At 36.2% G+C, this 72,089-nt stretch overlaps 2 protein-coding genes across 2 annotated transcripts; both read right to left on the bottom strand.

The window, feature by feature from the left end:
• Positions 1–39,613: 39,613 nt before the first annotated feature.
• LOC149792138 (uncharacterized) lies at positions 39,614–43,164 on the bottom strand. The gene is made up of 3 exons (XM_089969532.1): positions 40,747–43,164; positions 40,144–40,237; positions 39,614–39,701 (listed from the first exon to the last, which is right to left on the bottom strand). The coding sequence occupies exons 1-3, from the start codon at positions 43,061–43,063 to the stop codon at positions 39,614–39,616; spliced, it is 2,499 nt and encodes an 832-aa protein (XP_089825658.1). The 5' UTR covers positions 43,064–43,164.
• A 578-nt stretch (positions 43,165–43,742) lies between these two features.
• Positions 43,743–63,298, bottom strand: LOC149792137 (uncharacterized). The gene is made up of 6 exons (XM_089969531.1): positions 63,223–63,298; positions 47,536–47,649; positions 46,935–47,141; positions 46,136–46,222; positions 44,329–45,216; positions 43,743–43,753 (listed from the first exon to the last, which is right to left on the bottom strand). Exons 1-6 carry the CDS (start codon positions 63,296–63,298, stop codon positions 43,743–43,745), a joined length of 1,383 nt encoding a protein of 460 aa, XP_089825657.1.
• Between the last annotated feature and the right edge of the window lie 8,791 nt (positions 63,299–72,089).

The following is a 72,089-nucleotide window of genomic DNA, read 5'->3' as shown; positions in this document are numbered from 1 at the left end:
TGAAATACCAAATGTTAACTACAAGGCTGTAAGTAAGTGTAAAATGCTAAGCACGGTCATTTTCATGGCCACGTACACGTCCACCTACGCGATTGTTTCATACTATCATTATATATATATATATATATATATATATATATATATATATATATATATATATATATATATATATATATATATATGTGATGTGTTCTTGCACATGTAGAAGAGTTGTGCAAGTTATTGTCAGAACGAAAGCGAATAAGAACGATGGTTTGTATTATTAACTTGTTTGACGAGATTGTAAAATGAAATGTACCTGCACCAGCCGACTCTTTCCGACATCGATAGAGTCAAGAGGAAGATAGACAGTGAAATGACAGAATACCCTAGGTCAGTCGTGCAAATATTACAAAGTCAAAGTATATGGGTACATAATTAAAACAAAAACAAACGTTGTGCTTGATGCTGGCCACTTTCTTGACTTTGTATTGAACATAAATGATCTTAATGAACCAAATATTTGCTATGTATTTACAGCATAACATAACTATGTGGTCAAAGTCTATAGCGTAAACGTGCTAAGAAATTGAACAATGAAACATAGCATATAATACAGACATTTGTTGAGGCTGCAACCGCCGTAAACATGATTGTTATGTACTGAGCAGACTCCACCTAAACTATGTATTTACAGCAATGTAACTTTGAACAAAACATAAAGTAAAGGTGCTAACACATGGAACACTGAGACGAGCGGTATTATAAAACAACGATACTGTAGAAGCCGTATAACCTTGTAGGAGATTCCTGCGGACGCAACAGGCAAAAAACCGAATAAATGGAGAAAGTAAAATATAACAACAAATAAAAAATATATAAAAAAACAACAATAAACAAACTTCATCAACAACAATATAGCATATAACAATTATATACAAGGAGGTATGATGGGGTGGAGGTGGGGAAAATTTCTACAGAACAAAGGAAACACGTCCGCACCCCATAAGGAAATTGGCTCAACTGAAGCCGCAGTCCTTATCAGAGAGCATCCCTCCGCACGTTGCCGGAGCGAGAGTATTGCGATTGGCTAGGCAGAACACGTGATTAAAAGCTTTAAATATATTGGCCCTTGACAGCGCGTTACCTGACAAATGTGGCGGGAAATTGTAGACCCAATCACACATCCCATAAATGTCCTTACGCGAGCGTAAATCGTTTTATGTGATGTGTTCTTGCACATGTAGAAGAGGGGTACAAGTTATTGTCAGAACGAAAGTTTATGAGAACGATGGTTTGTATTATTAACTTGTTTGACGAGATTGTAAAATGAAATGTACCTGCACCAGCCGACTCTTTCCGACATCGATAGAATCAAGAGGAAGATAGACAGTGAAATGACAGAATACCCTAGGTCAGTCGTGCAAATATTACAAAGCCAAAGTATATGGGTACATAATTAAAACAAAGACAAACGTTGTGTTTGATGCTGGCCACTTTCTTGACTTTGTATTGAACATAAATGATCTTAATGAACCAAATATTTGCTATGTATTTACAGCATAACATACCTATGTGGATAAAGTCTACAGCGTAAACGTGCTACGAAATTGAAAATGAGACATAGCATATAATACAGACATGTTTTGAGGCTACAACCACCATAAACAGAAATATAGCAAATAGAGTTTGCTGTATTTCTGGCAGCCACAAAAAGGAGGGTGTGGCAAAGAACAAAAGTGTCCAGCATCAAAGAAAAGATAAATGTTGATCAAAATTAAACCGATGAATTCTGTCTTGCCGGGGCAGTTGAGCACCCCCATACTCCCCGCTAGTTATGATATATCCAGCATGTATGGAGGATTGGGAAGAAACTTTAAAACGGAGGCGCGTACTTCCTGAATGCGCTGTTGGTCTTCCGGAGCCGTTAGAGTACCCTCGTACGCTCCTGGCGGTCGAAAAAGTAGGTAGACACAGATTAGTCCGGGTCGAGTGAATGATATCCCAGCAAAGCACGGTCGATGCCTATGGTTCTAAGTCTGTGAAACCCACGAGACCTGAAAGAGGAATTAGCACACGGCGGAATGGCGATCTTAGAAAAAGTGATTAAAGGGTTACAAAGCTGAAACCTTTTTACCTAACCTTATGCATTTCTCAAATGCATCTGAAAAGGCCATATTGATTATACAAACTGATAAAGAGAACACGGTCAAATTGTCCGATGTGAACTCTTTATATAGCGTCCAAGCCAGCTTACCCAGTGTATGTAATGCCCTGATCAAGATATTTAATTTAAGACAAGAGTACAAATTTGCTATCAACTGCTGGCTTAGTGCAGGTGGCAGACATATACGTGGACATATTTTAAAATCCATCAGCAAAAACATATATACATGAACCTGAAGAAGCGAAATGTACAGCAACCAATGTTTTTGAAAATTTAAATTCTTTAAAGAAATAGTTATGTTTTATATTATTTCTTTTTTTCCTTCTTCTTTTCTATGGATTAAATACATATGTCTCATCAAGTCTCGGCAAGTGATTGCCAATTTGGGACCAGTGAAAAGTAAGGTGGGGCTAGTGAAAAGTAAGATGGAAACACATCCGCACCCCATAAGGAAATTGGCTCAACCGAAGCCTCAGTCCTTATCAGAGAGAATCCCTCCGCAGGTTGCCAGAGCGAGAGTATTGCGATTGGCTAGGCAGAACACGTGATTAAAAGCTTTAAATATATTGGCCCTTGACAGCGCGTTACCCGACAAATCTGGCGGGAAATTGTAGACCCAATCAAACATCCAATAAATGTCCTTACGCGAGCGTAAATCGTTATAAAGAACACCGTGGTTATAGCAACAGTTTCTACTCCATTTCTTCGTTAACTTCACTGAATATTTCTTCTATCAACCGTGTGCCTCCTTTTGAAAATTATTGTTCCATAATGTGCTTTATCAATTTTTAAGTGAAGCTGAAACCATTTTCAGTATTAAGAGCTTATTTAATTTCTTCGCAATATTTTCGTCTATTTGAGTTTCTTTTCCCATCTTTTATCAACGTCTGATATTGCTTGGAATACCGAATAGAATTCCCCAGATATAGTCTTATATTTGCCTTGTAGATCTTTGATGTTTTCATTGATTGACTTAATACTAATTAAGTGTAGGCTGTAGATCTTTTCATAACCATGAAATATTTGACAGCATTCCAAATCTGGTATAATATGGTTGAACTGGATGCATATATGTCTTGACTTCTTTTATAGAAATGAAAAGCCAATAGTTTTGTGGTGGAAAGTCTGATTGTTTTATTGGCGTTTATATATCGGAATGTACATATATTTTGTATATATTTTTGGGGTTTTATGATTATATGTTGTGTACATCTATATTTTGTACTTGAACTTTGATCAAAATCATCTTAATGGTGTATCTGACCAATAACATTTATTAAGTGAGCGAAATAATGCATATTTCAGATCATAATTAATTTTAATTGTGTTTCCTTCAATTTGAGTTACATATATAGTATTGATTCTGACGTTAAAAACTTCCAGAAATGGAAATATCCTATTAAGTTCACAGCGTATTTCCAGGAAATGGTAATTGTGATCTAGGTCAAGTAGGGGTGTATATATTTGTGTTCACCTAAACATTATTCCTTCTCTTGCGTTAGCTTTGGAAGCAGAATTCATACAATGTAAAGTAGCTTTGAATTCTGTCACGCTGTTTGATACATTTATTTAAGGAACGAAGTCTATATTTTGGAAACTGAATACTTGCTTGATGTACCTTGTTCTGTTAGTTACTTTAAGCCCCTAGAAGTAACAATACAAAAATCATGCATGCTGTTCTCATGTAGCATGGGTTCCACGTCTTGATGATGAGTCAAGGTTTATGATGTGTTTTCCTATGCGTTAATCTTGGCCCACAAAAATCCTCATAAAGACACTATATAAATGTTTGTATATTAAGATTGGTCAATTACGAGGAAATAACAAATTACGACTTCAAGACAATAGTCGGCTTAATATTCGAAATCATTTTCCATTATTTGTGCCTTGGATAGAATCCACATACATCCACATGCCTTTTCGGAAGCTAAAGCCCCGAACAACGATGGAAGAGCTGCGAGAAATTGAAATATATTACTGTTATGTTTCATCTCGGCAACTTCGTCGTTTGCCTTTTTAATAGCCATCCCGCGTTGTTGACTTTTGGTTGCTTAACATTGTTCCCATTAAAATATTTGCTATCATCGAATTGGCCATATATTACTGATAATTTTACTGATCGTGACTGGCATTGCTGCTGATGTCGGTTGAGTATTACCGTTAGTATTACTAAGTGATTAATAATCGTAGTCAATCTTGAATCGATGGAACCGCCTGCAATTAAAATATGTATCCTAGTTCAGCAACATTTTAAGCTATCAACGACTTACATTGAAACCTCTTTAGCTAGCAATGAGTCTTTGGTAGGCATGTGAACAAAACCTGGAGAACATTGTCAAGGCTAGTACCATAATAATCTTTATTTTATGCTCATTTTTTCCCCCGTTAACTTTACATTGTCAGAATCGTTCAATATTCCCGGATACTGAACGCGCGCGACAATACACATATAGCATTTACGTGAATAAAGGAACTACTTTCTACTGTAAACAAACAATGACGCAGACACCAGCACTTTTGAGTTGTAAACAAATCATATACACTCGCGTAAGAGGCTCTTTACGTTGTGGTTATTTAAATTTGTTTCTGAATGAACTAAAACATGTTTCGTGGACTGCAAAAACCCCCACCTGTTTTTGGTACATTCCGCGTTGATGCAATGTTATCGATTTAGGCTAGCTACATTATACAAAAGACGGAAGATTAGGTCCTTACAAATAACAAACAAGTGACAAGGCCTATACTGTCTTCTTTATCTGGTGATAAGAATAGCAAATATACTTACAGTTTTACATCCTGAATTTCCTCAAAATGTTTTTTCTTAATTCTGCAAATCCAAATTACATGAGCCATATCATAGGTTTTCAATCTGGATTACACATTTCGAAATTGTGCTGTAATTTTGATGACAAGTGCATTTGCATCCCCCTTACTGCACTCAAAATGAAATAAACATTAAATTCCATAGCGTCCTTTTGATAATTGCAATTGAAAGACTTCATATTATTCCCACGTTATGATTTCAAACACTCAATGGCAGAAACAGAAACACATTTGCAGAGTAAACACGCTTCTCCCGCGACACTTCAATCCGATGTATTTCATGCATAATTTGCACAGATGAATCCAGTCCAAAATCACAACCTTTCGTCGAATCGAAACAAAATACCAAAATATATTCAGTCCAGATCAAATGGAAAAGTTGTTGCAATGCGCATTCATTCACAATATGACTGCAAATTTCAATTTTAACTAGACACGCCATTTTCTTTCGAAAGTTATGTCGACCGCACGACTAAGTTCAAATTTATCTGGGCGGAGTTATGTGCGCATTAATAATGATGTCATTGTGTAATGTCAAATCTGCGCTTGTGTATTTAGTTTGGAATATGGCATTCATTCATTTAAGTTGTTTCTTGTAGTGTATTTTGTTTATATAATTAAACCTTAGGTAGAATAAAAAAAAATGAGCATACAATAAAAAGGTTAATGCATTTGTATGGGAAAATAAGAACTCGTTTTGTCGGAAGGATATACTGCATTCACAAGTTTGTGCAGTATTCCATTCGAAAACTCGTTCCTATTTTCCCATACAAATGCAGTAACCTATAAATACTAAATTGTATATTCACACGCACGGACTTACCCATCACTTAATAAGTTCGTTATGTTTTATCTGGTCTAACTGCGTATGTCCAGCATGTACCCGTCCTCGTCCACAATGAAACAATGAAGGCTTGCCAACCGGGTATTGTTAAATGAAAGATTCAAGTGACCCCTAACAAACTGATGCGACTTCATTGATAACTTTTGTTGTGTTTTTGGTTTCGCAAACTGATCCCACGAGTTTCCATCCTGTCCTTGAGTTTATGATCTGCGGTTATGCAATCACCGATACTTTCACCAAGTATTCGTCTTCCAATTAGTGTTCTTCCAAACACGAACTCCGCAGCAGGGAGGGCAAATCCTACAACTTTTAGAAGGTGCCAAATGCCGAAATAAGCCCTTTATAAAATCGCGATGGCGCTTTGTGTAAAACGCAATTGTCGCCTTCGTTGCTGCCTTTTGTTGTCGCTGCCCTCCCTGCTGCTTCCTGCGTCCTTTCTCAAAAACTAATTTCTTTATTGAGGTACGAAAAAAATATTTGTTCTCATAAATTAAAAGTTTAAGTTAACAATAATCGCCAACATTGGAGAAGCACATTCTGCTAGATTAGCTCGAGAGCGACTAGAAGCAATAAAACAAATTCTTCCCGTGAGAGATTCTGTTAAATAAAAACTTCAAGAACGACAAGAAGCACAAGTTGAATTTGCAAAAGGCGCAGAACAATTTTTTAAACCCGTTACAACAGCTACTGAAAAAGCTGCGGCGGTCACTGAAAGAGCTTTATTGGGACATACCAAGGATGAGAAAAGTATTCTTCCGGTGCTAAAACAAACCGCCACGCAGGCTAAAACAATTGCGAGAAGAACCATACAAACAAAAAGGATTTTACGAGATCTTCCAACTGATATAGCTGCAGCTCAACCTCCACCCGTCGACGAAGAAATACTTGAAGGTATTGGACAAATTCGTACTGAACTCGGTGATATAAAAGATCGCATACCAGAAACAGAAACAGAACAATCCAAAGCTAAAGTTGATATAAAGGATACATTTATCGAAAAGGGTATTAAATCCATAAAGGCGGTTCCAACCATAGATGGTTTAGCTGAGTTTGCCGCGCGAAGTTATGATCAACGAGGCAGAGTTTTAAAATCCGAATATGCCAATGATGCTATGGGTCGTGAAAACTGGTACAAGTGGATATTTCGTATATGCTATGATGTTGATCAGGATAGAAATAGTGATACTAGATATATTGCATTTTCAAACGCAATAGATAATTATTTTGCAAGAACACAACAATCACAATTATAACAACCTCTTCCCCAGCAACGGGGGGGGGGGAACAACAACAACCACAATCTCAAAGGGAAAATTTCACGATGCTCCTGTTGCTACAGGCAGTGGCTTGGGAATTACTTGTCCTGATAATATCATCAATGATGTAACACGGTTAGATGTTCTCATCGGAGGTAAGCGAGCTGGAAATAACTCGCCAGAAATAATTAATGAAGCGGCTGATATCTGTCAGCGATTATTTCAAGGTGGTATCATGAATACTAGCATCTACCTAGAACTTATTGATGAACTTGTTGACAGCGATTAGATAAATAACAATTAAATAAAATGATCGTACACAATTCTCATCGTAGACCGGTCATGGTCAGGATTGTAAACTCACGAGTACCCGTATACAGGATGACTTACGGAAACGGATTTGGTGATGTTGTTCGGGGTTTATTCGCGAGGATGGCTCCTAAAGCAATACCAATCGCAAAACAATTATCGATGAAAGCCATTGATGTTATTAAAGATAAAGCTACTGGTGCTGTTGGTAGCGCTGCCGCTAAAGCATTTTTGACAATTAAGGATAGACTAGTACGATTAATATGCAAACATCAAAGAGGTTCGCCGGTAAAATTACCAGTTACCGCAGACATGCCTGCAAATGTTAGCAAAGTAATAAATGAAGCCGCAAATCAAAAATTAGCAGCGTTGATAAATCAAGGGGCTGAACAAATAAACACAAGTTTAGACGATAACTTTTATAATAAAATGTTTAAACGGGAATCCAACCCAGCACTCGACATAGACGAACCGGTTCTTAAAGATGAATCAGTGCGTGATGATCAGTATTATTCTTATGACACACGAGAACCATGATACAAGTATATACTTTTACCCGCTGAAGCATTTATTGAAGTAGAAGGTGAAATTAAAAAATTAGATGACACAGACTACGCCACGGGGGATACAATATATAATCAGTTTTGTCAATAACGGAATTATGGCCTTGTTTAGTAGCGCCATATATATGATTAATGGAAAAAATATCAAATCGATTCAGAATGATGTCGATGCTGATACAACAGTAATTGGTCTAGCAAGATATTATGATGATTATACAAGATCAGCTGGTCCATCAATGATGTTTGCCAAGGACACTTTTTTGATCGTCCTAACAGTGATCAGTTTATTATTAGACGACCAAAAAACCGTGCTGCTCCTAATCCTGCTGATATTGACGTGGAAGACATGATTATTAGCGCTAATACAGAATTTAATTTAGGTTTCGCGATACGTAGATTAATGTTGAAAACAGATAGTAGAAAATTTTCAAGTGTAATTCCGCTATCGCATATCTTTTGGATTTTGCAGAGAGGTCAGTAAGGTAATTTTCGGAGCAAAATATACGGTTGTGCTTGTTAGAAAAAACGATGACAATGATGCTTTATGGCGACCTGCATGTGACGCTGGTAAAGTATTAATAACAAAACTATCACTGTGGATGCCTGTAATGACCCCGGAAATTACTGAAGAACAGCGACTGCTTTCTTTTATGCCTCAAGGTGGCAAATTGTTATCGTAGCTTACAACAACTACAGATAGTATTCAGAGTACCAATAATGTTTTTTCTACATGGCATATAGCATCACAGCAGGGTGTTTCTGCACCGCGACATATTTTCGTTGCTCTTCAAAATTATGCACGAATAAACTCATAAACACATAGTCAAATGAAATTTGACAAACTTGGTATCACTGACGTTTCTCTAAGAATAAACGGGTATCAAGAACCATCTGAAAACATATTGTTAAATTTTAATAATCATGTTGCACGGGCATATCAACGCTTGACGAAATATCTAGCGCGTGATCTAAATATTGATACTGGTTTGCAAATATCACAATTGGATTATATATCTCATTATCCAATCAATTACTTCTCACTAGAGCATCTTGATTTAACTAGACAATCTGGCTTTCCGGCTAATGTGAATAAAGAGGTTATAGCTAATTACAGAGCAATCGCTGTTATACTTTCTGATAGAACAATGTTAATGGAAGGTGCTGGCGGCCGAATGAGATTCGTTGACGCACCAGTGGAAAATATGTAGACAATTAGATCAAGCTCATATTAAATAAATGTCATACAGCCACGTTAATGTCACTCTGACTTCTGGTCAGGCGAAAAAATTACAATCGAAAAACGCGAGCAGATGTGGGGCAACGATAACACTAAAAAAATGATCAAATTACTGGCGGTCCAAACAAATTGTCGTTGACTAAAACACAACTTAATCATTTCAATAAAGCAAAACAAGGAAAAACTGGAGTTCAACTTGGTTTTGTTCCAAAAGCCGTCAAAGACATGATTAAAACCGGTGGTATATTTCCTCTTCTCGCCGCGATACCAGCACTGATAGCTGCTGCTGCCCCAGATGTCGCTAAGGCCGCCGCGTTAGGAGCTGTTGGAACAGCTGCTGGAATGGCATTAAAGAAAGCCACAGGGAAAGGATACCAAAAAAGAACGCGGATTAAGACTTCCAGGAACTCCGCCCTCAAGGTACCCAAAACGGTTCTAGGTTTTACACCAATCTCAAATTTTGATTTACTCGATGCTGTTAAACAATTAAATATAAAAAATTTCAGAGGCGTCTTTATGCGAGATCAATTGCCACAACAACCGAATAATCCAGAAACAGGAATTATTAATCTTGACAACAGCAACCGCCCTGGAACTCACTGGGTTGCTTACGCGATACATCCACGTGGAATTATCTATTTCGATTCGCATGGGTTAGCACCCCCAGTTGAATTCCTCAAATATACAAAAGGCATTCCAGCAAAAGTCAGGTACTCAACACTGCCAACACAAAACTGACCGATCCTCCGATATGTGGTCGTGAAGTATTAAATGTTCTCACCGCGATATCAAAATCAATCAAACCACCTCACAAAGTCGTGCATGAGTATACCGCGGGTCAATTTAAACAGTTTCCTATCAAATAATGGTTGATATTTACGGAAGATCTCTTCTCAACAGAAAAATGAAACGCAACGACATAGATTTATCAAAATATGCGACCAAGGATGAAATCGACAATCTTTTAAGCCTGACTGGGATAGACCATTTTTGAGGTTGCTATTTTTCAGGACCGACACGGAAAACTAAACACCAGCGATATCAAATGGCATGAAATAATTCGTAGGGTTATTGGAGCTACTCCGCGCTACATCCCTGTGTTCACTGACAGCGGAAAAATCAGAGATTCGCTGATATCAATCGCGGCGTTAAGAGATGATACGCAACAGGCTGCAGGGGAACGTGTAAAAAAACCGGTGATACAATGACAGGTGAACTCAGCGTGAACGGTAACAAAATAACCGTGTTAAGAGATCCAACATCCCCGGAAGATGCCGCGACGAAAAATTATCTTGACACCATTGACGGTAAATTATCAATGTTGCGGGCCGAGTATGATGTTCACGTAAACGCGTTTGCAAATCTTCGCAGAAACTTTAGAAAAATTCATGAAACCGGAGAAGAATGCTTTGGTACCCCGCACACCGATGACATGAAACTTGCTGATATCAAAACTAACATTGACACGATCAAACAAACACAGCAAGATATCGTAAGTGGGATTCCTGATATCGTAAGTGGGATTCCTGATATCGTTAACAAAACCAGTTTAATTAAAATTCCACCTGGATCTACCCCCGGGCATGTTACCAAGATAGTATGCACAGTATCATCCGGGTTCGCAACATGGTCTAAACAAAATAATACTTTCAAATATACCGCAACAGCCACTGGCCTATACAGGTTGTCTGTGTTCAGTGCTGCAAAATTTGAGATATTTACAACGTATCCCTAGCGACATTCCACTGACAAGTTTTCCGGGGTTGTGACTATTATATTAAACAAGTGAACCGAAGAAACATTAATACTGGAATCCGCCGACAAGAAATTAACCGCAAGATCTTACTGGTGGTGTTTGGAATTCGTAGCTGCAACACCTCAATTGGTTACTGCGTAAAATAATAAAATGGCGTCAGATTTAACAGATGCTCAGCAATATAGGTACGATCAAGTACGCGAATGGCAGTCAGAGTTAAAAAATACCATCAACGAATGCACAATAAAAGTAACAAAAATATAAGCGGCGTGTAATCATTCTAGACACAAGAGTGTTTTCGATATCCGCGATAGTTGCATCTAGGGGAGTATTATTATCAGCGCTAGCACCAGTGACAACTGCAATCGCGGTCACAATTACAGTTTCAACATCAACGACAATTGCAGGCGTTGCTAATATTATCGCGAAAACAATATCTTCATGCGCGCTAACAAAATTTTACGATTATGTCATACAACTAAACACAGCCACGAGCGCTTACTCGAAATTATCGTCGTTGATATCATCAAGCCTAAACGACGAAACAATATCAGATTCCGAATTTACGCTAATAGCAAAGATATACGAAGACTACACCAGTCATTTGAAAAGACAAAAGATAAATAACAATGTCGGAATTACTTCATCAAGCTCTGCTCGATATAGTCGCAAATACAAATCCGGTGAAGAATTCAATGATAACAGTAATCTCGACTAAACCAGAATTCTGTATTAATTTTCCAACTGCGATTCCAGTAAACGAGATCGCGTTAGCACAATTACGAGTATATCACAGTTGGCCCAATGTCAGATCAAATTCGTTTGGTGGATTGCCAGCAAATAATTCGTTTGTGTTTGCACATAAAAATAAACCCGACGGCACTCCCGACTGAAACGTCATTGGATTACCAACCGGGATGATCAAATCGAAGAAATCAATGAGGAATTACAACGTCGAATAAAAAATATCACAGAAAAAGAATCTAAGATAACAATAACTGTTCATGAGCCAACACTGTCTTCTGCAATCGAAATAAGCACCCCAGACTACTCCGTGGATATATATCAGAGTTCGATCAGAACACTGTTAGGATGGCCGGAAACTCCGCCACCGGCACCACCAATACCAACAGAACCGAAAAAGTCTGATTATGTCACTGATAAACAATCATACCACGATGTTACCCCATCATACAAACAAAATCTACTTAATATAAAAGAAGCACCATCAAACACTGATTTTTGTTTCGGTGATAAGGATTTTATTCGGTGGTTTTTTAATGATGAACTTGCAAGGTTTTCCGTTGCTGTTGACCTATCTCAAATTATTGAATATTTTAAAATCATTAATCAAGAACATAAAACACAACTAAAACGACTATGACAAAGTTTCCAAAAACATCTTTTTGATATAACTTTACGCAGCGAAATCATCACGCGGATTGAAATATTAAATCAGCTTGTATCCGACATGGTATATATTAATCGACGAGTAATCAAGGCAACAATTGATTACACTGATAACGAAAAACAGTATAAACAAAAAATTTTAACTGCATATTCGTTGACAGAAGCTACACTGCCAGATTTCAAGTTTCCCGGGTATAATGCAACCGAGCTAAGAAAATCAGTCAATGACCTCATTGATCAGTTCCTTGATGACATATTCGCACAGCACAGACGATCACTACCGGAGCCAACTATTCTCCGGCACAACAATAACTCACAAGGAGAAGGCCGACATGTATCTCCGGGCATCGTAAATATAACCGAAGTGGTCGCGGTCAATCTTGTGTGTGATGTCATTGATGGCAGCTACAGCACAGACACGACAGTATCAAATCAAGTCCAGCAAGGATTTGTTCTTTATTCATTCACCCCGAAAGATGTACCACCTGGATATCTAATCGTGCAAGAGCCGATCAATCCAGTCTATCTACGATGTCATAATCCGTGGCTGACCAGAATAAATTTCGCGCTGACAGACCAGTCTGGTCACCTTCTTGATTTTCGGAATAAAACACTACATATTAATTTACTTGTAAAGTCTTCAGACTTTTATCCTAGAAGTCTTCGACTTCCAAGTCAGGGTGAATAATTTTATTTTTGTGCACGAATATTTTATTGATATATATTTTATGCACACTGTCCGATTTGCTAATTTTGATAGGGTTTTTACAAGTCAAATTCAACGTTTATCAGTAAAAAGTAAAAAAATCTGCAGGAAAATTGAGTGACAATTAATCAAGCGAGTATTATATAATGTACCATCGCGTAAAATGTTTCATACATAACAACGAACTTCTTGATGAAGCTGTCAAAACTGGAAAAGTTACCCCGGAAAAAATAATTGTTGACGAATACGGCACTGACGATTTTATATTAACTGATACGCAACTGAAAAGACTAAAAGAAGATCATATTGTGATCGCGCATTGCAGTATACCTCAAATTTTAAAGTATGTAAGTATATTTAGATCTTAGATTTATAAATCTATAGATTTATGAATATGTACCACCACATAAATGTTTTCGTCTATGACAAACAAGCGCTCGAGCAAGCAGTTAAGGCTGCATTTACCCAAGAAGAAATTAACGTTAACTTCATTATTGACGAATACGGAGACGAAGATTTCTTACTAACACAGCAACAGTTAGATAGTCTCAGACGCGAGCATATTATTTCAATTATATGTGACCGAGATCAAATTCTTAATTATGCGCACTCTTGCATTAAATCCGATCGACTAAGGGAACTATTATCTAACTCGGACTGATACAAGCCACCTTGGCTTGTCAAGGGGAAGTAAAAAAAAAAGTGATATATCTTTTACTTTCAATTTCATTTCGAAGTACTTGATTTCTTTTCCGAGTATTTACTTCCTTGAGACATACAATTATTTTAGCTGTCTTAAACGACTATTTTTCACCTTCCTTGTTTTAAATTCTTGGACTAATTCCAACCCATTTTTTCAATTCCACCAGACAGCAAAACAAATTCATTTATTTGTGCTTCCTCTACTGTAGCCAGCGATTTATATAAATTCGTCTGGATCCTCTTTATAAATCTGTACTGAGCAGGTAAAATATAACGTCCTGCGCATTTAACTTCAGGTAATGTTTCAAAATCAGATATGATTGTTTCAGGATTTAGTTTATCTGATATATTAAATCCGCGCTCTTCTAATTTTTTAATAGCAACAATCACATCATTGATATTTTTGTAATTCATATATATATATATATATATATATATATATATATATATATATATATATATATATATATATATATATATATATATATATATATATATATATATATATATATATATATATATATATATATATATATATTCTTTATTTATAAGACAAAAAAAATAAACAGCGACCATGATGAGCGGTTATCAATCATGGGTCTTTCATAGGCCTATGTGTTTCACGAGGTCCATTCAGACTTGAGATTTTTGTCTTTGAGACTTTTGTCTTTTTTTATCTCAGTCTTACAAAACCTTTCTAATGGTTTCTCGGCATCCTCGTGACAGAGTCTAGGGCCGTATTCTTTGTTGGACCCATGTGACGTAGAGCTTTCTGCATCCAAGGTTACTGCTTATTTTGGAGGGCTCCAAAGCGAAAGTGAAACTGTCTGTGTACATACCCCCAAGATCAAAATCCCAGGGGTGAAAAACACACCCCCACGATTCGAAGTGGAGGATATATGTACACGAGGGCCGTGCCGTAGCTCCCAATTATTATAAAAGCCTATAAATTGGAACCGTCGACAATATGTCTGTGATGAGACTCGAACCGCTGGCATTTGATAAAGTCGGGACGAGAGTCAAACGCTTTACCACTGCACCACGGTCTCATTTGATAATACAGGATTTAAAAATTATCATATAGGTAACCACTGACAGACAGTTAACAAGTTCTAAAACATTACTGCTGAATTTCAGAACTAGATTTTAAACACTGAATTTAAATTCTGAACTGGATTTTAATTCTAAATATTACTGAGAAAATAACACTTACCTGTACTGACAAACGCGGAAGTGAATAGACTGTGGCGCAGTGTGTGTACAATTTGCTGTAAAAAAGTAACTGTATACTGCTCTGCTCCCTTGATAATATTACCTGTAAAGGTAATGATATGTGTGTTGGACGAAGTCACCTTGACAAGGGGAGGGAACTAATTGCATGAGATATGCTTAACGGAGCTATCTCCCTTAAATATATTCAAATAGAAAAAATTAAATAAATATAATTCTACGTAATTACTTGAGAGTTTATCTCCATTATTGAAATTGGAAGGTGATTTTCTGTTTATATTTTTTGATAAGGTAGATTTGGTTATATTATCTGCGACAGAACGTACCGCAGCGGTGTTAATACCGAAATGTTTGTCAGCCGCGCCCATTGACTGAAAAACTAACTCTTCGCCGGTCTCTCTATTGAAAGATTTAACTGCCCCAGACTCTCTCTTCCCCCAGCATTCCCACGTGCAACATTTCGGCGTTGTGTGATAGCTTGCAGGTTAGATACATTATTATTACGTTTCTGTCCATCAATATGATCGCTCACAAGACCGTCTTTGATCTCTCCGTTAAATACCTCAAACACGAAGCGATGACAGAGATAACTTTTATTTCCAGCGTTGAACCTTAGATAACCAGCATTATTAACAACACCAACTGGTTTTTTCAGCCTACAATGCCTAACTATTCCCTCACGATTCTGCTCGCAATTCTTAATGATAGGATTGGGACAAATTCTTGATTCATTTTATATAATAATGTATTTGTCTAATTTATAATTTGTCTCAAAACTTAGTTATATAATCGCGCTCACATTTTAGCGCATCATTATTATTTATTTTTATTTTTTTTGGTTATAATATCTTTTAAGTTCACGGTATCTCTTTCCCTCGCAACTTGCACATAACTGTGTTTTACTCCTGACCCAACACCACATCACAGACACGGTATTGGTTATAAACTGCCCCTTCGGATGCTTTGGGAATGTTCCCCCCAGAATTCTTTCCTGCAGGATTTGTTACAAACAGTTGCAGATCCAACTTTAAGCCACTTGCACTGATTCATTATATATATAATATTTCTTATTTAAATGTTTGTCTTAAATATAATATGGAGGAGTTTGAAAGATTATCTGCAATCAAACCCTGGAAAGCTTTTAGATTCGATCTTAACAGACTAACCGCTGACTCGCGGAGACGAGCCCTGACTGATCTGTTTTTTATTATCAGGAACGCCAAAAAAGAATTTCGTAACGACGGTGCATCTCACTTATGGTCTACATTTAAAATGATACGCCTTGACAGAGTCAAGGACAAAGTCAATGTCGACGAAGTCATTGATGCTGTAATGAATGACGCACTAGCGAAAACGATTATCGATTACTTTGATAATCAGAAATATTTTTTCAGAATAAAATTTGTTGTGCAAGCAGATTCCGATACGTGGATTATCCGTGATAAAAATGACCCTCTCCTTGCTAATGGAAAAACCGTTCTGTTAAGAAAAGATTTCAAACCAGGAATGTTGACTGGGATTGATAAACCATGTTGCGCTCGAGCGTATCCTGTGACCGCGGTCATTTATGGAATCTATCCGATAAAGACATCAAAAATCAATAAACTTGCCCCAATGAGATTCTCATCCTTGACAAAGTCAAGGCTAAATTGTGTAGCCGTTCGAGTAATGGAACATTTCAGAAATGCGATGCGCGGAAACGGTCTAACTGATCTAAGACGTTCCAAGATAACAGCGTGGGCTGAAAAAGTCAAGGATACAGGAGCATCAATAAACGATGTTGCCGAGCTAGAAAAAGCACTTATATTTCCCATAACCGTAGCAACGATAACAGAGGAAGTATTGTACAAATCGAAATATAATCGGAACGGAGCTCCAATAAATATCATAGATCATAACGCTCACGCTTGGACTAAAGCAGTTACGATATTTCCGCGGAATCGTGTTGTGAAATATTACCCGCCAGAGACCTCTGGTAAAAATATGTTTGATTTTATTAAACAGATAAGCAAAAACGACCCTGTCGTTGTTTAAAAGTTCCGAAGATGGCGAGCATGATCAATTTGTAAGATCCAACGGTGAATTATACCGGACGGAATCTCTGCAACAGGAAATGAAAAACTCGCACAAAGATATTCAGAAAACACTGAGCAGTTATTAACTAATTGTTTTACATTTCCGAGTGTTGCCGCTCACGCCGCCAGAGAAAGAAATTCATGGAAGCCAACCTGAAGTGAGTTTCTCGAAGATAAACAACTGATTTGTGTCGAGTATGGACATGGCGGTTTGTGGAATACCAAGTATGACCAGAAGGATATCATTTCTGTAGACATGGTTGCGTGTTATCCGGGAAGCTTTCTTGGGATGGGCGAGTGTAGTTGATATTTTAAAAGATTTGGACATCCCACGAACTCGATGACGCGAGTTGCTATAAATGGCCCTTTACCCGATTTTGACTTGACAGGATTTGCTCGTGTAACGTCGTTTGCGCTAGATGAAAAACTTCATCCAATTTGTTATGTTTGGTTTGGCAGACATTTCTCAGAGAAACGTTGGGCACCAATAGTGTTGTTGCGATATATGCTTGACAGCCGAATACTGGTATCGTTGACGGTCAGTGAATCAATCATATCATATCGACCGCAGACTTCGGTTTGGTTACCAACACCGGAGCATATCAGTCTCAATGAAGTCATTGAGGAATATGCACGAGAGTGTCCAAAATACTCCTGTTGATGTCATTAACAATAACGCTCCTAATATTCTTAAGATTAAACTCAGCAATAGTGAAAAAAAACAGCAAAAGATCTCGGTAGAAGAATAATCGGTAAATTTACTCAAGGTGGTGCATATGATTATAAACGACATCACTCACGATTGATTATGGATGATGCTGAAATAAATTTTATAAATGCTGATCCCGCTGCGAGAAATATATTTTGTAATCGGGAAGATGCTTACTTGTCTGACGGAACACGGTTGGGCACAATTGTTAGTTATATTAATGGAGAATATCCTCAATACACACATTTAAGATCTTCGATGCTGGCTTATGTTTCTACAAATTTGCTGTCAGTGATAAATATATTTCCCGACACTGCAATTAGAATTGCAACGGATTCATTTTATATCGATGAAAGATATTCAGAATTATTGGCTCGTTTTACAAGCACTGATAAATCATGGAGTTCGAGGAGAATAAAAAAGGAAATTTTACATGGATATTGTGAATCTGCTGATGTTACGATCAAAGATAATTATTGTAAATCAGAATTATCGGAAGTGTCGTCGGCGCCGTATGTGAATGATCCGATCACCAGACACAAAACCGTTTATTTGGACGGATCGGGAGGTTCTGGTGAGACAACTCGAGCGATTGAATTATTTCGAAATTCAAATATGATTGTATTAACACCAACACACAGACTTGCCAGGGAGATGAAACAACCAGGAGTTAATTCTTGTACTTATCACAGTTTTTTCAAATACAGCGGTGGTGCGTGGACTCCTGACCGAATGGGAGAGAAATATATTCCGCGGATTATTATTTGGGATGAATTGTGCACAGTGCCGTTAGATATATTAAAAATATTTCTTGATTGGCTGCTAACAAAAATGCTGCAGTCGTTATGTGAAGCGATCACGTTCAGCCACCACCTTTTGTTGGTCCATCTCCGCATTTGTGGTTAAAAGATTTTGTTGAATACGTTGAAGAAGTGTCTGATGATTATAGATCTCTTGATGCAACGTTGAATTTAAAACATTAATCAGATTACACCCGAATAAAATTCAATGTGAAATTATGCGTAAAATAATTTCAGAGACTTCAATGAGCGACGTTTGGAAAACGTGGAGACCAAACAATTTGATAGTGGCAAGTAGAAAGATAGTCAGAGACACACTTCAACAGCAGTTATTTCAATTACAAAGAGAAAAGTTTCCAATATTGCCAGTGCCATTGTGTTATAGACCAGCTGATATACGACTACAAAATATTGACGTTAATATACCAGGACAGTCAAGAAAACAGAATTTAGTATTAAATGATATTGTCACAGTTGATGTCAATGTTGTTGAAGATGCACTGCGCGCTGATAAATCCCCGTGGACGGTAGGATACGCACTGACGATTCATTCATCTCAAGGACTGACTATTTCTGATACAGTTGTTTGGATCGTTGATGATCGCATCGAATGGTCAAACTTAGTTTACTTAGCTGTGTCCAGAGTCAGAAGAATATCTCAATTGCGGAGAATCGTTTTGGACGAGTCAATGGCTGAGGAAATTAATAATGAAAACGACAGTGATATAAAAAGAAAAAAACTCGCCAGTTACAAACACAATGACGAAAATAATAATCGCGATTTTGACCTCGATGTTGAATTTATCATGACCCTGAAACAACAACAGAATAATCACTGTGTGAGCTGTAATTGTATAATGTTTTGGCAGTATTCGAGTAATAATCCAAGACAATTCACCGTAGATAGAAAAGATAATAGTCTCGGTCATACACGACAAAATGTGATGCTGACCTGTCTTGAATGTAATCGACGTAGAGGTGCTAGTTAAGTGATTTGGGCGGTAATTATATGTCTTCGGGAATTACTTGTAATTGTTCACGTGTGAATCCACGTTGAGGAGCAGTCGAATCCAGCCTGTAGATTGCTGGTCTACTAGTAGATCGTTATGTTAGATATCTTGTGTGTGGTGATGCTCCAGATTGGATCAGTCGCTCTGTTTTTACCATCTTTAAGTTCACCTTGTTCATATAAATATCTCACAGTGACATTGCCCAGTATTGGTTGTGCTGAAAAATCACGTCGTTGTACGGGTACATTATTTTGGTAATTGCATTAATAGGTTTCATGTTGGTTGTTCGAGTTATTTCCATATTTAATGCAGTTATCACGCTTGGTAATCTTGCAACCCATTCAAGCGATATCTTGTCCGGAATGAATTCCTTCGCGTACTGATATCCAAATAACCGCTCAGCAAGTTTTCGATTAAATCGTTCAACAATTGCCTGATTACGATGAATCTCAGTATGTCCTCGCCTAATGGTGACATTGTGTTGCTTCATCGTTGATGACAATGCAGCCTGAAATTCTCTGCCAGGATCAACTTAATAGATTTGGCCATCGCAGACCACCTCGTTAATAAATTCGTTCAAAAGCAGAAGCAACCTCAGATGCTGTTTTAGTCGTTAATGGTTCTGCATCTTTGTATTTACTTGCAACATCAACGACAGTTAACGCGTATTTATATGTTCGACGACGAACGGTATCATGCGGCAGAAATAATATATCAACTTGGTGAACTTCATTAAGAACACTAACATCAAAATGTGCAAAATTAATTTTCTTAGGACGCGGTAGATAAATTTGCCATATTGCTTGTTTGGATAACCAATTCTTAGCAGTATCACGTGTGACTTTTGCTGCACTGGCAAGTTTACTAATTGCTGCGCCACCCCTCCAGTATCCTCTTGGGGAATAATAAATCGATTCCATTATAAATAATTACCAGCACTTAATACAAGCTTAGATTTCATCGCAGATGTTATTAACCAACTGGCTAACCTTTCTTTTAGAGATTTATCAGTGATGGATTTTAGCGCGTGAATTAATTTCCCATCCGCGAGATGCCTATCTTGTAGATTTTTACTTTTATAAGCTACGTCATTGACATGGCATGCTTATCGATAGCATTTATTGGGTCTTCTCCGGGTTTTGCTCGATCTTGGTCATCAAGTCTGATATCAAGTCTGGTTCCAGGACCACAGTAATTATAACCTAGGAGATGTTTTTCTCCTTCATATTTAGCCCATGGAGCACCTGGAAGTTTTCCTAACTTGGCGGCAATATCACCTCCTCGTTTTTTTTTTACTTGGCGCTGGCTTTGGCGCTGATTTTGGTTTTGGCGCTGACTTTGGTTTTGGCGCTGACTTACCACCTGACGGAGTCAGGGAGATAAATTTGAACTTTTTGTACCGCATCGCTCACACTTGCCCGTAACTGCAGATCTGTTATTTTTTGTTGTAACAATTGTTAGATCACTTGCTGGGGTACGTGCTCTACATTTCACACAATATAGATCCATATTTATATTATATTATTCTAATGGAGATCACTGACTTTTCTGCTACAAGGAAACAAGAACCAGTTAAGCATCACGCAGCGCTACCAAATTCTGTTCGTATGATTATAATTGACGCATCTGGGAGTGGTAAGACACAGTTGTTACTTAATTTAATAATGAAGTGGATGAAGTGGGACAAGTTTTATTTGGTAGCACCAAGTGTAGACGATCAACGATGCTACGAGGTGTTAAAAGATTTTAATGAAAGTGCAAAATCATTAAATGAAAACAGTGATGATGTTGTTGAATTTATAACTGACATTAATGAAGCGCCAAGTATTGATGATATTGATGGATTCATTAATAATTTAGTCGGTATGACGATGTGATGTTGGATAAACAATCAAATCCTGCCAGGATATTTTCCAGAGGCAGACACAAAAATACTGATGTGATTTATGTAACCCAGCGATATACACAAATTCCTAAAGTGATCAGGGATAACTGTAATATTATCGCAGTGTTTAACGGAGTTGATACACACACGTTATGAAATATTCATCAGACCTGGTGCAGTGGTGATATGGATATCAATAAGTTTAGAAATTTATTTAGTCATGCCCAATCAACCCCGCACGGATTTATAACAATAAGTTTACATGACTCTCGAACACGGTATCGAGTCGGGTTAGATACGATTTTTGGATAATTTTTCGTACATCGATAGAGACCTTAGTTTTCGAAAAGGGACTCAGGAAGCAGCAGGGAGGGCAACGACAACAAAGGGCAGCAACGACGGCGACAATTGCGTTTATATAAAGCGTCATCGCGGTTTTATAAAGAGTTTATTTCGGCATTTGGAACCTTCTAAAAGTTGTAGGATTCGCCCTCCCTGCTGCTAACTCTATAGAGCATTTTCAGATACTATTTTCAGCTGGCCAAACCTATCCCATAGCCGCATCAGGTACGGTAATGCGCATTTGACGTTTTGAATCGTAGCGATTATTTCATTTAAGTCCATGTCTGTTTCTTTGACTAAGTCAGTTATTTATACAGGCTTAGGTTTCATAACAGTAGTATTAGAGAATATTCCTTGACACACACGTTTATACACTTTAACAGTCCCGCATGGTCGGCAAAGCTTATAACGCGACTTTGCGCCGATACCATATTTGAGGCATGGTCTGGCACCTGGACCAACACGTAACGCTACCAAATATCATTTACAGCATTCACCATTACATGTTCTGCCGAAAGGTTCAGTCGGGTTTTCGCTTGTGAATTGATAACCTTGAGAGTATAGGCATGTTACCAATTGTAAGCTGTTACACATGAAGTTCTCACGGTCAAAATAGTGTGTGTAGTCCATATCAATTATAGCTGTTTGATTACAATCTCATAGAAGCCCCTTGTATGTCAAACGACGTACTAGAAGGATTATAGGTCATCAAGCCAGACACGTCTCAAAGATAATATGCACGTCTCTTGCATGCAATCGATATAAACCTTAAATCTTCATATTGACTTGAAACGTACTCAAGCATTGACGTTTCCTCAGTTATTAAGAATAATAGTTTCCGCGAGTGGAATCGAACCGGTAATATTTTGATCATCCGTGTGATGCGTTAATCCATCAATCCCATTAATGAGAAGCTAATATGAATGACAACATCGTGACTTTTTCGTGTAATAGTAATGGTACATAGTCTTTCAATTTTCATATTAGCGAGTCTGGCTCTTATATGAAGATAAGAAATGTGTCGCTTGGATACGAAGGTAGGTCCCATAGCATTACTACATCGCCTAATTAAGTCATTAACTATTATGTCTCTTTGAGATAGGCAAGCACAATAAGCTACCTTTCCTGTCGTAACACATCTTCATACACACGTCAGCAGCCTCACCGACTAAAACACAAAGGAAACCAGATGTAAATATCGACTGGAAACTGTACTCATTTGTAGAGGCAGGTTCTGTAATTAAAAAAATATGTCAATGATACCACGAGAACGTTAATTGAATCGTGATCGTAATAAACGATGTACGTGGCAATTGAAGTGACAGTACCTAGAACATGATAGTTATACGTGGACGCGTACTTAACACTTGATACATACGAAGTTGGACTTCAGTACTACTCGAACCTGTTGTTCCGACTCTTTGATTTTAAACTAAGTAACAGGAAAAGTAAATAACATCTGGTTTCGTACAATTCAACCTATTATTTAATTAACTCAGATTTAAAATGAAAAATTAAGAAGAACTTGCAGTATTGTGATCTTAATTAAAATCAGTCGTAATTTAAAACAGTCCTCAACGTTATATGACAAATCCAAAAGTATATAATGTTCCGAATGAACTCCAATATAGACTGTGCTGCTGAGCCAATAGCCATACTCAATACAAATGATGTACTGAATAATAGATTTCAATGAAATTATCAAGGTAATAAGTTGCACACAATGGATCACTGCCAATAAAACATAAACTCACAATGTTTTATATAATATTTATTTATTTATTTATTTATTTATAAAAGTCTTCCTGTCATGGGGGAAAAGAAACATTTATGCAATTAAACGTTCCTTTACATATTAATAAGGTATAAATATGATACTATAATAATTATAATTAAATAGGAAGATGTTTTATGAATGAAACAACAAGAAAGCAATATGGTATTTGTATACAGGAACAGTTAGTATGAGATCACATTATATATTCCCTTGATATGCTTAATGCCGATGTTGTGTTCCTGCAATATCGAACTCAATCTCAGCCATCTCTGAATGTTTTTAATTATTTTGTTAATGAAAGTAAGGGGATTGTTATCACATGATACAATAAACGGACAAGGAGCTGAACTAGTATACTTTAACGTTTCGCAAGTGAAAATACTAAACTCAAACATTCCTTATCGATTGTGGAATAATCTCTCCATTGCCTTTTTAGCGTTCTAAATAAATAATACACTTGATAGTCCATACACTAGTTATTGTCTGCTTGGGTTAATTATCCGCCAACCCCTATATCACTTGCATCAATAAATATTGTAGATGATTAGTTGAAATATAGAGATGAAAAAACTAGTGCACTCATAAATATGGCCTTTAATATATCAAAAACCTTACAACATTTTTTCAGACAAAGATATTCAACAGATTGGGCCGCAATAATGGAACAATTTGAGCAAATTTCCAAAAATACCCATCCTTTCCGAAAGAGGCACTGGGAATTCAGAATTATCTGTAGACATAACTTGAGAACAATAACTGTATAGTCCACTGACGACCTGTCACCATCTGGAACCTCGGGTGGTCTCCATTTTCTTATAAAGACTCTAATATTTACGAACTTGCAAACTGATACGTATGTTGCTTTCCCCTTTGCTACTAGCCCTCTGAAACAAATAGGATATCTAAATATATTTTTGCTGTTCAACAGCAATCGTTTGTATTTTATCACCCTGATTAAAATAAATAGGATAGGTAATAAAAAGAGAATCACGGTGATATATAATGTGATGAATGGTTTATAAATCTCCATAATAAAATTAAAATGCTTCAAGCAACAAATGTATTGCTTTCAATAAATAACCGTAAATTTGATTTTTTTACAAATAAGAGCATTTGTATAGGTCTGTCTTTCTGTTGCTTTCTGTTTAATCTGTAGCAATCAGAAATAACGCTTCCGTTATTCTTACAATAAGCGCACGTAGGAACTTTAATTCCTCAAAGTTGTGCCGGATTAAGTCTTGGAAGTACCCATACGAGCCTGAACGGAGTGTTTACCCACAACGGCCGAGGGGACTTAATGACACATGAAACATTTTGTGAAGTTATACCCATCGACTGTTTGAGCAGCCTTCTTAGCTTTTGCCCATCAATATATGTCTTTAAATCATTATGGATGCAATTCATGAACTCTTCAAATAATTCCTGCTATCTGATGTTATGGTACTTTACACCGCCCTACTTGGCTGCATGTGGTCATAAGCACCTAATATTAGAGCTTTTGATCTTAATGCGGACCTAAGTCCTGACCTTGATTCAGACCCAGTGAACAACTTCACTTTGTTATTCATTCCTAGTGTGCGATTTAAAGGGTGAAATCGTGGTTTAACTGGGAGTACTGACTTTAGACATGTAAATAGCTATTTCGAAATTATGATTTTACTTGAATTGCGCAGTAGTCAGATTTAATAATTATGTTTTGAGAAATAATTTTATTCTGGCTCTCCCACATTTAAACAGTTCAACAGAATGACCATACATGCTCATTGAGCTTTATTTTGTGTGATATTTGAGAGAGGGAGACAACACAGGGCTTTCATAGATTCCCTTTTTTTGTAAAACGAAGTTTAATTTCCTCTTGCTTAGCTCCTAAAATATCCCTAAAACTATAAACATTCTAGTGTTATCGCCAGACAATAATCCTGTGGACGAAATCGATTCATCTTAATCTGTTTTATTAACATGCAAGCATATTTACTCACTTAGTAACCATATACAATATATCATGGAGGAAGATATAAGAAACGTGATTTGTCTTTATCACATCTGTGACGATGACAGTTTTGCCTGATCTAGGTCAGTATTATATTTGTTAAAGGGATGGTGAATATACAGTGTCTATCAAATTTGACGATCATACATTTCGTCAATCACTTTAGGAAGAACCGATGCAGACTCTACCTCTAGATAAGTGTTCACAATCTGAGGCAATCGCCCGAAATATCCACGAGATTAAATCGCCAACACACACACACAAATACCTCGTGCTAAATACACTAGGTTTGCACCGCTTGTGGAATGAATGATTTTTTTAAAATAGTAATAATCAACAGAATAAACAATATTTACGAACCTCCTTCCTATGAACTCTGTACAACACTAACAATATAAGTATAGCCATAACCACGTACGTGTCTTGAAACGTTTGAGCATTGGATCAATGTATGAATATTGATCATGAGTGGATTATTTTAAATCGTATGACGCAAACGACAGGGGTTATCTATAGTTTTATACCTAAGTCATGTTTTGTGTTAGATATGGGTTATAAGGATAAACTGTCTCCTAATGTCTCAAAATATCTAAAGTTAAGTTTCTTCCTGCGTAATGAATTATTGTTAAGAATTGTGGTCACATACTAAATATTGAATAGTGGCATTAACTTCATTTGAAGGTATCGTATGCAAAATTTACTATAGGTGTCGTGGCATATAGTGTACTCAAATTTATGCAAATCGATCAGTTTGTTAAGTCTGATGGGGTGGTTGGTACTCAAAAATATGCAAATCGATCAGTTTTGCAAAAAATACTAAAACAACATTTTTTTTTTATTATTCTAAAATATTTTTTTTATTATTATGAAATATTTTTTTATATTCTGAAATTGATGGGGTGGTTGGTACTCAAAACTATGCATCGATCAGGTTGCTAATTCTGCTATGTAGTTAGGTACTCATAATTATACAAATCGATCAGATTTTATAACAGAAAAATATTTCAGAATAAATAAAATATTTCAGAAAAAAAATTTATTTCAGAACAATAAAATATTTCAGAATAATAAAAATATTTCAGAATTTAAAAAATATTTCAGAATAATAAGAATATTTCAGAATAAATAAAATATTTCAGAATAATAATAAAATATTACACGTGCTCATGTTCAGTAACGAAGTTACTTTGGATCGTTTCATCAGTAACGAAGTTACTCGCTGACATAATTTTTCTTAATTGTCTTACACGAGCATTAATCGTTTTCTTTGCTTCGTATTCACGAGATAACTATAATTCAATTTTTTCTACTGTGGCAGAGAGAGGGACTAATTCCTTGACCTGATCATCTTTTACAGCCGCTAGTGACTGGAACATCGCCGCCTGAATTCATTTTATAAACTTGTATTCAGACGACAGTGTATAACTACCATCAATTTTACGTTCTTCTAAAACTTCATAATCAGATATAATCTTTTCAGGATTCAGTTCATCAGGTATATTAATACAGTCTTTTTCTAATTTTTTAATAGCACCAATTACATAATTCATATTTTCGTATTCATTATATATATATATATATATATATATATATATATATATATATATATATATATATATACCATTGAAATAAATTTTAGCAAAGATAAACAGTAGCATGATGAGCGGTTATCTTTCATGGGGTCCTTTCTTTGAGATCTTTCTTATGGTCTTCTCGGCACCTTATGATCGTTTCGTTTTGGCCACATTCTTTCTGAATGTTTTTGAGTGGTACCCTCAATGAGATTTAGAGCTGATACATCTACGCTACTGTTTATTTTGGGGGCGTCACAATTTCTTTCATAAACATATATCCAGCGAATTTTCTAACCGAAACAAAATGTTATAATATTCAAAAGATTGTCTGTGCACTTCATTCATGCACATCTCCCCCAGGACAAACCCCGGGGCGAATGAAAAACGCATTCGCCAAGCGGCTTTTGTGGCGAGAGGTGTATATGAATGCTTTAGGGCAGGCGCCCCCACTTGGATAGAAAAAAACCTATAGATCGGTACGTCGACAATATGCCCGTTACGAGATTCGAACTGCTGACCCCCAGAACAAGAATCAGCTGCGTTAGCACTGCGCTAAAGGCTCTAATCTGCTTGTATATCTTTCAGAAATTATAATGTAGTTTAACCATCACTAAAGAAATCAGTATTTAGTATTTCTTCTAAAATACAACTGAAGTTTAGTTCTGAACACATAAATAAAATACATCATATAAACGTATTTCTGCTTAACAAGTCAGATTTATAAAATTAGTTATTTTCGGGATAATAATTGTACCCGAAAATAATTAGAGAAACGTTCTGGTTACTTGTTGTTTGCATTATTAATTATTATCGCAGAAAGAAATACAAATGAACCAAGAAACCAAACGAATTTAATAATTAAAAAATATTGTTTCTTAAAAATATATTGTTTGTGCTTAATAAAAAGATCACATGTACCATAATGATAGTTATTGATACAAAATAACGGAAAATATAAGGGAGATAACTGATACTCTTGCTGTAATCCAAAGGAAAATATAAGGAAGATAACTTATAATCTTCCATAAGTCACTCTCGACAAATCGAAATTAAATAAGTACGGTTTGTCGAATTAACGGTTTCCCTACTGACTTTAGAAATACATAACAAACCACAGAAAAAATATTATTTACAAGTTTATATGTATGTACAACAAGTTTCCGCTTACACAGAGTGCTTGTGATAATATTTATGCGCGAGTGTCTTGGTCAACGGGAAGTAACTTCATTACATGAATATACTTAACGGAGTTTTCTCCCTTATATACACTGAAATTTATATTTTTAACGTAGAATACTAAAAAATGAACAATTTATCAAATTTATGATACAATATTACGGGTTTTCACCTGACATAACAAAGATAATTAACGTTAAAATAATTATTTATTTACAAGTCTGATATTTTTTCGTAAATACTTATGCTGGTCCGTGACATGGTCAAAGAGAGGTAACTTAATTACATGAGTATACTCAACGCAGTTATCTCCCTTAAATACACTGAAATTTATATTTTAACGATATAGAAAAAGAATTAAATATAATTCGAGGTAATTGCTTGCTAAAGATGACAGCTTATCTCCATTATTGATATTGGAAGATGATTTTTGTTTATATATTTTTAGAGAAAGTAGATTTGTATATATTTTCTGCGACTTTTTATACTGAATACGGGTGAATATCAAAGTATTTCGCAGCAGAACATATTGACTGAAAAATCATATCTTCGCTAGTCTCTGTATTGAAGGATTTAACCATCCTCTTTGCAACTGTTTTTTTTTCTTCATATTTACCGGTCATTCCCCTTGCAGAGTTATCGCTTTTTGTAACAGCTGGAAGGTTGGATAAATTATTATTAAGTTTATTTCCGTCAATATCATCAGTCACAAGACCATGTTTAATCATCCCAAAGAAACATTCGTATGTGAGACGATGACAATGATATATTTTCTTCCAAACACTAAATCTAAGATAACCGGCATTATAAACGGAACCAACTGGTCTCTTCAACCTGCAATTTCTAATCACACCGTCATGATTTGATTCGTAGTTTGTTATTATAGGATGCTTGCCAAGCTCTCCGTTCATTATAATAATATTATTTGTTTAAATCATAATTTGTCTGAAAACTTAGTTAGATAATCCTCCTCGGATTTTATAGCGTTGTTACAGTTATTTTTTTTTATCATAGTATCTTTTAAGCTCGCGATATTTTTTTGCACAACAATTTGCACACAACTGTGTTTTGCCTCGTACTCCAACACCACATTGCAGACATGGTATTTGTCCTAAACAACCTCTACAAACGCTCTGCAAATGTTGTCCGCAGAATTCCCGTTTCCAGGATTTATTACATGGAGTTAATGAACCGATCATCAACCATTTGCATCGAGACATTGTATATATAATATTTTAATTTAAATACTTGTTTGAAATATAATACGAACGAATTCGATAGATTATCCAGAATCAAGCCGTATAAAGCAGAATATCTCCTGGCCTACCGATGCGAGATCTGGTTGATCCGAAAAATAAAAGTTTGATTAATAAAATTCACGACGCCGAGAAAGAATTTCACGCAGATGGTGCATCTCATGTCTGGTCAACGTTAAAGATTATGCGCAACAATGATATCATCGACGCTACGATGAACGACAAACGAGCAGAAATTATCATTAACTATTTTGATAATCGCAAATATCTTTTCAGAATAAAATATGTCGTGCTAACAGAAACAGATGATTGGATTATACGTGACAAATATGATCCTGTTCATGCTAATAAAAAAACTGTCGTACTATGTAGTAAAGATTCCAAACCAGGTCTATTGACTGGTACTGACAAACCGTATCATGAACGAGCATACCCTGTAACAGCAGTTATTTATATAACCAATGCGATAAATGAAAAACTCAGCGTTAATAATCTGAAGCCGATGAAATTTTCAAAAATAAACTGTGTAGCTCAACGAGTAACAGAACATTTTACCGTTTCGACTCGTGGAAACGGTCTAACGGATAAAAGACGTAAAATAATAAACGAGTGGGGAGAAATGGTTAAAGATACCGGAGTGTCTATCAAAGATGTCGCTGAGTTAGGAAAAAAATTAAAATTCCCAATAACCGTAGCGACTATAACAGGAGAGATTTTGTATGAATCAAAATATAAATCAAAAGGATCTTCGATTCAAATTATTGATCATAACGCACAGGCGTGGACTAACGCAGTAACAATATTTCCACGAGATTGAACTCTTAAATTTTACCGAGATATGTTTGATTTTATTAACGAAATAAGTAAAAACGATCCTGTGTCAGTATGGTTGTTTCAAAGTTTTGAAAACGACGAATCAGATAAGGAAGAAAAAAGTAAATTTGATCAATTTGTAAGACCGAATGGTGTTATTTATCGAACAGATTTTCTTCACGAGAAAATGAAAAATCTTGCCCTGCAATATACTGATGATACTGACGAACTATTGAGCAAATGTTTTCCTGTTCCGTCATTTGAGGCTCATTTTGCTAATAAGAACAATTTGTTGAAACCAACTATATTTGATTTATTTTCTCAATGATATAATATCGAGTTGTGTCGAATATGGACAGGGCTGATTATGGAATACTAAATACGATCATAAAGATGTTATTTCGGTTGATATGGTTGCATGTTATCCGGGAAGTTTTCTCGGATACGGAGCATGTTCTGTATACTTCATGAGATTCGGTCATCCGACTCACGAAATGACGCGAGTATCGATAAATGGAACATTACCGGATTTTGACCTGACTGGATTTGCTTGTGTCGAATCATTCGAGTTTGCTAAAGATCTTCGTATGATCTTTATGTTTGGTTCGGTAGGCATTTTTCAGAGAAAATGTGGGCACCAATAGTACTATTAAGATATATGCTTGATTGTGCGATATTAATATCTTTTGATTGTAAGTGAAGCAATTATATCATATCGGAAACAATCCAAAGTTTGGTTACCACAGCAAAAGGAATATTCCGATGATGAAAACCCCAACAAAACTGATTATGAGAATAAAATCGCAAAAGATCTTGGCAGAAAAGTAATTGGCAACTTCACCCAAGGAGGATCATATGATCATAAACGACATTGTACAAGACTGATCGTGGACGATGCTGAGTTAGATTTTATAATCGCTGATACAACGAATAAAAACACGTTTATAAATCGAGAAATAGCTTTCTTACCAAATGGAAATAACCTAGGTACAGTTGTGAGCTATATGGACGGTGAGTCACCTCAATATACTCATTTAAGATCATCAATGTTAGCGTACGTTTTAATAAATCTATTATCGATGATAAATAAAATTTCTGAGTTTGCTGTCAGATTCGCTACGTATTCGTTTTATATCAATAAAAAATATTCAGAATTATTGGAAAATTAAATATAGACACTTGTGCATCGTGGGGTTCGTGGAGAATAAATAAAGAAAATATACTTAATTATTCCGAATCAACTGATGTTGCGGTTAAAGTTATTTATTGTAAAAAAAATATCAAATATTAAAGCTATCGTCTGCACCATCGGTATACGATCCAATGACTAGAAATAAAACAGTTTATCTAAACGGACCTCGGGGTTCTGGTAAAACCACTCGAGCGATCGAACTATTTCAGAATTCAGATATGATCGTGCTAACACCTACACACAGACTCGCGCGATAAATGAAACAACGAGGAGTACAATCATGTACTTACCACAGTTTCTTCCGATATAAGGGTGACGCATGGACTAGTGATCGAATGGGAGAAAAATATATTCCGAGGATTATCGTTTGGGATGAAATATGTACTGTGTCGTTGGAAGTATTAAAAACATTACCCGACTGGTTATTAACAAGAAATACAGCTGTGATAATGTGCGGCGATCACGGTCAACCACCACCAATAGACGGAGCAGCTCCACATGATTGGTTAAATAATTTTGTTGATTATTACGAAGAAATAACTGATGATCATAGAGGACTTGATGCAGAATTAAGAGAATTAAAAAAATTAATCAGACTACAACGGAATGAAATTCAATATGAAGTAATGCGCGAGATAATTTCAAAAACTTCATTGAATGATTTTCTACAAACGTGGAGACCAAACGATTTGATAGTTGCAAGTAGAAAGATAGTTCGTGATACACTTCAACGGGAGTTGTTTCAGTCACAACGAGAAAAGTTTCCAACGTTGCCAGTTCCGTTATGTTATCGACCAGCAGATACGCGACAGCAAAATATTGACGTTGATATACCAAGACAGGGAAAACAGAATCTTGTGTTGAATGATATTGTAGCAGTTGATTTTGATGTTGTTGAAGATGCTCTACGTGCTGATAAATCCCCGTGGACGCTTGGATACGCGATGGCGATTCATTCGTCTCAGGGATTAACTATTACTGATACAGTTGTTTGGATCATTGATGATCGTATCGAATAGTCGAACTTAGTTTATCTTGCAGTCTTTCGAGTTAGAAAAATATCTCAACTGCGGAGAATCGTCATGAACTCGTCAGTGATCAATGATGACCTTGATAAATATATAATAAGAAAAAAATTGGCTGGTTATAAACAAAGTGACAAAAAAAATAAACGCGATTTTGATCTTGATGTTGAATTTATTAACACACTGAAACAACAACAGAATAATCATTGTGCAAGTTGTAATTGTATAATGCTGTGGCGGTATCTGAAAAATGATCCAAAACAAATTTACCGTAGACAGAAAAAATAAAAATCTTGGTCATATACGAGAAAATACTATGTTGACCTGTCTTAAGTGTAATCGACGAAGAGGTGCTAGTTAAGTGATTTGGGTGGTAATTGTCTGTCCTCTGGAATTATTTGTAGTTGTTCACGTACAAATCTACGCTGAGGAGCAGTTGAATCTAGTCAGTAGATTGCGGGTTTACCAGTAGATCTTGTTGCTAGATAGGATCAGTCGCTCTTTTTTTACCACCTTCAAGTTCACCGGGTTCATATAAATGTCTTACAATGGTATTACATAATACTGGCTGTGTTGAAAAATCACGTCGTTGTACGGGTATATTTGCTTTTGTAATTGCATGAATAGGTTTCATGTTGGTTGTTCGAGTAATCTCATTATTTAATGCGACTATCACATTTGGTAATCTTTTAACCCATTCACAAGATCTCGTATCCTGAATAAATTCTTTCGCGTATTGATATCCAAATAACCACTCAGCAAGTGTTCGATTAAATCGCTCAACAATAGCCTGATCACGATGCATTGCAGTATGTCCTCGTCGTATTTTAACGTTGTCTTGTTTCATCAGCGATGATACTGCGCCTTGAAATTCTTTGCCAGGATCAACCTGTGACAGCTGTGGCCATCGTAGACCACCTCGTGGATAAATTCGTTTAAACGCAGAAGATACTTCAGTAGCTGTATTTGTTGATAACGGTTCTGCTTCTTTGTATCTACTTGCAACATCAACTACAGTTAGCGCGTATTTATATGTTATTTGACGTCGACCAATTGTAAGGGTATCATGTGGTAAAAGTAATATATCAGCCTGATGAACTTCATTAGGAACACTAACATCGAAATATGCAAATCGAATTTGCTTAGGTGGCGGTAGATAAATTTGCCATATTGCCTGTTTGGAAAACCACGCTTTAGCAGTGTAATACTTGACTTTTGCTGCATCAGCGAGTTTACTAATTGCTGCTTTACCCCTCCAGTATCCTCTTGGAGAATAATAAATCGATTCCATTTATAAATTACCAGCACCTAGCGCTGATTTACCTTTCATCACGGATCTTACTAACCAATTAGATAATGATTCTATTATATTTTTATTTTTTATCGAATTTAATGAATGAATCAATTTCACATCTGCAATATGTCTGTCGCGTAGGTTTTTGCTTTTATATGCTACATCATGAACATGACATGCTTTATCAATATCATTTATAGGATATTCACCTGCTTTTGGTTGATCCTGATTGTCAAGCCTGATATCAATTCGGGTTCCAGGGCCACAGTAATTATATCCTGGAAGATGTTTTTCTCTTGGGTATTTAGCCCACGGAGTTCCTGGGAACTTTGACATTAATTTAGCAATACCACCACCATCATTTTTAGGTAAAAAAGAAAACTTTTTTCTGTTACATACTGCACATTTTCCACATATGCTATTCTCGCATTTTTTGTTGTAACCGTGGATAGATCATTAGTTGGGGTTTTAGTTCTACAACGTAAACAATATAGATTCATATGTTTATATAATATGGATATAATTGATTTCTCAGCGACTCGAAAACGAGAACCTGTCAAGCACCATCATGCGTTTCCGAACTCGATTATGATGATAATAATAGGACCATCTGGAAGTGGAAAGACACAGTTGTTACTTGATCTTATAATGCGATGGCTAAAATGAATAAGTTGTATTTGGTAGCCCCGTCTGTAGATGATCAACGATGTTATGATGTGCTTAAAGATTTTAATGAAAACGCAAAATTATTGGACAAAGATAACGATGTTATCGAGTTTATAACCGATATTGATGAAGCACCGTCTGTTGATTCTATTGATGGATTTATTAATAATTTGGTTGTATACGATGACGTGATGCTGGACAAACAATCAAATCCTGTTAGGATATTTTCTCAAGCTAGACATAAAAACACTGATGTGATTTATGTTACTCAGCGATACACACAAATACCAAAGGTGATCAGAGACAACTGTAATATTTTAGTTGTGTTTAATGGAGTTAATACACATACGTTGCGAAATATTCATCAAACTTGGTGTGGCGGTGACATGGATATAAATCAATTTAGAAACTTTTTTCACGAGCGCAAGCTACTCCGCATGGATTTATAACAATAAATTTACATGATGCTTGAACACGATATCGGATCGGACTTGATAAAATATTTGGATAAATTAATATCAGCAGGGAAACAAACAAAATAACCTGTGACCTTATATTTTCTTCTTCGTATGATGTTTTGTTTTAAGCAAATTATATTTCAACCAATTGGTCTGTTCGCCCTTCCTGCTGCTCAAGGATATCCGACAGGTAGATATTTTATCTATATAAAGCTTTGAAGTACCGATTCATTCAATACTTAACTATACTGGCAAGGTTTTGTTTCCATGACATCCTAAAGTACAAGCTTATCAACAGAAATATATGCTACACAGTTACTTTCTAACATTTGACGGACTGCAACATTATGTTCCGGGTCCCACCTGTAACAACAACTTTTACTTTTATGAATTAACTTCCTTTAAAAATCAACATGACTTTACCCTGAACTTCATATTTTGTTTTATGTGAACCTGCATATTGTCTCCTTTTTCGCCACCATAAAGTGTTTCAGACAAGAACTTAGAATGAAAAAGAAGAGAATAGTAGATGCCGTTGCCGCCTTAAAGCGGAATATGAACAAGTTATATAAACTCTAGCAACAGTTTGCACGTGACAAGGATGCACACCAGTGCAAGAAATATTCCGTTAGTAGTTGTGCAGATAGATACTACACTGTTTCAGCAGATGAACAGTGTAAACAATTTTCTTCCCTCCGTTACAGTATACGGAAGTTCCGTCATAAAGCAAAACGTGTAATTTTACACCAGTTTTGAAGACAGGGGATAGAGACAAATGATATGGTTGCAAAAGTAGAAGAGATTCAGCAAAGCACAAGTAAAAACAATTTCTTATGGAAAGGAAAACAGATGTTCAAAAGGAATCTCCAATATGGACATTCTCTAACAGTTGTTATGTGATAGGCAATGTGTCTATCACCCACTATTTAACATTAAGATAAGATCATAATTAATATTAATTTGAAAATTTTAATACTTGGAAAATGAAATCATTGCAGTATAGGACGTGTGATTTTCTGGGAAATTCAAGAATATAATGTACACAGATAATAATAATTAAGGATGTTCTATGTCGTAAGACTCGGTTATAATGCCAGCAATGGTATGGGCAACATAAGTATTGCTGTCTTGTAATATACAGCCGAGGTGAGTGGGGTCTTGAATGTATTGCATAGATAAGGGTCACCCGATGACCAACCATACTTTTGTTTCAGAATAAACTGCAGACCATGTCCTAAAGTCACTATTTTGCAGCCACAAGCGTTTGCCACTGAATAATAGCTTCAACTGCAGTTTGCCTAATGTCTACATTGAAAAGCTATGTTTGCAGAAGGTAACTATATATGTGTGCTCACAGATCCATTGCGTTCCAATCTTAACCAACATTTCTATTCATGGTGATATCGTCTAAGTAAAAAGTACGATAAATTCCAAAGACCTGGCCAAAGTGATTAAAGTTAAACAATATATTTTATCAATCAAATGTTTAAAAACCATGTTACCCTCGATTGCATTACAGTGTGCATGGGAAAGCTGGACTATAAGGCCTCCATATAAATGTATAACAAACACTACAAGACGACCTGACTATATATTAAATATGCAAAAAGGCTCAGAATGAACCCTTTTGTATCATATTGGTGGATTTGACAATATATTATTGATTTATTGTAAAATAGTAAATTTCTCTTTAATTTTATATATATATATATATATATATATATATATATATATATATATATATATATATATATATATATATATTTGTACAAATTACAATGTGGAATCTGATACGGTCCATTCAGTATTGGATTATAGGATAGAGGCATTATGTATATAATAAATACGTTATATCTACAAACGGAAAATAAAAACTGCAAAGCATCTGGAATATATGCAAGAGTTAAACTGCAGGAATTCGGGTGAAATTGTACCGATTATATTCAGGTAACGTACCTTTCCATATTCTAACATATAGTTCTGCATCAGAAAATTGCGGATTGTGGATTTGTAATTACATGTTTCATACGCTCATGCCTACTTACTTGTCCGCTTATACGACCTGAATCAAAACTGAATGTAAATTAGCATCATTCACTTTTCAAAATACTATGTACGGCAAATGAACGATGTAATTTGAAAAAGGCAATATGGTATCAAGTACATACTTGTATCCCTGTATGACTGCCCAGTATTCACTTAGCCGTTTATAATGGTGATATTATGGTGCAATTATACGGATAGTATCAGTTATACACGGGACTGTGTGGTCTGGAGCCAATTTAATGCATTTGAAATTAATGTAAATCATCATCTAGCGGTCATAAGGGTATTTCTAACATTGTCAACATTGTCATTAGAACTTCCGTTAATTATTATTTAAGGACCCTAAACATGTCCAAAGAAGAATGAAAATTGATCGGATCAGTCTAACATAACAGTATATAAATGTAAGACGGGTTAATGTTTAACAGCTTCTTTTGCGTATAATGAGTATGATACTGCAGGGGCCACAACTCTAAATAGACTCAATCTTACCCTTACGAAGTTTTTCATTGTCACTATAGATTTATCTCCACATTCTTCGCTCAAGTGAAACTTCCGGTGTATGTTTGTCATTGTTTTGACCCAGGGCCGTTGCTACCATATAGGCAAACTAGGCAGCCGCCTAGGGCGCTGATTTCAGGAGGCGCATTTTTTAATTTTTTTTATTGTTTATAAATTTTGAAATTGATATTTTCGGGTGGGGCGCCAGAATCTAACCTTGCCTAGGGCGCCAGATAGTCTGGCTGGATCTGGCGCCGGCCCTGTTTTTACCACACTCAACCAACCATTTGACAATGTAGGCCCACGTCATTGACATAACTTCATGAAGTTGCTGAGCGATTCGTCATCTGAAACAGAAAATCTTGTGGCACATGAAAACTAAGATGGCGGGTCCATCTTCTCCTTGTTCATACTCACACTCATGAACTAAATCTAACTTTATTAAAAAATTGGAAGGTTACGATACTCGTATCAAATTAAACTACCGTAATATCTGTAAGAAATTTTTGCACGCTTTTATATACAGTTTATCACTTTAAACTGGGCTGAATCAATCTTAAGTTTAGATGTAACAAGGCCACAACTGCTGAGATTGATAGCCTTCACTGGATTACCTCCCTTATACATTAAATACACCAAAACAAAATGCTTACCTTGTAAGCTAATAAGCGTGTTTTAATCTGATTTCTGTTATTATTTTATTTTAATAGGCTCAATTTCCTTTTGCATCACTAAGTATCCCCAGACATGTTTTTCTACATATTGCGTATTACATGAATAACTCTCACGATACTCATTACAATGAATACAGCATAAGGATTTCAATCACGCAACAAGATATATATTTTTCGAAAAGGGTATCGTAACATGCAGCTAATATTATCTACATAACCACAGTCATATCACTCAGTCACATAACCAAAGTCACAGCACCACAGTAATATTACCACAGTCATATTACCATAGTCACATAACCACAGTCATATCACTTCAGTCACATAACCAAAGTCAGATCACCAGTTATATCACCACAGTCATATCACCACAGTCACATCAACACAGTAATATCACCGCAGTCATATCACCATAGTCACATAACCAAAGTCAGATCACCAGTTATATCACCACAGTCATATCACCACAGTCACATCACCACAGTTATATCACCGCAGTCATGTCACCACAGTCACATAACCAAAGTTATATCACCACAGTCACTTAACCAAAGTCACATCACCACAGTAATATCACCGCAGTCATATCACCACAGTCACATAACCACAATGTTTTCTCCTCGATATAGATTTCCAGTATTGATAATTCATGCATGCAACGTTGATCCGTGGATAATCTTCTTGTTTACGATACGAGTCATCTTTACTGACTACATAAGGTATTTAAAAGCGTGAGTCTATGTCAGTCATAAGTAAATAAAGAACGAAATAATGTATGACACACATACCGTGTGTTTTGAGCACATAATGAAATTCAGTCCCAAAATCTCTATAAATACAATTAACTAAATATATATGGCATGCAATATAGATCACATATAAAGCAAAACAAAACAGGTTACAATGCTGTATTCTAACATGAAGACCAAACCAACCAACCCAAAATATTTATCAGAAGAAACACAAACATAACAATTATGAAGTGTTCAATTTACAAATGTACATGCAAGCAAACAAATGAAATGCACTAATCTAAAAATAGTACGGAAACTGCAGAGTGAGAAAAGAAATAAAGTCAAAGCAAATGGCGTAACATAACATATGCTTAACATAAATTAAACATACCGCAAATGCATGTAACATACAGTTAATATACTTCAAATATATTTAACCTATAGTTAACATAACACAAATATGTGAAACATATAGATAACATACTGCAAATACATGTAACATGCAATACATTTGTCAATGTTAACTGATTTTTAGGAATCCTTTTTGAAACACAATACCTTTGTCCATATCTTGCCCAGATTTTCTATTTAAATTAACATTTAACTTAATCTCAGCAGCTTTTTCAAAGACGTATTAAACTGGATTTGCAAAATCTTCTTCCCATACAGTGTCGTTCCTATTGACTCTGCCTTTTAACTCCATGTCGTCACTTCCTTTGAACCTGAAAAATACAATATACTTTCTTTAAGCGGACTATGCTGCTGCCGAAAGGTAGAATATAATACAAGCAAGAAATTTGTATATATATATATATATATATATATATATATATATATATATATATATATATATATATATATAGTAACTGACCTCAAAGAGAGTCTTTACAATGTTCGTACGAATAAATGCAACTTATTAAAAACAAACATTTACATCCTACATCAAAGAAGTGATGAATAAATTATGTAATATTCTAAATGTATTGAGACAGATAAATTGTGCATAGTCTGAGATGACATAATTATCCAGATATCCACTACTGAAGATTTTCTAACTCAAAAATGACTTGGAAAAAAAGCAATGATAGAACCATATGTGATGGTTTCCGTCATTTGATGAAAACATTTCCACGTTTGTCTTCAAGAAAGGGATCTCATTCTAACCGTGTGGATTTGAGTAAAACAACCCATGTAACGATCATCGCAATTAGGATAACTGCACCGCAAGTTCCGATGATTACAGGCCAATACACATTGTCTGTAAAATAATAAATTAGTGTATTAGCTGTGTAGTAAACAACAGCACTATTCGTTTAATCATCGTCATGAGAACCTTTTCAAAAGATTATACTGTGATTATCTTTACTATAATGTTACTTTATAAACAGATACCAATGTCATGTCATTTTCTTTATCACTTTGAACTATTTGCTTTGTTATAGCCTTATTATTTAGATATATTCATATAAATTCCATGTATATAGAGATATTGACCATTAAGGTTTTTGATATGTTACAAAAGATATCTCATCAAAACTGTGTCTTAACAATTAGGAATAGAACAAAACAATAAATAAAATAGTCTCTTATAATTTACATCAGACATTTTTTATACTCTTCGAATTGTTTTCTTTTTACCAATTACATTTTCATTTTTGCCTTGCAATTATCAATAAGATATATAAGGTTATAAAAACGCCAAGCGAATATAGTATCTCCCTGCCTTGTGTCTTTTACCTACTATTATATACATAAGCACGTACGTACCTGTCGTTTTTACCTCTAGTGTTGGTAAATTCGTTGAACTTCCGGCATTACCAAAGGTTGAAATTAAAGACGATGAAAATGAAATAAATCCTTTGGTTGATTCGGATCTGGCAATAGAAAAGGACGACTCTGTAACTGGTCTTAAATTTTCGGTGATATATTTTGCAGTTGATTTTGAGTTTGCGGTAGACAGAGTCAGGCTATGTGTTGCAAAATCGACAACTGATTTAGGGCTTACACTAGATAAATTTGATAGTGAATCGATAAGCTGTGTAGCTCCTTTGGAACCTTCATTAAACGATGACATTACCAGTGTGATGAGTTCTTTAGCTGATGCCGCACTTGATATAACAGATGTGAATGTTAAAAATTCATCAGGCAATTTAGAGGCTCCGGTAGGTATGCGCGTTGTGAACGTGGTAAACTGTGTAAGTGATTTTGGAGTTTCGGCATACGTGATCGTTGTAAATGTCGTAAATTCTGTAGGTGAGTTAGAGGATTTAGTAGACATGCCCGATGAGACTGTGGTAATTTCTGTAGGTGGTTTAGAGGTTACAGTGGGATTGGCTAATAAAAGTGTGGTAAATTCTGTATATGATTTGGTAGTATGGGTAGAAATGTGATTTGGAACTGTGATAAAGTCTTTTCTTGTTGAAAGGCTTGCTGTACGAATGCCTGATTTGAATGTGATTAATTCTCTGGTTGAATGTGAGGTTTCTTTAGGAATGTCCGATTTCATTGAGTTGAATTCGGTAGTAAATTTAACGCTTGAAGTAGGAATTATCAATGTCCACGCACTACTTGATTTTGAGCTATCACTAGTGGTTTTTGGAAGGAAAGGAAATTCTGTGATTGATTTTGAGAAATCAATATAAGGGGTCGTTGATAATAAGGAAAAGTCCGGAGTTGCATGAAAGTAATCAGTGAAAGAGGTGGTAAGAATTGTCATGAATTTTCCCGGTGATTTTGAGATTTCAGAAGGAATGACCGATCCCAATGTGGCAAATTCTGTATCTAATATTGTGTTTTCAGTAGTTCTCGATTCAAGTATAATGGATAATTTGGCAGCACCACTTGCAAAATGCATGGGAACTGAGGTTGACATTTTACCTGATGTAAAGTTTACAGTAGAAATGTTCGATGCAAGTGTGACGAATTCTGTAGTTGATTTAGAGCTTGCATTTGTAATGGTCGATGCCCATCTGGTAAATTCTATATTAGATTTCGAGATTTGCATATTAATGACTGATGTGAATGCGGTAAATTTAGTGGGTGATTTGGTACCAGCAGTGTAGCTGTGCCTTGACTCGATGACTTCTGTTGTTAGATGTGAGCCTGTGTTAGGAATAATAGCTGATGTAACCCTGGTGAGTTTGACAGTTGATCTCAGAGTCACTGTAGAAATGGTCAAATTCTGTTTTGCCAATTCTGTGACTGACCTAGAACTTTTATTTGGAATGGCAGGTGCAAATGTAATGACTTCTATGGGTGGCTTGGTAGTATCAGTTCGAAAGGGAGTCGGAATTCTGCTGGCTATTTTAGTTGATGTAGTTGCAGTATAAATGTCAAATGTGAATGGGGTGGATTCTGTAAATGATTTAGAAGATGTAGTTAAAATTACCGAGTGCAACGTTTTGAAGTTTGTTGTTGATTTATAGTTTGCAGTAGGGTCGGCTGATATCAGTGTAGTTGATGTACAGCATACAGTTTGTAAACTGGATATCAATTTGTTTAAGTTGTTGGCTGGTTTTGAACTTTTCTCAAACGATATCCTTGAAAAGGTGATCCATTCTGTAGTTTTCTCAGCAGGTACATTAGAAATATATGTTGAGGCTTCTGAAGTTGATTTAGAGCTTTCGATTGGTAAGGCCGATACAAATGAGGTGATATTTGTAGGTGATTTTGCAGTGATGGCAGATATGTGCTTGAAAACTGTGGAGTATTCTGTGTGTGATTTATAAATTGTAGCAGGAATGGTGGGTGGGAATGTGTTGAATTCTTCACTCGATTCCGACATCGCATTAGGAATGGCAGATGCGAATATGGTGAATTCTGTACTTGAATTAGGGCTTGCAATAGAAGCAGTCGATGTGAAAGAGGTGAATTCTGTGGCCGTTTTAGAGCTTGTAGTACGTAAGTTGGATGTGGAGCTTGTATAATGTAAGTTGGATGAAGAGCTTGTTGTATATAAGCTGGATGGAGAGATTTTACTCTCCGAGTTGGATGGATATTTGGTCACGGGGCCTTCATGCAAAGATAATATTTTTAGTGCGGTCGAATTTGGAGCTATTTCCGTGCTTATCATAGAAAGGGTCATTGGAGATGTTGGTAAATACGTTGATGATTTTGAGCTTGAATAACTCGACGGTATAGAAGAGATGGTAAATTCAGTACTCGACGGTATAGAAGAGATGATAAATTCAGCACTTGATGGTATAGAAGAGTTGGTAAATTCAGTACTCGGCGGTATAGAAGAGATGGTGGTAAATTTAGTACTTGACGTTATAGAAGAGATGGTAAATTCAGTACTCGACCGTATAGAAGAGATGGTAAATTCTTTATTCGACGGTATAGAAGAGATGATGGTAAATTCAGTACTTGACGGTATAGAAGAGATGGTAAATTCAGTACTCGACGGTATAGAAGAGATGGTGGTAAATTCAGTACTCGACGGTATAGAAGAGATGGTAAATTCAGTACTCGACGGAATAGAAGAAATGGTAAATTCAGTACTTGACGGTATAGAAGAGATGGTGGTAAATTCAGTACTTGACGGTATAGAAGAGATGGTAAATTCAGTACTCGACGGTATAGAAGAGATGGTAAATTCAGTACTCGACGGTATAGAAGAGATGATAAATTCAGCACTTGACGGTATAGAAGAGATGGTAAATTCAGTACTCGACTGTATAGAAGAGATAGTGGTAAATTCAATGCTCGACGGTATAGAAGAGATGATAAATTCAGTACTTGACGGTATAGAAGAGATGGTAAATTCAGTACTTGACTGTATAGAAGAAATGGTAAATTCAGTACTTGACGGTATAGAAGAGATGGTGGTAAATTCAGTACTTGACGGTATAGAATAGATGGTGGTTAATTCAGTACTTGACGGTATAGAAGAAATGGTAAATTCAGTACTCAACGGTATAGAAGAGATGGTAGTAAATTCAGTACTTGACGGTACAGAATAGATGGTGGTAAATTCAGTACTTGACGGTATAGAAGAAATGGTAAATTCAGTACTCGACGATATAGAAGAGATGGTGGTAAATTCAGTACTTGACGGTATAGAAAAGATGGTAAATTCGGTACTTGACGGTATAGAAGAGATGGTATATTCAGTACTTGACGGTATAGAAGAGATGGTAAATTCAGTACTTGACGGTATAGAAGAGATGGTAAATTCGGTACTTGACGGTATAGAAGAGATGGTAAATTCAGTACTTGACGGTATAGAAGAGATGGTTGTAAATTCAGTACTTGACGGTATAGAAGAGATGGTAAATTCAATACTCGACAGTATAGAAGAGATGATAAATTCAGTACTTGACGGTATAGAAGAGATGGTAAATTCAGTACTTGACGGTATAGAAGAGATGGTTGTAAATTCAGTACTTGACGGTATAGAAGAGATGGTAAATTCAATACTCGACGGTATATAAGAGTTGGTAAATTCCGTACTCGACGGTATAGAAGAGATGGTGGTAAATTCAGTACTGGACGGTATAGAAAAGATGGTAAATTCAGTACTTGACGATAGAAGTGCGTCAAAATCTATCATTGATTCAATGTGGGAGGTGTAAATCGCCGTTGGAAATTCATGACTTGATTTAGATTTAATGGTACTGGTTGTTGGAAAGGTGGCAAATTCTGTGATTCCTTCAGAGCTTTCAATATTAAAGTTTGTCGTCGCTTTAACACTAGAATCAACAGCGATCGCAAGAATGGTTGTGACTATTGATGTTGATTTTGAGCTTTTGATAGGTACGACCGAGGCAGCTGTGGTAAATTCTGTAGGTGATCTGGTAGCAAGAGTAGAAGTGAACTTTGGAACTGTAGATAATTCTGTAGTATATCTAGAACTCGTAGTTGGAATGGCCGATGAAAATGTGCTGAACTCTTTAGCTGATTTAAAAATCGTAGCTGGAATGACCGATGTAAATGTACTGAATTCTGTAGCTGATTTTGAACTTGCAGTAGGAACAGTCGATATGAAGGTGGTGAATTCCGTAGTTGATTCAGAACTTGCGATAGGAATAGCCGATTCGAATGTTAAGAATGTTGTAGCTGATTTTGAGTTTGCCAATGTCACTGTGGTGAAATCTTTAGTTGAGTTATAGATTCCTGATTGAACGTTCTTGGAAAGGGCAATTAATTTTATAGCTGATTCAGTACTAACAGTGGAGACGTTCGTTGGAGTTGCGGAGACTTCTGTGACTGATTCATGTGTTGCCGTATATGTTGTTTCTGAAGAGACGAAAAGAAAGCAACATAATGTGTTGTCTTAATGAAAGGAAAGCAAAATACAGTATATTATCCTAATGAAAGGAAAACAAAATACAGTGTGTTGTCTTAATGAAAGGAAAACAAAATACAGTGTGTTGTCTTAATGAAAGGAAAACAAATTACAGTGTGTTATGTTAATAAAATTTCGACTTCGTTTATTGTTGAAATTAAATCCCGAGTTCTAGACATTTTTCGGTTGGGACATTAATCGGACCTAGATGCGAGTATAGTAAAATACTTGTATCACGCTACGGGTTTATACCTAAGGTGATAAAATAATTTCTAGATTAAACAATTTATTCAATTGCGCTAGAATTATAGATGTCTTACCAGGAAGACATATCCAAGTCTATTATATCATAATTGAAAATAAATTTTAATTTTCAACTATAATCTCATTTGTATTACTCGTTGAAATGACTGTATTTAAAGAGAAGATAAAGATTTATATTTCCAGTAGATGTACACATGAAATTTGCTTTTAAAAAGACGATAAATATTTATGTTTCCAGTAGATGTACACATTAAATCTGATTTTAATTGCACTGTTAAAATTCCAAATGCAAGATTCAATGTGCAAGAGAAAATATTATATTGTGTGATCTCGTAATATTTATATTTCCATGTGCTTTTCCTCCTGTGCGAAAATTCATAGTTTCTTCTATTTTTCTTGTAACACATAGTCATAGTATTTTTACAAAAAGTAATTATTTTTACTATGTTACCTGTAAAATATAGTAATATTTCTTGTACAAAAAGTAGTTGCTTCTACTCTGTTACTTGTAACACTTCCATATTTATTGCATACTTAAAACATTCCAATCGATGGTTCCTATTCCTACTGTTGTTTAATTATCACTCTGGAAATGTTATAACTTACCTGCAATACAAAATATTGTTTGTTTTTCTGGACAGTCGTAGAATCGGATGGATCCATTACAGAAGCAAATGGGAATCTGATCAGCACCTAACAAATAATGAAAAAAATTAAATTCAAAAATCGTGTCAAAGGAAAATGTTGGTGTACAATTCCATGGAGGATGGAAATCTCTGACGCGGGTCATGAAACAAAATTAAAATTTTGCACAGAAAAAGGTCCATAGCTGACACACTTCGTAAGATTTTATTTCATGCACAACGTAAATATTAATATATTCGAAATATCGGAATTATGCAGTCGCGGTTTGGAAATATTGTTTTTTTACACGACAGTCATTTTAATTTCACCATTGTACATTTTGCCATTTTCCCTTGATCTGATTTCATATCACACGACCTGATTCTGTTTAAACCAAGCCTAGTTTTAAATTATGACGCGTTGTTTATGTACTATTTTTCGTAGAACTACTTGATAAATTGTCATAGAGTTATTATTAGTACTGAATGTTACAATTTCCACTAGGTTTAGTAAATTGGCCTAACCAGGAATCATGTGATTTAGAGATAAATAACGAAACTATCAATATTTTCACCCATTGTTCGAATTCCCTGTAGCTTTGGTAAATTAACCTAACCAGGAATCGTGTGATTTCGAGATAATAACAAAACAATCAATATTTTCACCCAATTAAGTCAATCACATGAGAATCATTTTGTTATTTGATTTCTGACGTTAAATTGGCGTACTCTCATCACTATTCATGAGAATTAAAATCTATTTCAAAGATAAATTTGCTCACCTACTCCTGGATTTGTATTAAGCAGTCTGACGATTGTTGTCCAAAATGTTTGCGAGCCATTCACCTTGAGCTTTTCTTGAAAGCCCTTATCGTCTTTTGACGGCAGGGAAAGTTTTTGCGATTTACAAATGCTAGAAGCATTATTCCAGCTTCGACTCTCTTGAGACTGTATAGCTTCTGTAACTATGTAGCCATCTGAATATATACCTACAGTTGTTAACAGGCGGCAAAAATATATCTTTACTAATAACATTTCAGTTTATTTGTCCAAATTTTGAACGCTTAATAAATGGCTGACCTATTTAAAAAGATAAATAATAAATTGGAATAGTTCAAATATTTCCCTAGAGTAGGAAACTTTCTTGTTAAAGTTTTTAAATGCATATGTTTAAAATAATCTAAAGATTTGTTTTGGTCTAAATCGACTGATTCTAATACAATAGAGCAAGTTATAAACGTCATTAAATCAAGTGCGAACGTTGCACGTAATGCTGATAACTGCTTCAACCCTAGCTAACAACCTCTCAGCATGTGTACCGATAACATTAAGAAAGGAACCATCAATATCTGGAACTGAGCACAAGTATAACAATTCTCTCACCTTTGGCACACAGGTATCTGTGATAAGCCGATCCACTGCATTCCACACAGTCCACCTTTGTTTGATTGCCGTGCTTCTTAATAATTTCGCAACATTCTATGGGATATTTTTCCTCTAAAATATAAAGACTTGGATCAAACATAATGCTGTAACTTGTCAATAGTACTAAACATATAACTAACACATTATTAATTTAGGCAATGGCGAAAGCAAGGAAAAGCATCACAGAAGTCTAATATTGGTTTGTTTTGGGGTTTTTTTGTGGGTTTCACGACATTTTTCACCACATGTCAGGCTAAACATGGCAGCCAGTATATTTAGTGGAGAAATAAATTCGGTAAAACCAGGAAATAACCAACAATCCACGGGAAGCTACTGGTAAACCTTCTAACATAAGTATGTTGTCGGAAATGAGATTCGAACCCAAGCGAGCAGAAGTGAGATGGTAATCTGTAAAGGCAATCGCCATAGACACTCAGACACCCGGGATTCGCATGTATAATTGCATGAGCATCATTGAAATATAATATGAAATATATACATGGATGTTGCAGATTTAACAAAGTTTTTACTACTGATTTCTAATACAGGTGTCGGTAAATTATGGCACACGTAAGGTGGCGTGTCAAGAGGTTTCGTGTGGCACGCGGAGGGCAGCCAAAAATTTTGGTTTCAACAGTGTTACTCTCTTACTGGTGGCACGCGCTTGTTCATTTTGTAATTAATCCTGAAAAAAGTGGCACGCTATGTAAACTAGGTTGCCGATCCCGCTTCCAAGATATTCCAGAAGTTGTTTAAAGCCAATTATTTTGCTTGGTTGACCGTTTGGGGAAATTGAAAGGAAGTACTGAATTCGTGTAAAACTGTAAATTGTAAAATATATGATCATACTCTACAGACTGTAAATTCAGTGCACAACAAACGTTTTTCTCCTCCACAAAAGAAACAAAGCAAACATTTCGCTCAGAATGGTATGTTCAGTTAAACGGAACTATGGAATGTTTATGTAAAAGTCAAAATATTCTACCTTGATAAATATCAACATGATTGTACGTAGCTCCAATCCAGAAACAACTGGGATAATACTGAAGGCTAGAATGCAAAAGCTGATACTGTAACCGTCCGTCTGTTGAAATTCTTCCTGGTAAACTACCGTTGTTAGCCTGACAGGTCAGAAAGCCAAGGACCATCTTTGGTTGTCGAATTTTAGCAACTCAAATTCTACACCTGAAATGTGTCACATGAATGTATGGGTGATTTTAATAACATTTACATGAGAGATGATCCTTTAAAATATCATTCAAAAATAAAAAGATCAAAATAAATATGGAAAGTGACAATGAGAGAAATATCATCTTCGTAACTTATGGAAAGCCATCAACTGAAAACTGCTACTTAGATAAGATAGTGATAGCATTTGGTAACTAAACTCCTGCAGGAAAGGAATATGTATCCCGGTTTATTTCTTAATTACTTTTCCTTAATTTCTGTTCCTATGTTGATAACTCACCGAACTATTTATAAGCTTCTCTTATTAAATTTGTCTAGCGGCACATCAACACTTGAAAGGTCATATTGTGCAGAAATAATTCACGTAATGTGACGTCACCAGAGAACTGTCATAGGTACCGATCTGGCCTGGTCTGGGTGAGCTTAGAAACCCACTGACATATTCCTTCGCACATTTGTGAATTAGTGATAAAGTATCATCAAAAAGAATGGGGACTACAGGTCTATAGTCTGTGGATTCATCGATATATAAAAGGACAGCCAGTCAGAAAGAAAGGCAGTAAGCTATATCGATTCATTGGCAGGTCTAGATCTATCTTATAGAGTTATATTTACTTCTGATAGTAATGCGGTTAACAATATGGGTCCAAGTGTGTCAAAAGGTAAATAGACAGAAACAACGAGTCCATTAAGAATGCAAACATGAAATTGGTTTGATTTGTTTGCGAATAAATCTCCTTTAAAGAGACTATCCAAGGTCTGTAAAATGGTATGATCTGTGGTAGATAAATTATTCACTGTATATGAATCTTAACGTAGCCTTAACTAAATACAGACTCAGAGATATAAATATTTGTATCTTGTTATTCTATTTGTCTACATAGATAAATACAATACAGTTTCATCTGGAATGTGTTCTATTTTATGCCGTTATTCGACATCTGACATTTCTTAAACATGACTTGTTGCAAAATACTATATATATGATAGTGATAGTAATAAAATCGCAGGGATAACTACGCAATATGTGCAATTATTGTCAAGGTTTTATCTATCCACATGTAATAAATTTTGTGAAAATAACAAGTCGGAAACGCATCGACATATCCACAAGTAATAAATTTTGCGAAAATAACAAGTCGGAAACGCATCGACATATCCACAAGTAATAAATATTGTGAAAATAACAAGTCGGAAATGCATCGACATACCCACAAGTAATACATTTTGTGAAAATAACAAGTCGGAAACGCATCGACATATCCACAAGTAATAAATTTTGTGAAAATAACAAGTCGGAAACGCACTGACATATCCACAAGTATATTTATGAAGATGACAATTCTGAAAATCCGCATGAAGATGTTCAAGTTATTTAGAGAAAATATTATCGACAGTTTAAAGAAAATGACAAACACATTTACAACATAATCATTATTTAATTTCATATATCGCACATGATATGATTACTTTCATATTGGTCTCTCTGCTATTATCTTTATAAATATGTCAAAGATTACATGATCTAACAAGCCTTCAAATACTATGAACTGTATCAAATTTTGACTAACTATTCCTCCTGCAGTAAGAAGACTTTACAAAAATTTAAATTAAAGTCATTTATTTCAGATTTGAACTAGGGACAATGAGGTAATTGAATATTCCCATATCAGTGAACGACTCGTTAAATGAAGATATTTTAGACAGTCGAATTTTTTTAATGATCTCAAACATTAAGACAATTTCTGTGCACAAAACGCTAATACGAAACATTCCGTTCTTGGGTTGATTTACCTTAGCAAAGTCGTTACCTACCATCCGTCCATGAATATCCAATTAAGTACATAAGCACACCCCAAATCCACACTTGCACCACCATTTCGGCATGTCATCAAAATAGATTTTACAATCTACCGGAAGAGGTTACGTTATCAGTGATGCATAATGCTAAGTTAGACTACATGCTGGTGTTATGCGCAGGCAAATATTTTGACGCCTACGTGCGAATTTATTCTTTCTTCCTAAGTTGCTATCACTTTGCAAGTTTTGCCATTGTTTTCGGACAAAGCATAGTATTACTGTCTTTTATTATACCATAATGTATTAATGGGGTTTGGTCATTCCATGGTTTCAAATTGATTCGTAATCAAGTTTAAGTGGAACGTATAATCTAAAAAGTCTATATCGATTTCTAAGGACAGACCAGATTCTAAAATCTGAAAAAGGCATGAGGTCTACATAGCTTTCTAGGGCCAGATCAGATTTTAAAATCTTGAAAAGGTAGGAGGTCTATATAGCTTTCAATGGACAATACAGTTTATGCGATCTGAGAAAGACAGCAGGTCTGTACAGCTTTCTAGGGACAAAACAGTTTATGTGATCTGGGAAAGGCAGCAAGTCTATATGAATTTCTAAGGACAGCCCAGTTTCTAGGATCTGAGAAAGGCAGCAGGTCTGTATTGCTTTCTAAGGAAAGCCCAGTTTCGAGAATCGGAGAAAGGCAGCAGGTCTATATAGCTTTCTAAGAACAGTCCAATTTTTAGTATCTGAGAAAGGCAGTAGGTTTATATAGCTTTCTAAAGACAGTCCAGTTTCTGGGATCTGAGAAAGTCAGCAGGTCTATATAGCTTTCTAGCGACAACGCAGTTTCTGGGATATGGGAAAGGCAGAAGATCTATATAGCTTTCTGGAAACAAAATAGCTTTTGGGATCTGAAAAAGGCAGCAGGTCTATATAACTTTCTAAGTACAGCCCAGTTTCTAGGATCTGAGAAAAGCAGTAGGTCTCTATAGCTTTCTAAGGACAGCGCAGTTTCCATGACCTGAGGAAGGCAGCATATGTATATAGCTTTCTACGGACAAAACAGTTTCTGGGATCTGAGAAAGGCAGCAGATCTATATAGCTTTCTAATAACAAAACAGTTTCTGGGATCTGAGACAGGCAGCAGGTCTATATAACTTTCTAAGGACAGCCCAGTTTCTAGGATCTGAAAAAGGCAAGGCCTATATAGCTCTCTAAGGACAAAACAGTTTATGGGATCTGAGAAAGGCAGTAAGTCTATACAGCTTTCTATGGATAAAACAGTTTATGGGATCTTAGAAAGACATCAGGTCTAAATAGCTTTCTAAGGACAACCTAGTTTCTAGGATCTGAAAAAGAGAGCAAGTCTATATAGCTTTCTTAGGGCAAAACAGTTGCTGGGATCTGAGAAAGACAGACTGTCTATAAGGCTAAGGACAGCCCATTTTCTTGGATCTGAGAAAGGAAGCAGATAAATATAGCTTTCTAAGGACAGACCAGTTTCTAAGATCTGGGAAAGGCAGCTGGTCTATATAGCTTTTATAAGGATAGCCCAGTTTCTAGGATCTGAGAAAGGCAGCAGGTCTGTATAGCCTTCTAGGGACAAAACAATTTCTGGGATCTGGGAAAGACAGGATGGTTTAGATATTGAACGAATTTAAAAATCCAACACAATGATTTACATCAGAGTAATAAGATTATATTATATGTTAGTGGAACCAACTCTCTTGACACCAAGGTCAGTATGTTCTCAAAACGATTATGTCAGCAAACACGTCACCAAATCAATCTGCAAACATCGTAGTTTTTTTTTTGTCAACCAACTTCTATGTAACATTTTGCACAATAAACTCGTGTTTTATAGACATATTGTAAATCTTAATTCTCAAGCCTAGCTTGTATGCGACATACAGAATCTATGTTGGGGTTTGGACCGAGACAAGGAAATCCCAGTCGAGGGTTTGTATTATATGTCTCCCCACTCGGGCAAGCCTCGTGTAAAAAGAATTCTTCACAAGTGTTCACGTCCAATGTTTACATGCGGCGCATGAATATAAATATGTTCATGACGGCTATGCTGTGACCGTTGCGTCCGAAGTACACAGTTTATACGCGTGAGCAAAGAAAAAGAAGCAACATAAAACGTCGCATAATAATGAGGTATTATCACATTTAATATATGGATGTTATATGAAATTGACAATAAATAATTAATATCTATTACAAGAAACTGTTTTATTTTCATCAGTTCCAATTTTGAAAAGTTATATTGTAAATAATAAAACTATATTGGCTACTCAGCTCTACTGTAGTTATACTTAGTACAAGCTGTAACGAAGAGTAACATCTTTCTTTAGATTATTCATGGTTAATTAGAGATTTGTGTCACTATCGTATATAACTATTATTTTCTTTGGGGGAGGTGAAACTTTGTGTGACATACTTGTGTTGCCCTTAATATTGATTGTTAAATTACCCCGTGTATAATACACAGCTGCTCTGATCATACTTAGAGTACCACGATTAGAGCACACCTCCCCGCTGCTCTGTACCATAAACTGGCTATCCATTCGATCCAGAATCAAACACAACATTTGTTCTCTGTGCTACGTTTCACTGTCGGACTCTAGTCCAACATACCTATCCGACCTCAGCCATGTGTACACACCAGCAAGATACTTACGCTCCTCTTCTGACAATCGTATACTCATTCCCACTATGAAAACAAAGTCATAGGGACAGCGTTCTTTTGCATACCAGGGCCCAGCGACGTGGAATGAATTGCCCACTGAACTTAGACACAAAGACACAGTGATCCCATTCAAAAGTGCTCTTAGAACTCACACATTTCGACTGCAAGAACAAACTTAAAGACCTAATAATTTTTCCTACCTGAAATATTCTCAGCATGTATTTTATTTTTTAATGTTTTTTCTAATTTCATGGTGTTTGTTTTTGTAATAACATTATTATATGTTTCTATCTAGGAATGAATTGCCCACTGAACTTCCAAAAACGGACTCTAGCGGATAACCATGTGATAAACTTTTAAGTTCACGGATTATTTGAACATTTATTTTTCTGTCCTGGAAATATGGCAAGTACTACAGTGAAAATTGCTTACAGATTAATGTGTTGACGGATAAATGATTCCTTCTGGCTGGTAAGTGCATTATTTGTCATTAAATAGTGTAGGTATATTTTTTATTCAACCGGGGCAGAGTGGCGCTAATAAACCCTCGTATACACGGAAATATATTTGTGTTAAGAGCCATATAGAACTCGACAGTTGAAACCATACTGATGTAATATTACAAAGTCGATGATAGCTTGACATTACAGCATTGACAAGTAAAAAGAAAGGTCAGTTCGCTAACTACACTGTTAGGTATAAAAACGTCCAGCATTCCTTCTACAGCGATTAAGTGGAGTTCACCAATAAATTATCCCCCTGCTACATTCCTCGTTGATTATAATGAACCAACATTCACTCAGCCTGAAGAAAAAAAGCGCAACTCTTATTTAACAAAGATGTACTTGTCCCTATAACGGTTCTTGGTCGTAAACGAGAACGGTCGTTTCTGACACCAATCAATGGCACAAATAATATAGTTAGAACTGGTGGAGCTAGACCACCAGTACGCGTAATCTCAGGAGAATTAAATATTCCTCAAGTAGATATTTCTATGATTACCCAGCAGCTGTGCAAGTTGAAAGGTCTCATTGGTTGGAAGTGCGCTTGCGCGTTGTACCTGAACAAGGCCAGCTTGTCGAGCAAGTATACGTCGCGATCACAGTATCACTAAAATAACTCTGATAGGCCCTTATTGTTACCAAAACGAAACAATGGAAGTGGACTGTAGATGTTTAGATACAATCGCAAGAGAACCGTGGTATTCACGAAACAAAACGCGTATTAAGGTCTCTGTGATTTGTGGACTCGCCAAGGCAACAGCTGTTGGCTTTGGAATAACGACTATGACAGCTTTTATAGGCGCACCAATCCGAATTGCTGTCAGAGGCGTAATAATGCGAACAGGTGTGATTGCGGCGTCAGGAAAATAATTTCGTTGCTGTTACATTCATGAATACGGGTATATTGTGGGTTCCTCGTGGCAGCACAATGTGGTCTTAGCACAGTTGCCAAGCTGTACTCAGTGGACATCGAATATAAAACGATTAGCATGGGTGAGTTCGAGATAGAGCTGGTGGAAATGAAAAAGTCATCTGATAAAATGTCAGCGCAAAGCTACGCTTCCCGAACAAATTAATCAATTTTCAAACGTATCAAAAATATATAAAGGCCAAGGAAGAGAGCGCTTTATATATACATATATATATATATATATATATATATATATATATATATATATATATATATATATATATATATATATATAAAGCTGATTTAGATTTTTAACGTAACTTTAAGTTTTAGTCGTATCGCTATGATGTCATGATTATGACAGTTTATAGTGATGTCTAGCACTAGGCATCATGCAGCAGACATGTAACATAATGTCTCACCCAGTCACATTATCATGACACCAGGCCGATCAGTCCTAACATAACCGTTTAATCCTGAGAGCCAAGCGCAGTAGCTGTATGGACAGTTTTTATAAGTCTTTTGTACGACTCGACCGGGGTTCGAAACCCCGAGCTCTCGCATCCGATTATTATTGTTTTTCTCCTCTTTTAGAAAATCAACAAAGCAATTAGTATAATATAATATTCTAGATAAAAAGTCTTTAAAATGTCGGCGCATTGTTTCAAGTTTTAATAAAAGTAGTTTGTGCGGCGAAGTAACATTTTTGCCTCCTACTTTTTATGGCAAGTAAATAAATAATCACTTTTATAATTAATAATTCAGTTTAAAAAATGAGAAATTATCGTACAGATGTTAATCAAATTTTTTGGTACTCGAAATCGTTATCACTTTTAAGTCTTCAAGTCATTTGGATATAGTGAATATATTTTGAATTTATTGATCGATTGAGTAATGCAGATGTTTATTGAAACGAAAACTCTTTGAATGGATTAACTTGTGTATTTATTTATGGGTATGTGCAAGGGATGTTGGTTTGGTAGTCTGTACCATGCATTTCCTTCTTTCTTTTTTGATTCTTCCGTGCATCTCTCAGCATGTACATCTATCTGTTCGCTTTCGTTATTCACTTTAAGATTCTATACAAAATACAATTCTCAAGCATAAATCACTAGTATGTATAATGGAAAGCCAGTCCAAATCCCATCCCAGATGGCCATTCAAATTGTCTTCTCAAGTCAGCAGCACCCACTTCAAAGGAACGCCAGGAAAGGTAACTCTGCGCCAGGAAAGGTAACTATACACCAAGAAAAGTAACTCTACGCCAGGAAAGGTAACTCTACGCCAGGAAACGTAACTCTACGCCAGCAAAAGTAAATATATCAGTGCTGCTTTAATGGAGGCACTGCATGGAAATTATACGCAATCTGAGCGGTAAGTATTGCTTCACCCTGCTGGATGATGATCGTCTTAAAAACAGTATGAAAGCAACCAATCACAGTTTTAAATTCCTAAACCCTTTTATATACTCCTGAAATTTTTCCAGTGATGAATTTTGCGCACGATGGTTATCACGTGTACCCATTAACAACGTGATTGGTCGGCTCGGTATTACGACCGCTGCTATAATAATAATAATAATGATAATAATAATAATAATAATTTGCATCAACACACGCGTGATCAAGAAATCGACTGGGAACAACGTAACTGGTACATCGACTGGTCCATGAGCTGCCTGTCACAAAACGGTACCGACCGGGCACAATATAACTAGTACACCGACTGGTCTATGAGCTGCCTGTCACAACACGATACCGACCAGGCACAATATAACTAGGACAGCGACTGGTCTGTGGGCTGCCTGTCACAACACGATACCGACCAGGCACAATATAACTAGGACACCGACTGGTCTGTGAGCTGCCTGTCACAAAACGGTACCGACCGGGCACAATATAGCTAGTACACCGACTGGCCTGTGAGCTGCCTGTCACAACACGATACCGACCAGGCACAACATAACTAGTACACGGACAGGTCTGTGAGCTGCCTGTCACAACACGATACCGAACAGGTACAATATAATTAATGCAGCGACAGGTCTGTGAGCTACCTGTCACAACACGGTACCGACCAGGCACAACATAATTAATGCACCGACAGGTCTGTGAGCTGCCTGTCACAACACGATACCGACCGGGCACAACATAATTAATGCACCGACAGGTCTGTGAGCTGCCTGTCACAACACGGTACCGAACAGGCACAACATAACTGGTACACCGAGTGGTACGTGAACTGTCTGTCATAACAATGTTCCGACCGAGCACAACATAAAAATTGGCGCACCAACCGGTCACAACATCATTGGTGGATCATCCAGTTTGCGAGTTGACCAAACAAAACTCTTCTTAGTTGCCTTATCCAATCAGTTCTTCCTCGAAGTCTTGTTCATATATCTATGGTTATTACCAGACGATTTTTCAGCTGGTAAATCTTAGAGAGCAAACCGTATCTAATATAACATGGTCGATCTGATTCCTTACATTTCTTTACATTTGCACAAAGTGAGTCGTGGAAGAATTGTATTTCTCAATAATTTGCGGCGGAAGGTTTGCTTGTTTCCTTTGCTTGATCACTGGCATCTCACCTCTGGTTGTATGGGTTCGGCCAATGTGGGTTTGTGAGAAAGCTTGCCAGTAGCTTCTCGTGGGTCGGTGGTTCTTTCCTGGGTTTCCCCGGGTTCTTCCTCCAACATTAATACTGGCCGCCATGTATAGCATATCGTGTGCCGAAAAATGGTGTAAAACCCAACAACAACATATATATATATATATATATATATATATATATATATATATATATATATATATATATATATATATGGCGTACAAGGGGTAAGTTATATATATGGAAGAACTGTCTACTGGAAAGGTATATATCTCTCCATTTTGATTACATTTATTTACGTCTAGTTGGGAAGCAATTTATATTTGTACAGATATAGTATATGTACAACCTTCATATGCCGAATATAATACGAATTTAAGAATATTTTGCTACGCGCGAAACGCTGTTAACACGGTAATCACTAAGGTCACATGTCACCATAACACAAATAATGATTCCACGTCAACCTGTCAACAAGTAGTACACTTATCTATCTTGATTACTGGATAATCTTGCCTAATACATTATCGGCATGACATTACATCTCTCTCTCTCTCTCTCTCTCTCTCTCTCTCTCTCTCAAATCTGCTTAACAGATTGACTCTAGAGACTTACGTTGAACAAAGAAGACCACCAAAACTAAGCAACTAGTTCAGTCATTTTGAAAACTGTTTGAAAATGAACAGAACAGGCGATTTCTTGAAATATTAATGAAAACGTTTCTACGAGTCAGAACATTAGTACAAAACCAATATCCTTATAAGAAAGCGTTCCAAATCTAAAATGTCTGAGAATCTTAAAACTTCCTGAATTGTTTATGCGCTGAAGTAACCTATTTATATTTCAGTGTTATTTTTTTTTAATGAAAAGGATGATACCATTTCCACCTCAAGTCCAGACCGAAGACTGAAATTCTAAAAAGGTGTGAGAAATTAGCAAACTTAAGGAACATTTTATACTAACTTTGCTTTAGGACATTCTTCTTTATGAGTGTTACAATCTTACAATACAGCGTATCCAAGTATTTCATGGCATGTTGTAACTTGTGTTGCAATCTTACAATACAGCGTACCCAAGTAAGTATTCCATGATATGATGTAGCTTGTGTTGCAATCTTACAATACAGCGTACCCAAGTAAGTATTTCATGGTATGTTGTAACATGTGTTACAGTCTTACAATACAGCGTACCCAAGTAAGTATTCCATGATATGTTGTAACTTGTGTTGCAATCTTACAATACAGCGTACCCAAGTAAGTATTTCATGGTATGTTGTAACTTGTGTTACAGTCTTACAATACAGCGTACCCAAGTAAGTATTCCATGATATGTTGTAACTTGTGTTGCAATCTTACAATACAGCGTACCCACGTAAGTATTTCATGGTATGTTGTAACTTGTGTTACAGTCTTACAATACAGCGTACCCAAGTAAGTATTCCATGATATGTTGTAACTTGTGTTGCAATCTTACAATACAGCGTACCCAAGTAAGTATTTCATGGTATGTTATATCTTGTATTACAATCTTACAATACAGCGTACCCAAGTAAGTATTCCATGATATGTTGTAACTTGTGTTGCAATCTTACAATACAGCGTACCCAAGTAAGTATTTCATGGTATATTGTAACTTGTGTTACAATCTTACAATACAGCGTATCCAAGTAAGTATTCCATTATATGTTGTAACTTGTGTTACAACCTGACCAATAAAGCGTACCCAAGTAAGTATTTCATGGTATGTGGTAACTTGTGTTACAATCTTACAATACAGCGTATCCATGTAAGTATTCCATGATATGTAGCAATTTGTGTTACAATTTTACAATACAGCGTAACCAAGTAAGTATTCCCTGATATGTTGTAATTTTTGTTACAATCTGACCAACACAGTGTGCCCAAATATGTATTCCATGATATGCTGTAGTTTATCTTAAAATCAGCTCAACACATTATATCCTAAAATGTATTCCATCATAGATCGTAATTTGTCTAACAATTTGACAATACAATGTACCTTGAAATTTATTCAAGCATAGGTTGTAACTGAGTACTACTGTAAATACACCTTTCTTCGAATTTGCCAATAGCAAGGTTTGTGTCACATTTCATACCAGGAACATATGACTTTGCATTTCATACCGAAGTCAGTATATCCATTTCATACCCAAGTCAATATATTCATTTGATACCGGAGTCAATATATCTATTTGATACCCAAGACAATATATCCATTTCATACCGGAGTAAATATATCCATTTCATACCGAAGTCAATATATCTATCTCAAACCGGAGTCAACATAGGTATTTCATACCGAAGTCAATACATCCATTTTATACAGAGTTAATATATGCATTTCACACCGGAGTCAATATATGCATTTCATACCGAAGTCAATACATGAATTTAATATATGCCGATGTACATTTAGTGCCACTATTGCAACAATATATTTTTCCCTCTTTAATTACATAATACGTGATGTGTTTTTGTACTTTTCAATAAGGGAAGGGTTTTAGAAAATGACATTCAAAGAGGAAGTGAACTTTTAATAAACATATTACTTTGATTTTGCAAATCTAAATTAAACCGTGCATACAATTAATAAGCATATTTAGGAATAAGTAAAAGAGTGATCGACCCAACGAAAAGTGCTTCAATTTTATTGCAGAAAATGTTAAAAAATCTTTGATAAGAATAAACAATGTCTAAATAATAAAGTAAGACAAGTATATCGAGACTGCAATTAAAAGCTGGGTAACTGTATGATGTATATATGAAGCCTGCGGATACTGCAGTCAGAACATGGGTATTTGTATGATGCACGTGAAAAGCCTACGAAGCCTGCAGTCGGAACATGGCTATTTGTATGATATATGTGAAAAGCCTACGAAAACTTAAGTCAGAACATGGGTATTTGTATGATGTACGCGAAAAGCCTACGAAAACTGCAGTAGGAACATAGGTATTTGTATGATGTGCGTGAATAGCCTACGAAGACTGCAGTCCGAACATAGGTATTTGTATGATGTACGCGAAAAGCCTACGAAGACTGCAGTCGGAACATAGGTATTTGTATGATGTACGTGAAAAGCCTACGAAGACTGCAGTCGGAACATGGGTATTTGTATGATATACGTGAAAAGCCTACGAAGACTGCAGTCGGAACATGGGTATTTATATGATGTACGTGAAAAGCCTACGAAGACTGCAGTTGGAACATGGGTATTTGTATGATGTACGTGAAAAGCCTACGAAGACTGCAATCAGAACATGGGTATTTGTATTATGTATGGAACAAACTAAGCAGTATTGACTATTGGCGTTGCGTTTGAAAGACAACTGAGGGCACAGGTGTCATGTGTAGAATTTTGTTTTGTACACCTGCATCCTAAAGTTCAAATATTGTCGTTTAAATCATTGCTTTGCAGGTGCAAGTATATCTGCATCACACATGTCGGTTAGATAAAACACCTCAATATTGTATCAACACTTGTATTTACAACATGTCCTACATATCAGTCAGATAAAATAACTCAAAACTGTGTCAACACATGTATTTACATTTTGTCCAAAGTCTGTTTAGCCCAGATTACACACACACATAAAACGTGCATCATTTGGACCAGAATCGATTGGAGTGGAAATTACCAATTTTTTAACCAAAACAGTCTTATACCGACAAATGTATTCAGTCATTAAAATAATGAAGTGGATGTGTGTACTATGTGTGTGCGCGTACGTGTGTGTGTGTGTGTGAGAGAGAGAGAGAGAGAGACAGACAGACAGACGGACAGAGAGTGCAAAAAGGCATAATGTATATAAAATAGAAGTTGATATTTAAGTTTATTACATACCGATTTGTTCTTACACGTTTGATCTGGTAGGCCTACCATAAAGGTGTTTATTCCCCATTTCCGTATCACACACCAAGATAAGAACTGCTTGGATATTTTCTCTGACATCCGCACGTCGACGTTTTTAAATGCAGTGAATCGAACTGTCATAAATTCCAATTAGTTTTCAATTTCAGCAATACCGTAAAGCTACCAATAATTTTTTCATACTGAAAATCTAATATTACAAGTAGCATGTAAATTCGGTAATAAAGTTAAAAATAATTCATTGCGACCATAAAGTTCATATAGAGCATGCGCAACGTGACGAAGTTTCATCAGTTACTGTTCGACGATACGTACAGACAGGAGGCGTAAACGAGCAAGAGTAAGTACCTAATGAAGCATGCTACGGGAGCACACGTGGACATCATCGAAGTTAGAAAGGCGGGTAAATTATCCTTGGAAGAGGCCTACCAGTGATGGAAAGATCATGAAATCCACAGAGACAGGTTCAAATGCTGCTAATGGTTGCCGCTCAAATTCTGTATCCCAACTGTATGGTGACGACGAGTCAATTGCAATTGTGGTGTCAAGCTTATCTCTAATGGTTTGTACTTTGTCACGGAAGAAATTTGCAAACATGTCCGGAAGGTCGACTGGAGAGAAGGTAGTTGGAAGTGGTGTACATTTGTTCCTTGACATTATCTTGTTAGTAATCTCGAAGAGCTCTTTGCAGCTGGAACTTTCCATATTTTGAAATTGATATTTTCCAGGGGGGGGCGCCAGAATCTAACCTTGCCTAGGGTGCCAGATAGTCTGGCCGGGTCTGGCGCCGGCCCTGATCTTAGTAGTGTAGTGGGCTGATTTCGCTGCATAGACTATATTTGTGACATTCTTCGTAGCGGCTTCATAGATTTGCTTATGAATAGTGAGTCTGGTGGAAAGCCAGAGCCTCTCAGCTTTACGGCGGTCTCTTTAAGCAGTCCGAATATGGTCCCTAACAATGCTATTCCATGGAGAACACTTTTGAATTGATACTCTACACTTGGTAGCTGGGGTATGTTTGTCGAGCAATGAACGCAGGCGGTTGTCGAGTTGTTCTGCTGTAAGAGGTAAGCTAGTTGTTAGGTTCGCTTGGATGTCGTGCATTAGTTTGCTTCTATTTATCATACCGAGGTTTCTCTTAGTAGCAGATAAAGGTGGAGGGTTAGGGACTGATACGTCAAGATGGCATATAATGCAGAGGTGATCTGATGCAAGTTCGTGGGATACCAGGGAGGACCATAGAATATTATCATCAAGTCTATGCAGAATCCAGTCTAAAATATGACCATGTTAATGGGTGGGTTGGTTAACTGACTGTTTGAGGTTGAAAAGATTAATGGAATCTATGAGTTTTGATGTATTTGGGTTTCCGGGACAGTCAAAGTGAAAGTTGAAATCTCCAAGAATAGTCAGGTTGCCACCTATCGAATTTCCATACTCCAGGAGATTCGGAAACTGCTCCAAACAGAGAGATTCAGTCAGCTTGTTTTTATTCTACTAGGAGGAGGGCGGTATAAGCAGAAAAAAATGGACTGACCGTTGATCCAGTGTGAGTGCGGTTTGGACTAGTTCAAACAGTGTGTGGTCCAAATTGAATGTTGTGGTGTAGTTAGACGTTTGATCATGGAGTTCTTTGTGATGACAGCAATTCCACTTCCGCGAGAGTGGCGGGGGAACGACTTGATGAAGTAACCAGTGGATGTTAGATCTGCGCACTTGGGCATATCACCTGGTGCTTTTGGCCATGTTTCTGTCAGGAAAAAGACGTCTATAATCTGGTCGTTGATAAATTTAACTATTTATGTGCGCTTTTCCGGTGGTCCTACTCATTGGACATTGAATCATGCAATAAACAAAGGTATCTCTTGGATAGTTGACACAAAGGTTGACGATTTAATAGGAATTTGAATTAGGTTATCTAAAGTAACGGTCGAATTTTTAAATTGTTGAGCCGGAAAGGGCATAAGAGAGATAACTAGAATTCCTCTTCCTGTTCTACTCCGGCCAGCTTTGAAACAAATACAAGGAGCATCGCGTGGACAGGCCTTACTCACGAAGGGCAGCGCACGCACTTGTCTCAGGAGAGTGTGGTCAAAATCTACTATGACGAGCATCTGATTCGTCATCATTGCATGCGATGTCTTAGCGAAAAAACGTTGAAATGATTTTTAAATTATCTTCATATAGAATGAAGGATGTAGTAGAGATGGCTGAGGGTCTATCAGGCTACATGCGATACATGACCTACGTCGTAGTGGAAAATCGGGAAGATCTCGAGAAGTCCATCGTCAATGCGTTTCATCTCATCGTCGACATTAACGTAAGTCTCGCCCTGACTAAAGTCGTGGGCATATGACACGGTCTAGTCTTGCTCACGGTGGCTCATCTACGATAAAGAACCCATGTTCAAGCACTGCATCTCCTGCATGCGTCAAGAACTCCTCCAGTTACTGCACAGATCCTCACACAAAAAGAATTGAAAACGTGGTTTTTGACATTTTTTTGATCTCGGATGGTTTTTATGTCCAAATTGCACAGTCAATAATCCAGGGGACTGAATAATTCATGGGAATTACTCCCCGGTGAACCTCAAACACAAAACGATGAAGGTACATCGTCGTCCTCACTCCATGGACAAACACATGAACGCTTGAATAACCGGTCATGCTAAACAAATTATTCATTTACAATCATACCCCTATCCTTCAGCGAGGATCCGACTTACCCTTACTTCAATGCATTATACACCCTACCATTCAGACAGAAGTACGAACTCATACCGCCATCCGACTGGGAGTTGCCCTCAACATTCATCTGGACAAGGAACACAAGATCATCAAGGTGTGGATCAGATGCAAATCCTTCGTCGTCAATCGCAGTGATTATTCTAATCACATCGTCGACATCGCCTGATCGCTTATTCAGCTCCGTATCGAAGACTCTCAAACGTCAGGATCCACTTGGATCTTCGTCGGAGACAATTCCATCTCGTTTTAAACTTCCAACTTCGCACCGTTACGCGGAAGTCCCCCTCCCCAAATCTATCCTAACCACCAAAGCCTGCATCAATGTAAAAAATAACGATGACTATTGCCTCGTTTGAGCTATCCTCACCGCTCTACATCCTGCCGACAATGCCGATCGCGTCTCCAAGTACAAGCCCTATTTTGGTACACTCCACACCCACCGACATCCCCTTTCTCGCAGCGGTCAAAGACGTTTCTAAACTAGAATTACTCAACGATGTACTCCCTCTCAACGTCTTTGGACTAGAAGACAAAAAGGCTGGAGATAAACAGTTCGTTGTCTATCTCCTATTGATGTCCAAAACATCTTTGCAATGCAGCATCAACTGACTGCATTACCAAAACCATTTCGTCTAAGTCAAGGACTTTAGCTGATTGTGTCGATCTCAGTACACCCAGCATAAAAGTCATGGGTATTTCTGCTGTCGCTGATTACAATGCTACTCTCAGTCCCAACGACTGCAAGAACATCTCTCGTAGGGATGCTGCCAAGAACTACAAGTCGTTTAGCTGCCACGTGAAGAAACACTACAGTTTGAACATCACTACAAAAAAATAAGTGCACACGTTTTACATCGTCTTTGACTCTGGAGCCATCTTTGAAAAAGTACAAGGCCTTCTTCAGATCAAGACCATTCTTTCACTCAAGTAGAACATAAGCATATCCCCTGCGCTATCGGCTTTAAAACATGCTGCTCTGTCGATGAGCGTTTGTCATCACCCTACCAACAGCAACGAGGGGATGACTGCGTCGTCGGGCTCATTGAGCAACTCGTCACAGATTGGAAACGCATCAAAGATCTCCGAAAAATCGAACACATCTCACTCCACACACACCCCCCAAAACAACGCCAACACTACCAACAACACAAAACAGAAAAGCAATGAACATCTGTGAGAAGTACTTTCAACCTCATGATCCAAAAGTCAGAGATCACCCGACACTATCGAGGAGCTGCTCACGCCGATTGTAACCTACGCTTCAAAGATCCAGACTTTCTTCCCGTCGTCGATCATAATCGACGAGGCTAAAATGGACACTTCATCATCGCAGCCTTCAGCCATCCACGTGTCAAAACACGTCTCTTCAAAGTAGGAACACAGATCAAACGCATTCCCAACAATTTCGAAAAGTAATTGTCGTTTTCGATTGGCTCCTTTCGTTTCATCGATCCGCTCCAGTTTATGGAGTCGTCGCTAGAATAACTTGCTCACACCTGCCCTCAATACGTGCATCTCGAAAAAGAATTTGGAGCTCGTGCTCTTCTCCTCCAAAGAAAAGGAGCTTATCTCTACGAGTACATCGACGTGTGGTCCAGATGACACCTCCTTACCCGCCATGAAGACCTTCTATTCTCACTAACATCTCTCACTTTTCACCGAGGACAAAATATGGAATGACCTCTAATGTCACACTCTGGGCGATTATCACGACCTCTACTTGAAAATGGATGTACTTATACTCATTGATCTCTTCAAACATTTTAGACACATAAGCCTCGATCATTATCAACTCGATCCACTCGTATTTCTCATCACCTTGACTCTCCTGTGATGCCCTTCTCAAAATGAGCAAAGTACAACTTTAGGTCTTCCAAGACCCATACATGTTTATGTTCACCGAGAGCATGATTCGAGGAGTCATCAGCACCATCAGCCAAAAACACGCGTCATCAATAACAAATACACGCCCAACTAACATCCCATTCAACCTTCCACCAACATTCTCCACCGCGATACCAATAATCTATATGAATGGTCCATGTCACAGTCCCTTCTTATTGGAGATTTTCACTCGATTACTGGAGAACAATTCCTCCAAGAAAAACAAGAAGGATATCAGGATGACTCCTGGAGCTATTTTGTCGAAATCGATCTAGACTATCCCACCCATCTCCACGAAGCTCATAACAATTATCCCTTCTGCTCATCGCACCCTCCATGCTTTCTCCCCAACAACTCCAAAAGAAAACAAATTTCTACAGCGGAGAGACCAAAGTGAAAAATACTAGTACCCAATCTCCATCACAAAACACACCACAAGATACACTATCGACTCATCGAACAAGCTCTTCAATATGGCCTAGTTTTTACACACATTCATCGAGCTCTCTAGTTTAAACAATCTCCATGGATGACATCCTACGTCGACTTGAATTCCCAACAACGCGCCAACACCAACAAAGACTTCGATAAAATTTTCTTTAAACTCATGAACAGCTTCTTCAGAGAAACAACAAACATGGAAAACATACGATGCAGAAAGAAACTCGAAATCGTCAATCACCCACGACGAAGAGATAAGCTCGTCGCCAATGATACCCTCGTCAGCATGAAAATCTTTGACAAAAACCCGTCGCCACCAAATCCAGAAAAACATGTATCCCGCTCGATAAACACATCTACGTCGGTCCAGCCGTTCTCTCTCTCAAATGCTCATGCTCGAGTTTCTTTACGACTTCATCCGACAACACTACGGAGATAAAGCCAGACTACTCATGACCGATTTCGACTCATTCTCTACGAAATTCACACCGACGATGTCTGCTCAAGTCTCTATTAACATCCACATCTCTTCAATCTCAGCGATTATCCAAAAACAAGCCCACTTCACTGTCAAGACAATAAATAGATACTCTGAACGTTCAAAGATGAATCTTGTGGCATACCCATCACAGAATTCATAGAACTTCGATCCAACATGTACTGCATCACGCTCAAGGACGAGTCCATCCAGAAAAAGCCAAAGTTGTCCAAATAAAACCGTCTTCAGTCACATTGCCACCGTCGATCATTATAGATAGTCCTTACTGGGACATCTCCAATACAACTCCATGAGATCGTTCCGATCACAACAACATTATCTCTCCACCCTACTCGTCAACAAAATAGGACTATGCCTTCGACGATAAACGCTAATCCACCGAAGGTATTCACACACTCGCCCATGGATATTATCGCATGCAGTAAAAAATAAAGTGAGAACCAGAAACCCCCAAAGAAAAAGTGAGCCTGAAATCCCATTCCACAGAGGTAAACTTCTATAAGCCTCTAAGGAAAAGTGAGCCAGAAACCCCACAAGGAAAAAAGTGAACCAAAACCTCCACAACCTAGAAGTAGAATCCTATGAGGACCAGGCAGTCTAAGGAAAAGTGAAAAAGCAGCAGAGATTCACAAAGTGAGCCTGAACCCCTATAACACATTAGGGGAATTCTCTGAGACCATGCAGGTGTCCCAGAACCCCTAAGGAAAAAAATGAGCCAGAACCCCCATAACACAGTATTAGAATCCAACGAGAGTTCGCTCACTCACCTAGACCACACAGTGGGCTAGGTGAGCCAGACCACCATTACCTTCTACTGCTGATAGTGTCCAACCCATATTTCTTCACAGAAATTTGTGAACTGATACTTATAAATATTAACAGTGTAAAATGATATTTGCATGTATTAGTTTATCTACAATGTTGATAAATTGTTGCAGATATTGAACAGTACCAAAATATTGCTAATATAAGGTTTAAACTGATATTTTGGTTTGAAAACGACAATTACTGTTAACTACAATAGTCCAATAAATGATATAGTCAGCAACATATCAATGCGAGAAAAAAATGTGACAAAGTGTTCTGATTCGAGTTCTATATTAACACTCTTATCAAACTCTGTAAACTGCTTTTTAGAAACTAAATCATTTCAGTGTAATTAATTGCAAAATTATACTTCGAATCAGCCATATTTTTGAATGTTTTGATTTTGCTTCGATTCAGACATTTAGTTGAATGCTTTGATTTTACTTCGAATCAGACGATTATTTGAATGTTTTGATTTAACTTCGATTCAGACACTTGGTTGAAGGTTTTGATTTTACTTCGAATCAGGTGCTTAGTTCAAAGTTTTGATTTTCACTAAACTGTCATTCTTTCCGTTTAAAATTCTTTTATTATAAGTTCGGTTAGAAAAGTATGAAACAATATTGTTTAAAAAATCAAATATAAAATAAGACTTTTTAAAATTCGTACTACTGCTTATGTAGCCAACAGGAGTTTAAATTACTAAGTCATATTAGAACATATATGCTTATGAATGACCAAATGTATAAAAAGGTGACAAGCAAACATAAAGAAACAGAGTAAAGTAGCCTTGTTCTGACAGTAGCATTTACAGTCAATGTCAATGTGAAAATGATAAAGAAAGAAAAACCTAGACAACATTACACCAAGCAATGATCTTTAGTCAGGTTTCTAATACCAAGTTAAGAAGGAAGACTAAAATACTCTTTTATGCATGAAAAGGTTTGAAAAAACATTAGTTCCTTTCAATCGTTCAATAAACAAGATCCTACTTGTTTTTGTCCGAATTACTTGTTTATGTAATACTAGAAAGAAACACAACACGGACATCAGTGTTAAGGAAACATGATTTTTATTTACATAAAAACAAATTTAGTAATCACCCATTTTGGCCAAGAAATACAGCCGCAAGTGTTAAAATCTTACTTTCAAATTCACAAAAAATACATAAGCATTCAATTCTAGTCCCATTTTACTCAAAAGTACTGAACCTCTACACAAAGTGACTGCCTGAAATTGTTCATTTCTTCTGTACAATGTTTAAGGATGTGAAAAAGAAATGTTAAAAGAAATTCTTACAGATCAGGCAGAATTTATGAAAAATGACGACATTGTTCTGCATTTCTCTACATGGTCCTCTTTTCATATGGTGACAAAATGTTAGTTGTGTCTACAACAAATGAACTTAACACTTCAATTAATGCCATGACATCTGTAACATCTCTTAAAATCATAGGAAGTAAATAGGATATATATCCTGGGCTATACATGTCGCACTATGACATGTGAAACATGTCTAATAAATCAGATGTATACCCTGGGTTATACATATCTCCCTATCACATATGAAACATGTCTAAATAAGTCAGATTTATACCCTGGGTTATACATGTCTCCCTATGACTTGTGTAACATCTCTAGTAAATTGGATGTATACTCTCAGTTATACATATCTCTCTCTGACATATGTGACATGTATTAAAATCATAGTATATCTGATGTATACACTGGGTTAAACATGTCTCTTTGCCATGTGTTATGTATTAAAATCATAGTAAATCTGATGAATACACTGAGTTAAACATGTCTCTTTGCCATGTGTTATGTATTAAAATCATAGTAAATCTGATGTATACACTGGGTTAAACATGTCTCGTTGCCATGTGTTATGCATTAAAATCATAGTAAATCCGATGAATACACTGGGTTAAACATGTCTCTTTGCCATGTGACATATATTCAAATCATAGTAAATCTAATGTAAAAACTGGGTTAAACATGTCTCTTTGACATGTGACATATATTCAAATCATAGTAAATCTGATGTAAAAACTGGGTTAAACATGTCTCTTTGACATGACATGTATTCAAATCATAGCAAATCTGATGCATAACCTGGGTTAAACATGTCTCCCTAAGACATAGCTAACATTTCTAGAAATTACAGGTAGTAGATATGATGTATACCTTGAGTTACTGATATGTCTGACATGTCTTAAAATCATAGTTCTTAAATCTGAATCATGCCCTGAGTTACTGACATGTCTTAAAATCATAGTTCTTAAATCTGATTCATGCCCTGGGTTACTGACATGTCTTAAAATCATAGTTCATAAATCCGATTCATGCCATGGGTTACTGACATGTCTTAAAATCATAGCCCATCAATCTGATTCATGCCCTGGGTTACTGACACGTCATAAAATCATAGGCCATAAATCGAATTCATGGCCTGCATTATAAGGTTTCCCTATGATATACCTAGCACCTCTTAAAATCATTCATCTGCAACAAGAGGTTACCGTAACCCCTATCATATACCTAGCATCTCTTAAAATCATTCCTCTGCAACAAGAGGTTACCATAATCAACTCTCAAGATGTTACAGTAGGTCAATATTTCAATGGCCCCTAAGTGGCTGCTGTAAATGTGGCCACATTTCAGTGACCCCTAAGGGATTTTACTGAATGAGTCCCAACTGAGTTACCCAAAGGAATGTTATACAAGGGGTCAACACTATTCTCATATTTTATATTCCATATGTAAGACAATAATGACTGAATTTTTTAACAAATGCTGGTACTAATGACAACAGAGTTTACATTTACTAACCAATTATATTCATTGGGGTTGATGTAATTATACTCATTGGAGATGATTTTATTATATTCATTGGGGTTGATGCAATTATATTCATTGGGGTTGATGCAATTATATTCATTGGAGTTGATTTAATTATATTTTGTTGTAGCTGATTTATTATATTCATTGGAGTTGATGCAATTATATTCATTGGGGTTGATGTAGTTATATTCATTGGAGTTGACTTAATTATATTCATCAGGTTGATGTAATTATATTCATTGGGGTTGATGCAATTATATTCATTGGAGTTGATTTAATTATATTTGTTGTAGTTGATTTATTATATTCATTGGAGTTGATGCAATTATATTCATTGGGGTTGATGTAATTATATTCATTGGGGTTGATTTAATTATATATTTGCTGCAGTTGATTAATTATATTCATTTGGTACTAATGTAATTATATTTATTGGAGTTATGTAATTATATTCATTGGAGTTAACTTAATTAAATCCATTGGAGTTGATTAATTATATTCATTGAAATTGATGTAATTATATTTTTTGGAGTTAATGTAATTATATTAATTGGAGTTGATTTAATGATATTCATTGGAGTTTATGTAATTATATGCATTGGAGTTGATTAATTATATTCATTGGAGTAAACGTAATTATATTCATTGAAACTGATGTATTTATATTTATTGGAGTTGATTAGTTATATTCATTGGAGTTGATTTAATTATATTCACTGGAGTTGATTTAATAATATTTGTTGTAGTTGATTAATTATATTCATTGGAATAGATGTAATTACTTTCATTGTAGTTGATTAATTATATTCATTGGAATTGATGTAATTATATTTGTTGTAGTTGATTAATTATATTCATTGGAATTGATGTATTTATATTCACTGGAGTTGATTTAATTATATTCATTGGAGTTGATTAATTATATTCATTTGCATTGATGTAATTATATTTTTTGGAGATCTGTAATTATATTCAGTGGAATTGATTTAACTATATTCATTGAATTGTATTATATTTATTGGAGTTAATGTAATTATATTCATTTTGAGTTGATTAATTATATTCATTGGAGTTGATGTACTTATATTCATTGGAGTTGATTAATTATATTCATTGGAGTTGATGTACTTATATATATTGGAGTTGATTAATTATATTCACTGCAGTTGATTAATTATATTCATTGGAGTTGTATAATTATATTCATAGGAGTTGATTAATTATATTCATTGGAGTTGATTTAATTACCTTCGTTGAATGTGACATAAGTACCCATAAATAATAAAGTAATGATTTTGTTCAATTAAGGTTTCTCATCTATTTCAGAAGACAGCGCATCCCTGTCACATGACCAATTTGAAAGTTTGAGACACCTGAAAGAATTTGGAAGTTATGTCACTTCAAAACAACAGACAACAATTTCTGTATTCAAGATCGAATGATATAACTCATCTGATTATGAATATTTCTTGCTGAAAAATATGTAAATATTTCAAATTTGTGGACACCAATTCAAAATCCTTGGCATTTTACTTAACTAATTTCAAGCAACAAGAAGTACTGGGATATAGCTGATGATATTTACAAGACTTGAACTACAATGAAAGAATTCTGAGGTAAATTTCAGTTCAAAATATAAAATGCACTCTTTAAATGAATAGAAATATTGTGTTGTAAAATGCATACAGATCATTT

This window comes from Sinohyriopsis cumingii, chromosome 9 (assembly GCF_028554795.1).
Source record: "Sinohyriopsis cumingii isolate HCF-2022 chromosome 9, ASM2855479v2, whole genome shotgun sequence".
Classification (NCBI taxonomy): domain Eukaryota; kingdom Metazoa; phylum Mollusca; class Bivalvia; order Unionida; family Unionidae; genus Sinohyriopsis; species Sinohyriopsis cumingii.
Note: the sequence above shows the minus strand (reverse complement) of the source record. Positions and strands in the feature narration are given on the sequence as shown.

What these genes read in the sequence shown, in the direction of transcription:
- LOC149792138 (XM_089969532.1), bottom strand. Translation starts at nt 43,063, where the DNA reads ATGACCCTTTCTATGATAAGCACGGAAATAGCTCCAAATTCGACCGCA. An exon ending in ACTAGAGGTAAAAACGACAG is followed by an intron (nt 40,238 to 40,746) that starts GTACGTACGTGC and finishes ATTATTTTACAG; the next exon opens with ACAATGTGTATTGGCCTGTA. An exon ending in GTTTTACTCAAATCCACACG is followed by an intron (nt 39,702 to 40,143) that starts GTTAGAATGAGA and finishes TGTATTTTTCAG; the next exon opens with GTTCAAAGGAAGTGACGACA.
- LOC149792137 (XM_089969531.1), bottom strand. Translation starts at nt 63,298, where the DNA reads ATGACGAATCAGATGCTCGTCATAGTAGATTTTGACCACACTCTCCTG. An exon ending in GCGTGCGCTGCCCTTCGTGA is followed by an intron (nt 47,650 to 63,222) that starts GTAAGGCCTGTC and finishes TTTATATTTTAG; the next exon opens with AGGAAAAATATCCCATAGAA. An exon ending in TAATACAAATCCAGGAGTAG is followed by an intron (nt 46,223 to 46,934) that starts GTGAGCAAATTT and finishes ATTATTTGTTAG; the next exon opens with GTGCTGATCAGATTCCCATT.